The following is a 72,089-nucleotide window of genomic DNA, read 5'->3' as shown; positions in this document are numbered from 1 at the left end:
ATGGTTTAGGCTAGGCCTAGGTAAGTAGGCCTCTCTCCACTCTGTTTTGTGGAGCGCATCGTCTTCTGTCTGCCAACGGGCAACAACCGATGTATAGCCTACTACTGGCCTAGACCCATTGATTGAACCTATTTTCTGTAAGTACTAGTAGTACTAGGCCTAAGGACCTAACGATAGCAGCAGACCAGCATAGTTGGTGGTTTGACATAGGCCTAGGTGGCAGTGGTTGTGTTAAAAAGCGAGACCTATGTTTTTTTTAAGATTTGATGAATCAGAGCGATAGAAAGTAGGCCTACTACTAGGCCTACTGTACAATTTTGTGTAAAAAGTAGGCCTCTCTCTAGCTATTCCCCCCCCCCCCCAGGGCCTAGTAGACTACTAGGAGGCGCCTTCTAATTCAATCCCGAATCATAGCTAAACCCTTGTCTAAATATTTTATGTTGAAAAATAAGAAAAAAAAACAGGAAATTAAATATTCATTGATAATCATAGCTAAAATGAAAACATTCATATTCATGTCTTTGGAATCTATGAAAATTTTCAGCATTTTAAAACATTCTTGTGTGTATGCTTTTGATTTTACAATTCAGAATAAAGAATTAAAAAAAATTATGCAAATTGAATTCTTTTTTCAAAATTGCAGAATTGTATAGGGCTAACGTGTACAACATTCATCAGAGGCAAAGCAGACATTGGTAAAAAAGATCCTATCTTCAATCACAATGAATTGAAGTTGATGGACAATGAGAGTGAGAAATCGTGGGTAAGCAAGTTCTTGTATGGCAGTGGTCCGAGTGCCGATGTTGAACCAGACACTGAGATGGTGGAAGTAGAAGCACGCTACATGGAGGTGCTACAAGAGTCTAAAGAGAAGATTATCCAAACGTACATATTAACTTATAGTTATTAATTTTGAAGCATATAACATAAAAGTGTATATTCTAGTAAATTATTATGTTATTATATTCTCTTTTTTGCAGACACAGGTGTACATGATTCATGGCATGAATAAATCTTTGTCTACACTATCAAATTTTATGTGCATAAAGATGTGATGTGCCCATATTATCAAATTGTATCAAAAAAGTTGAACGTGTTCAACTCTATGTTCCATCACATTTTATATGACGCTTTTTATGATGAAATTTGACAAAGACAAACATTGTTAAGCTTTGTAGACAAAGCTTAACAATGGGAGCCAATCAAATACATTCCAACGAATTAGATTATTATTGTTAAGTTTTTCAAATCAAAGGGGTGTGAGTTTAAAGCTCTGTACAGATTATCACATTTCCTTTGACAAAAAACTTGTATGCCCATATATAGTCATGATGTGCCTATATATGGTCATGATGTGATGTCGTCATGACCATATTTAGTCATGTCACATGTTTTTGTCAAATAAAATTTGATAGTCTGTACAGGGTTTAAGTCTGGTTCTGGTGTCAAAAGCTGTGGATAGATGCCTGGTAAGAACTGAATGATTTCAATTTGGTTTGGTGCTGAACAAGATGCATGATTGACACGGAACTCTCCCCAAAGAGCACTTCCTCTCCCACTGAAAACTAGCTGAGCAGAAAAAATGACACTCAATTACTGTAGTTAAAAATCAACTCATATCTCCTCATTTCCCCAGATTAACGTCTTTCATTTTCCCATCACCCATCTCTCCCCCTAGATGTGTATAAGAGACAGCCAACCAACACATGTCAATACTTTTAGATACACTGCTGGGTTATTATTCAGGGTCTATCTGATTACTTTCTGTGTTGACCTTTTTAAGGCCTGAAGTAAGAAAGCCAGTGTACAATCCACCAGCAGATGTGAGAGAAAGAATACAGGTGATAACAATGGATGTTTGCCCAGATGTCGCTGCTGATACATGGTGCAGCAAAACACTAGACGATAATTTATCAAAATTTAAGGTCAGTATAAAGAGAGAAAATGTTTACACTTTTTCTTTAATCAGAATTAGTAAAATTCTATTTATAATGATAAAAATATATTTATTAAATTAGTACAGAATTAAGTGTGAAATGAATTTTCTATTGGCATATTGTGTGATAATTATGTTTGTCAAAGTTGAGAGAAAAATCTGGAATGTGCCGAGATTGAACCAAGGATATTAAGACTGAAGTTGGGCACTATAACTATCCAGTCACAATAGCCTATTCTCACATCTCCTGCCTTAGTTATTGTCTATCAATTCTTCTTCATTTTTATTTTCAGATTCTTGCTAGATGTAACAATTCTTTCAAACATGGAGTGCCAAACTTCTTGCTCAACAAAATGAAAACAATTGAAAATGTCATTGAATTCTACACAACAGAAGTCAAGGATAGCACAACCTTCGATGAACTTTCGTCAGTAAAATTACCTCCTAACTTGAGTATTCATTGGGATTATCAAGACGACTCTAAACTGGAGGTGTTGCAGGAATATCTGGACTATATAAAACCTAAGAAGAAATATTTTTCTCCAAAACCAAAGTATTTAACGAGTGAGGTCCCACTAGAGAAACTGAGAGACTATTGAATTTGTGTTAATTATTCTTTTCATTTCTACTGTGTGTTTCTATTTCAAAAAATAAGATATAATAAAACAAATAATGAGAAAAATATGAAATGTTTTCTATAGTTTTTTAAAGTTTATATTCAACTGTTTGTCATACCTCATTTAAATTTCAACCAACCCTGCATATATTAATGTCCCAAGTACAACATTCCAATTTATGATAAAATTGACCAATCTGATCGTATTTTTTTTTTTATCTATAAGAACTATATCTCCACATTTTAGATTGTGTTTAAATAATTGATATATCTTTCTTTATTCTGGAATGCACTTTCAATACAATTAAAGTACCAAGACGCCCAGATTTGATCATTAATATATTCAATCAAGATCGTTTGGTGAAAATTCTAAACCCTTAAATTAAAATTAAAAGAAACTTATACAGTGTTACATTCTGTTACAAAAGGTTTTAATAACAAACGCCTCGCTTGCCACTCTGTGCTTTTCTGCCGTCGATGACGATCAGCCAATAGGCCTTATGGGGATGCCATCATACACTAGTCTTATAACATTAATAATACATCGGTAGTGTTGCTTTCAAGTCCCGATTTCAATTGTACAGGGACGAAGAATCTAAGCTATACACTACGCCCAAACTATTAATTAAAAATAAATAAAAGATTATGATGGTGGTGCTAATGCGATGAAGAACATAAAGCTATTGTAACTGTATGAAAGAGAATGAGTATGATGACGAGGAATCGGTGATGATGATTTACTAGTGTGCACCGTAAGAACAGTGGCTGAATATCTTAACTAAATAATTTTATCTTGAATATTGTCTGCAAAATCGTTTATCGCGCAAAACGGCCGCAGCTAGTTCTCTAAATCTGTCTTGATTAACAAGAAATTGGAAATGTCGCCCTCATACGCGCAAACCATCACAACATGACCTTTGGTATGACCCGCAAAGTAGAAAGTTTGTTTTGATTTCACACGTGTGAAAGGGAATATCGTGTAAAAAGCACAGACCTGACGTACAGAAAAGTAAATAAATATTTTAAAAGGTAAAGCAAATTACTTGGCTTGAAATGAAGAAAGCGCATATTAAATATTACTTAGGTTATGGCTAGGCCAAGTGCTAGCCTAGCTGTCACACGATGACGGCGGACACACGTCACGGCGCTGGTAGTACACATACACACCAATTGTGCACCTGCTACCTAGGCCTAACCTACTACTAGTAATATATGTGTCATTATTGTCATAATGCGCAAAACGAGAAGCTATGAGATACAGTACAAATAATTGATAAAAACACAAAAATAATATAGTAAAAATACAAATACAACTCATATTTTGTTGAATTTTGCCTGAGAGTGAGGGACTGTGTTGTACATTATGATGATGATGCCTTGAAGTCTTTTACCTTCATGCTTATTGAGACTGCTGCTACTTGCCTATTTCTGTTTCTGCAAAACTTGTGAGCCTACCATGATGGTCCATTACCTTTAGATCTACAGTATAGTAAAAGTATACAACTGTTTTCTACACTTTTAAAAAATTGTGGTGCACCCTCATTGAAGTGCTATGTGTAAACAAATGATGAGGATGTGCATCATTAACTTCAAATTATTATTATTAAAATATTATCTACACAAAAATACTGTTGAAATTGGTAATCAATTTGTGGATATTCATAGTAAATTCAACGTAAATCAATGAAAAATTCTTTTGATTGACAATTGAATGTGAAATCATTTTTTCTCTCATTTTACCACAGACGGTATTTCTATGTATGTTTTTCTTTTCTTTCTGTCATAGCTGATGGAGAACATTCTCAAAAAAGAATTAGGCGTGAAGACTGTGAAGTGTGTAGGAAGTACCGCTGGAGGATGTATAAGTGATGGACAAAGTTTTGAAACAGAGTTAGGAAAATATTTTCTCAAAGTAAACACTCAGTCTGAGGTGAGACTTTTGTATGTGAAATATAATTTATTGCAATATTCATATACTTTAAATTGAATATATCCCCCATTAAAAGAGAAGTCAATTGTCTTAAATTTATAGGAACAGTTAACAAGTAGTGAGATTGCTACAAGAGTAAAGTATGTTGTAAGTTTACCAATTAATGGTATATAATATTTTTTTACCTATCTCCTGGTTCCAACAAACCTGGTTCTTCAATAGATTTTTTGTTGATAGATGTGGTTTGAATATGTTTTCTCTCTACATTTTAGGCAAAGAGAATGTTTGATGGTGAGTTTGCAGGCCTTCAGGCCATTCAGTCAACAGATACTATCAAGGTTCCTAGCCCTGTCAATGTTGTCCCCCACCCCTCTTCTAAAGGATCTATATTTATCATGGAGCATATTGATATGAGAGGCCTAGGTAAACACTCTGCCAAGCTAGGTGAAAATTTAGCAAGGTATGTTATAGGTATTATATTGAAGGATGATTCATCTAAGAGTCTGATAGACCAACCCTTGGTGTCCAATATGAAATCTATGAAGTTTAGGGACAGTGGCTCCGTTCCACCAGATTCAAATGTATTATTAAATCTCGCTAATTTTATTTATTTTTATTTTATCCTTTATGCAATGGCCAAGCATTACCAATAGCGACTTAATCACTATGCTATTAAATGGGGGAAATCCCTTTACATGACAAATGTATGCACATGATGCTCTATGAAGTCCCATACCGAAGCTTATAGAGTGGAGTTGTTTTGTCATGAGAAAAAATCCTGGAGTCTGACAGGATTTGTACCCAGGATCCTGGAATTGGAAACTGAGCATCTTCATCAAGCTATTCAACTCCACACCAAGTTTACTGTATTTTCTTTTAAAATGATCCATCCTCTGATTTTTAAGGTGTTTTTAATAATGCCATAATCCTATATTGCTAGGCTTCACCTACACAATGATGAACTACGACTAACACAAGAGGCCAACCAGGGCTATGTTGGGAAAGCAGAGGCTGTTAAATCCATATCACAGTTTGGTTTTCATATCACAACATGTTGTGGATACTTACCTATGAATAATGAATGGAAGAGTGATTGGTTGGTGAGTAAATACTAATTATAATAATCTTAATAATTATATATAATCTTAATAATAATAATCTTAAGCCCTGTCCAGACTATCAAACGTTATTTGACAAAAACATGTGACATGCCTAAATAACATCATATCATGACCATATATAGGCACATCATGACCATATATAGGCATATCATGACCATATATAGGCACATCATGACCATATATAGGCATATCATGACCATATATAGGCACATCATGACCATATATAGGCATATCATGACCATATATAGGCACATCATGACTGTATATGGGCATACAAGAGGGATTTTTTTCAAAGAAAATTTGATAGTGTGGACAGAGGTTTAGTCTTATGTAGTTCATATTGCAGAGGGTACTAAGCACTTCACATTAAGATTAATCAGTTTGAGTTAGTACCATGGGTCTGACATTAAAACCCACCAGGTACATGCATTAATCAGCTGGAGAAATATATTTTCCTATCAAATGTGTATTATGGCATTGTTTATAACACAAATATTAAGAATTTACAATATATTTTTATTATCATTTGTCAAATTTCAGCGCAAAGATTAATATATTCTGCAAATCCAAATTACATTTTCCAGGAATTTTATGCCCAGCACCGTTTAAAAATGCAACTAGATATGATAGAGAGGGAGTACAATGACAGAGAAACTAGAGACCTCTGGCCACAAGTGGAAAGGAGGATTCCTGAGTTCTTCAAAAGTATGACTGTGAGACCAGCATTGCTCCATGGTGATCTTTGGTCAGGGAACACCCAAGAGACCGATACTGAACCAGGTGAGATTTGAAATCCATTGCATTTATATTCACCTTATGAGTTCTCCCATTTTGTTTTTGTCATCTTTTATGTGGGCTGTATCTTTGGAAGAGTTACAGACTCATTCCTTCCCCATCCACATCTGTCACTTGATGAATCTGGTTTTGGAAATATGTACCATTTCAACATGTCATCTCAATCGAATATTGACAAGATTTGCTCTCAGGCAATTTACGTCAAATTGGATAAGCATTACAAAAACAGATCGATTAAAGGATTACTGCCATAAGCATCTACTGTATAACTGTGGATGATATTAAAAGGCCTAAGACAAGGCCCTAAACAATTCACAGGCCTACCTAATTTAATTAGGATTTTGGGTGAGCCTAACCTTAATACGTACTGAAAAGGCAGACCCTGTCACTAAGCATAAGTGATCCTTATTCCAATTTACCATACATTCCCATGCTGTATTCAGTAAAACACTTTATATTTGACCATAACTTTTGAACTGATGCTTGATTTAGAAAATTCATATTAAAATATGTATATTGACAGTATGTCATGTGTAGAGTATTCCCTACTGGTGCATTAACTCCCCACACATAAATATATGCTTACTACAATCAATGTACTGTATATTTAAACTTGAATTTAAATTCATAGTGTAGATACAATATCCTCCTGTACTCATATATATATATATATGAAATATAAACATTATATTTACACACAACCATACAGTATACTTACGTGCACACAAACATATAAATTTATTTATTTATATTTTAAATTTATCCAAATCTGTTTTACTGTTATTTGCAGTTTGAACAATATAAATACCATTCATAATTAGCAGATTGTTGAAGTATAATAGTGCATTATTATATAAATAATAATAAACTATAATGAACTATAATATTTCATTACTATTTATATAGTAATTAACTATTATAGTTTATTACTGTTTATGTATAAATAATAAAAATTAATGTAAAGTTCTAAGTGAATAAACTTGACCTTTCACTTAGTTGTTAATGCGAAAATTATTACCTAATATGAATTTAGTTAATGATCCATTTGTAGATGGCCTTAAAATTCTACTATAACAAAAGTACTATGACTTGTGATTATCCCCGAGATTAATTATATATTAATTTATTATGTAATCCCTCAGTGGAACATGATACAACTGTATTGCTTTCGGATGAACTTATGAGTGAAGTAGAAAATGATTGATAATTGTCATACATTGGCCTTGTTACATGAAACATGATATTTAATAAGTGATGTAGAATGCTATGTGAGAGGATATGATGAGAGTAGTTGATGTTGGAGGAGCTCTTCCCATGCAGTTGATTCTCCTCGTATATTACTTGTTAACGTAGATGATTTTAATACCACTTTAAATTACGGTACGTTTTTAGTGGTGATATTATAATTATGAAGTACAATTTAAACACGGTTTTATTGTCTTATAACGATGTTATGAGTAATGCAAAATTTTTTTATATGAAATAGCTACTGTACTTGTTCAACTAAATTCATTTTAAAGACATATTGTATTTTTTTTTAAATCCTTTCTTTTAATTTTTTTTTCACTCTATTATAATTATGGTCAACATTTGAATGGGGCTAAGTGGTTCCCCTCCCCCACCCCCAATACAACTTATATGGAATACATCTCTCAGGTGTTCAAACGGTTCTTTGAATTATCTGCCATGCATAATGCTATAACTGTTTGGAAAGTATATATCCTGAAATCTATCCCATAATGCAGCACTTACCATATATGTGGACCCATTGACTACTATGTACTAAGCAACTGCCACATGATCAATTGAAACATCCATTCGCAAAGTATCAATAGGCTAGAAATTGCATACTTTATTAGTTTTCTGATCACGATCAAGCATTTAATATCTCCTTTTAAGTTGTCCAACTCTCTTATAAAAAATGGATGGATATTTAATCAACAGCACGTTACAACAACATGTAAATGAGATTGGAATACTATTATCCCGGATCTAATCCCACATCCCAGATGCTACCTCATCACATTTAGTCGAACATGCATAATCTTTGCTCTCAGCATTTCTAAAATGTGCAAATGAAATGCTTTTAAACAAAAGCAATATGAAGATTGTATTACTAAGCAACCATAAGTAGATTTTTTTGGTCTTTCTACTAGGTAACCTGATGTCATTATTACAAATTAATTAACAGTACGCAACTGTTGTTGGTGTCAAATCCCCTCACCTCCGGGGCAGATAAGCACAAACACAAAAGCATATTCCTTTCGAAATTTCTGTAAAGTAATTTTAGTTGTTATATCTTGTTACCTAGTAATATTAATTCTCTCTAGTTAATATAATTAGGTAAAAGGTCTTTCTCTTGTATGGATGGATATATGTAAGTTGATATGTCATTGGTTTTTTTATGATTTAATTATGATTTGTGTTTAAGTTGAAATTGATGTTGATAAGCTGTCATGAATATCATAAACAGGAGAATTCCCTGGTTCTATTAGAGTAAACATGCAACAAAAAAGCAATATCATCTAATAATAATAGTGATAATGGCAGTAAAGATATCTGGCATTTTAATGATAATATTAATAATAATTACTGTACAGGGTATAATAATAGTAAGTTCTACTTATATAGCACATAATGCAAAAAGTTTCTATGCACATAAAAAGATGTTAGAAATTTGTAAGAAAATTCTGGCACAACAGAATGCAAGCTTACTATGGGGTCACAATCTGCACCAACTTTAGCGCATTCCCAGACCCCTCCTAAGGTGACTCGGGCAAAGTAGCAGGTTACAGTTTTGCCCAGCCACACACAGCTGAGTGCCAAGACACCATAAGAACTTGTAGATTTACCAGTAACACGGAGCTCTGTAATATGGAATCAGGTGCTCCGTATACTGATGGACTTCCAATTTGGTGCCTAGGTTGATGTTACCAATATTGGATGCAATTCTTTTTCATGTATTTTTATATTTTTCTCCTTCGTCTTATACTATTTATTTAGTTCTAAACTATATAGAGTGAGTTTTTGTAATGTTATCATTTATATTTTTTACCAATCTTAAAATAAGGAATGAATAATAATACTTTGTAGCCATTTATCAAGTATAAAAAGCAACTGTTTTGAGAACAGAGGCTAGCTTTTTGTTGCATGGATAGGGGGAATGAAAAAGTTTTTTTTATTACTTCAAAATACTATAATAAGATTGATGTAACAGCTGGTTATGCCTAGCATTTCAGAGGGGAAAAAAGAACAGGAATTCCATCAACTAATATCATGTTAAATGAAACCATTAATAAAAGCACAAGCATTTGAAGTTTTGAAAAATATAACTACTGTATATATTGTACAGCTGCCTTAATATGTTCAAGGTAAAAATTTCATTGCTAAGATAATGTCTGTAATCATTCATGTTTTACTGTATCTATGATAAATGCCTATGCTATCCAAACATAATTTTTCCTGTTTTATGTCAGTGTACATTTTTATGATGATTTATGCTGAGTTAATTTCTTTCTTTTTGCTAAATAAATAAAGTTACATTCCAACATATTTTAATTCAATTTAACTCATATTTTCCATAAATTATATTGTTTAAATACCCAAATTAAACTAATTTATGATGCCTTGTGTCATAAAGTCATATGAATAAGTGGCCCTACTGTTCCAGAGATCTGTTTAAATTGAGCTTGTAAAGAAAAACACATTTTTTTTGTGATAATTCTACAGTACTTTTTAATGTTTTAATTATATTCATCTTTATTTTTATCATTATCATAATCGTTATTACTATTAATAATAATATTAATAATAATAATAATAATTACTATTAATTATTATTAAAAGTATTATTATTAATATTAATATTATTAATAATATTATTATTATTATTATTAATATTTATAATCATCACCACCGTCATCATTATTATCATTATTACATTGTTGTCATCATCATCATTTTAATGTTCTTAAAAGTATTCTTACTTTTACTATAACTATCATCATCATTATAATCACTATCATAATAATTACATCATCATCATTGTCATCACCATCATCATCATTATCTTCACTGTATCATTACCATTTTCAATCTCCTCCTACTGATTATCATCACTCTCAGCACTTCTTTCCTATTTACATTACTCCTTGACACAAATTTGTAAATAATTTGTTCTAATTGCATTTGTTATTACAATAATATTATACCAGTAGCCATTAAACTGTAATTCTGTTAATTCCACAAGTGCAGTGTCCTCTTTCTTAATCATTAAATTCACACGTCCGTACATCCACCTCATTTGCATAAACCGAGTCTTGACAGATTTTCTCCTTGTGTGCACTTAGCACATGTTGCTTGTATTCTACCATGTTCTAAGACCTAATTCACCTTTCACACTCAAAAGCACCGCTGTCAACCACTCATTGTCTTGTAATCCAGATTTTCCACATGGGAAGAACACAACAAAGCAGCCCGAAGGTGCAACACTACAATAACTACACCAAATATGTTTTTACTAAATATCGATTAGGTCTTTAATCTTAAGAAGATTAAAATATTGTTGTTAACAAGGTAATATCAATAATTGAGGGTATACTGTAGGGTGAGTGTCCTTTACGTACGTATAGGAAATGGAGACAAAAGTTACTGACTCAGGAAAATACTAACTTGACATATTATTAATTATAGTTATTAATTTTATTATTATTATTGTCTTGATAAAAGAGTTTTTAAATTCAGACTTTTATTTGTTGTTATAGTACTATTTCCTTTAGTAGGTTGTCTTCATTAAAAGATAACCAGCAATAATTAGAAATCACTTTGAAAATCAATAACTTTTCTGGTCTTCTTCAAGTCTCCTAGCATTGTAAAGATTTCTTTTCCAATTCAACTTACGTATGCAGGTAATTTACGATAATTTAAGTGCAATTCCCCCTGACGAACACTGAAAAAATAGAGGCTTTCAACCCGCGCAAGTTCATTATTTTCCATCCATAACACATATAGTTTTCCCGTTTCTATTTCATACCCTCTTCGCAGCCGCTATTTGGTTCCTAAGACGTCTTTTTTGTAACTGCGCACGCTCGACATGGCTCAATAACGTCACTTACTCAATGCACATGCTCACTGTGTTTTTATAGATAATTCACGGACGTTATTTGGTAACTGTGCATGCGCATTGCTTAGTTCGGAATTCCCATTTCTTCGTAGTAAAAGTTACCGCTACCTAAAGTTTCTTAATGACTATTTCCTCTTGATCGTTACAGCCTAAATGTGCGGCGCGAAAATGCAAGATTATTTAAATGGCAACTTGTTTTTTTGGCCCAATTTATGTGAAGCTCTTTAGCGGAGTTTTATTGATTATTTATCCAGATCCAGGTTCTGTATGTTTGGCAGTTTACACAATCTTTGTATGTTAATATCATCATTTAAGAGTACATGCACCTCTACCCAACTTAACTCCAATGATAAATAAAAATCCACACTGAATTTGTACAAACTTATTCATCGTGTAGGAAGTTTCATTCAAAAAACAAAAAATTCTGATTTCCATTCGTTGACAAGTCTCGTTTACAATCACATATGTACTTGGCTATCCCATAATAGGCAAGTTTAGCAGATGTTAGTATTTCTACCAACACAAGGCCAGATAAGTGCAGACAGTAAGCAAATCTCTATTCTGAAGTGAAAGTAATAAAACAAGATGTTTGTAAGAAGAGTATTGTAATAACTGTGACTTTGATCTTGTGTGAAGGTTATCAAGACCACCTGTCAAAAATACATGCTGTAAATATTCTAGTCTACTCTGTAGTTGCATAATTTCATACTTTCCTCCATCAAAGGCTTTGAATTTCATTGTCATTTCTCTTTATAATTCTTTTAATACCAAAAAATGATATAACATTATCTGAAGTGGTCGTTTCATTCAAAAACAACTGTCATTACAAAAATCACTCACTTTAAAAAAATAAAGCTTGAATTATTACGCATATTTTAATATTTTATCTATACATTTGTTAACTACCATGCTGTATACCCTTCCATTGTATCCTAGAAGGTAAGCCGATATTCAGGGGCCCTATTAAATGAATGAAAATAATGAGAAACTTTATAAGTCTCTATTATACAGTGGCGTAACGCCTATGCGCTCTCATCGGGCGGTCCGCAGGGCCCCGGACCTGTAGGTGCCCCCGACCCCTAGAGGCCCCTAACCACATGGTCCTCGATCCAGCACCCTGACCCAAAAGGATTTTGTTGATTAATAACAGCATATGTTTCTCTGACATCGACTGTATATCATATTATATCCAGTGGCGATTTAAAAGGGGCCCCCTAAATTTTTAAGTCTGTGAATGCCATTTCCGGCCATTTAGAGGTGCCATAATCATAAATTGTCTTACCTCAGCCCCAACCATGGTTGGGCTGAGGTGGTATGGGCCCCATTAAACATTCCTGGATTCGCTACTCGTATCATTTATTTTCGTTAAAAATATTTAGAATGCAATGACAAACATAGTTAAAAAATGAGCACCTAAAATCCTACAATGGAATTGGCGACAGGGACCCCAAAGGCCAACACTCTCAGAAAGCCACAGGGCCCCCCCCCCCCAAGCCCCATCATTTTTTTGAGAAAAAAATCCTGTGCTGCCACCTAGAACCCTGGGATTGATAGGCAAGCATCTTAACACCTAGCTGCATCTCCACTACAATACTTTATTGTAAAGCTTACCACAACATTCTGAATAACAGTAGATACAGTATGTAATTTCAGCATTCTATTGGGTTACTCATATCTACTAATTTTGTGATGTCATTATGAAATTCAAATATTTTTTAAATGCCTCCATTTAATTATGTATAGTCATTCATACTAGATTTATTTGTACATACATATTTTAATACTTATCGCTATTTCCATTTCTCATTATAGTATTTCAGTTGCTAGAAATAAATTGCATATCACAATTCAAACAACTTATTAAGATGATTTTATTTTACTTCCATAAAATAGTTCCCCTGGGATGAAAAGTCTTTGCCTTTAAATACACATTTCATACTAATCCAACTGGGAGTAAGGTAACTTGCAAATTACAGGAGGGAAAATGTTTAAGTAATAAGCAAGAAGGCATAAGGAGATGTGAAGTAAAGGGACTGTCTCTTATACACATCTAGATGTGTATAAGAGACAGTCTTTATTTTTATCATTATCATAATCGTTATTACTATTAATAATAATATTAATAATAATAATAATAATTACTATTAATTATTATTAAAAGTATTATTATTAATATTAATATTATTAATAATATTATTATTATTATTATTAATATTTATAAGATACATCGCAGGATGAGATGAGAGGATGATTTGATGTTGTTAGTCACAAAATCACAGTATCACTCCAGCTTGTACTCACTGATCTTACTGTATCTTGTCACTTTGACAACTTGTAGTTTATTTTGATATACTATAATTGTCAATCATGTTTCTAAATTGTTATTATGTTATGTCAAGTCACAAATGTGTAGACAAATACCATTGTTATAAAAGTACTGTGTTGTAATAAAAACCTGTTCAGTCATCTGTGCTGTTATATAGACTGCTTTCTTGTGATTGACCTGGTGGCCTGGTAATGCATGTAGCGATTGACCCATCTGACCGTCTTTCTAAAGAGACCATTGCTTGGATGAAAAAACTGTCTATGGGGCATATTTGAATAACCCCCCAGACACTAATAAATATATCTCACATTCATCTGTTAACAACTGTTGAAAGTTTGAACATATTATAATCTCCATACTACATGGATACACCCTCACTAGCAATAATATAGGCTCGTACATCTAATTTACGATTATGGATAGGAAGCTCCTTAAAAGAGCATCACCAGACGTCACACTCTATAATTCTGATCGTAACAGTAATTCACTATCAGTCTGCGTGCCCACAGATTTCAAATTCATTTGCAAATTATCTTATTCTTACTTACCTTTTACAATTTTGACAGTTATTTTTGATCCTGCTAGTTTTTACGGCCATTCGGAGTACGAGCTTGGGATTGCAGGGATGTTTGGCGGCTTTGGCAGACAATTCTATGATGCGTATCATTCCTTGATCCCAAAACAACCTGGACATGATAAACGTCAGAAATTATACCAGCTTTTCCATTATCTCAACCATTGGTAAGAATCTCAAAACTACCAATCAAGATATTGATGTTATGTGTATTTGTATTTATTGAGCTTATCAACAAAACAATTTTCCTTTTTTGGACAAATAAAGTTTCTGTATTCTGTATTATTTATGAATAATAATATTAACATTTATTTAAACATGGTAACTTTAAATACAGAGTTTACAAATCTATTGAAACTTTCACAAGCGTTTAAATTTGCTACATTCTTGTGCATACAAACACCTGAATTTAGATGTACTCTGTAGATGAAGGTAATGTTCATTTCTACACATATTTGATGATGAGGGAGGGTTATAATTACAGTAATGATAATTACAATAATAATAAGATAATAATGATAATGATCATTTTAATTATAAAAATTATTATAATTATAAATTATTAATGATGAAAATGTTTTTTGGGTTTGATACGTTTCACTCTAGACTCAATTACACTTTTGTATGTGATTCTATTGTAATAATAGAAGGTTCACATATCCTTGAAAATTACAACGCTCCAATTTAAAATAAGGACACTGTGAGACCATGGAGGATGGTCAGATGCATACATCCCCATAGAATAACTAGCTTTGCTATTCAATATAAATAAGGACACTGTCAGACCATGGAGGATGGTCAGATGCATACATCCCCATAGAATAACTAGCTTTGCTATTCAATATTTCCCAATAATTTGCCATAAAAAAACACTTGTATCTCGTTACAGGCGTCTATGGCTGTTCTACTTTTCAGGCAGGCAGTGCTTTGTTATTGAAAGCAGTGCTCTGTTATTGGCTTTTATAATTGTATTTTGTTGTTTGTTTAATGATGTATTTCTTTGGCTTGTTAAAGCCAATGAAGTGTGGCAGTTTTTATTGAAATTCTATTGTTTTCATTTTTGATTGATATTGTATATCATTTTCAAAATCTCATCGCGCATTATTTTCCACTGATGGATGTAACTTTATCTGTTTGTGTCAAACAAAAAAAAGGAGAAACGACGTTAATCTGACAGCTGTTGTTTTGTTGTATTCATTTACTATATTTTTCAAAAATTTTTTGTTCTTACAGGAACCATTTTGGATCAGGTTATAGGGGGAGGTCAGTGACAATTATGAAAGAACTTTTGAGGTGAAATCATTTTCATCATCTTTGTCATCATCATTCTCAGCATTTTTATCATACATCATCAACATTATTTTAATCATTGGTATCATTATGGAAGTAATTAAAAAACTATTCATTCAATTATCAAAAGAAGGATTTTTAAACAACAAAATTAACAATATGTATATATCCTACGGACGAAGCCCGCATAGGTCTACTCCTATCATCTAAGTTTTACTCCAAATTTAGTTAGAAGTTAGCAAAGGAATTATCAACCTATCACTCCATTTATTTGAAAATAAATGAAAAATTACAAAATAGATGATACCCTTTTTATGATGACATTAATATTGTGATTTCATGTAACTTAGCTATAAACAGCGCCCCCAAGAGAACTAAAGTAATTAAATTGCATGGCAGTTCTTGGCATGCTGATATGTAATAGGTGTGTTGAACATTTATTGAACCTTAACCATTGATCGCTGACATGGATCAATGCTATCATATGGTTAAGTGAAACTATAGATTGTGGTTGAGGTGCTTGCCTTCAGATCCCAGGAGTACAGGTTCAAATCCTGTAAGAAGCCAGGATTTTTTTTCTAAAAATATGGCTCCACTCGCTAAGCATCATAGAGATCTAAAACAGTAGTTGTCTACTAGCTAACAGGTATCGTAAATAAATATTCTAAATAGATATATATTATGTGCTGTATTCTAATATTTTTAATTAGTTGAAATTATTCATTATTCAATATATGATAAAATGGTAGAAACAACATTTAATTATAAATGTTGTAAATTCTTTTTATACATTATTGTTATCTCTTACATTTTATTAAATGTTTATTCAATGTTCTCAACATAATTTCCGAAGGACAAATTAAAGATCGAACCTTGATATATCAAGCAATTTGTGTCTCCAATGTTTTTTTTTCTGTAATCCTTGAGACTTTGAGGATTATCTTTTAAATCATAGGATCTTTTAAATCCTGAAACTGATGATTGATTGGTGATTAAGCAATAAATAACAGGAATCGTAAAACACCAGTAATTCCACATATTAATTTCATAATCTTCATGTGGCATATCATCATTCATTGTCAATAGTTAAATTGAACAAAATGTAAAATTCTCAACAAGAGATCGCAATTTTAAAACAAGGATTACAGTTATGGTAGTAATACCACTGTGATTGGATGATTATTAAGTACGGATATATTTGTGAATGAAACTACAAGCTTTGTCACTGTCTATCAAGAATTGAGAGCCGAGAATGTTTACATTGTAGCAGGTATAGAAGGATGAATATGATGTAATCGCTCTGATGTAATCACAGTCTATTGAGAGTTGAGGATGTTTTTAGTAGGTGTAGAAGGATGAATATATAAGTTTTTAAGTAATCATAGTCAATTGAGAGCTGAGGATGTTTGTATTTTAGCAGGTATAGAAGGGTGAATATAATGTAATCACAGTCAATTGAGAATTGAGAGCTGTGGATGTTTACATTTTTAGCAATTATAGAAGGATGAATATAATGTAATCACAGTCAATTGAGAACTGAGAGCTGAGGATGTTTACATTTTAGCTGGTATAGAAGGATGAATATAATGTAATCACAGTCAATTGAGAACTGAGAGCTGAGGATGTTTACATTTTAGCTGGTATAGAAGGATGAATATAATGTAATCACAGTCAATTAATAATAATAATAATAATAATAATAATAATAATAATAATAATAATGTAATAATAATGTAATAATAATAATAATAATAATAATAATAATAACAACAAGTGCTAATGAAATTGCTATATTGAATTTCTATTATGTTCAGGTTGTGCAATCTCTTGTATGTTTTCGTGAATTTGACTGTTTTTTTTTTTTTTCTGCCAGTTTCTTTTTTGTTCTGTAAACCTTTGAGATTTTTTTTTTTTTTTAATTTTATCGTATTTTAAACATTTTAAATTTGTATTCTGAATTGATTCTATATATATTTATACTGTATGATGTTTTTTATTGTAAATTCAACTATGTTTACTTAGTTGCTAAATAAATAAAGAATTTGAATTTGCGCCATTCCGCAGACTATTTAACATGGATGTTCTGTAAACTTGTCAAATCATTAATTGGTCGTCTTCTGTTGTATCAGCAATCAACTCATGTTGCTGAATCTATTTCTGATACAAGAGTTGTCATGGTTACCTTTGAGTGATCATGTGATGCTAGATGCATGGAGGAATTATCCTCCATTCTTGATGTTACGGTTGCTTCTGATCATCAGCTAGCATGACTCTAAGTTCAAGAGAGTATATCCCGTAAAGTGACATTTGTACGGTCACTACCAAAAAAAACCCCGTTAATATTAATATTCTAAATTTATATTTCATAGTATTGTATGACTATGATAGTTTATTTATGTACCTGCAATATATGTGAAGTCTGAGGGCGTTGCACCTCATTCATAGTTTATAATCATAGCGCTGAACAAGAATGCGTTTTAATTGTTTGGAATTCAGCAGTAGTTGCTGTACTTTTGTAGATAAATAAATTAATATATACAAATTAAATTTCCATTACACAAACTAAACTTTGAAAATTAAAGCGTGATCGGTTTTCTTTGATGGTTGGTCGGTAGTTTCTTCCATTACGGTTCGCTGCACCTGACCAGTTGATTCGACGTTTCTGTTACTCGCTTTGTTAAGTCAGGAATTTTGACAGCAAGAAACAATCACCGCGCCAACAGCTCCTAACTGACTTGTTTTATTATGTCCATTTAGTTTCTTTAACAATCCGTGATTCTCTGTAATTGAAAATATAAATGTGTGTTTGTTTAGGTGTGATTGTATGTGTTATTTACTCCCCGTCTTGTGTTGTTACAACTAATAAATGAAAACATAAAATATCTGTAATTCAATAACTGATTCCGTGGTGATGCGCTTATATTGTGTTCTTCTGGGCTGCGTAGCTTCCTGGTTCGTTACACAAGCTTCATTTCTCCATCCCCAGTGGCTTTTCTAAGAAGGAGCCTACCCTTCGAAAGGGGTGAAATCTCTTTAAGATTTGTTTTAGTGCACTCCCATTCTATTATACACCATAGACTATACCTGAGACAACAATGTAATAACAACGGTGACTGAATATTATATTATAAAAAAAAAACTAGATAAGCAGGTGGAGCACACGACCCTTAAATACTCTCGCCCTCTCCAGTCGCTCAAAAAAATCACGCTCAAGTACTTAAAATCTTTATTCTACGAGCTAGTACCCCTCACCTAATCATCGATGCCCCACTTCACATTCGCGCCACACTCCCCCCCCCCCACCATTTCAACACGCTTAGATACGCCACTGCTACTAATGATAGGCTAATTAAAGTCGGTTCGGTGCTTTCTTATTCTTTATTTTGGACTACATTAGAAATGTCGATCAATCGATTACAAATACAGTAGAAGTTATTCGTTAAACTGGTAGGCTACCCTACATTCAAGATTCGAATGATATCCGATAGCAAATAAATCGTAATGGGGGTTATCCGGTAACGATATCCAACTACCGCTGCTGTAGCGTATGCACGAAAGCTACGGTACTCGCGTACATAATATAGCAATTGCAATTTTCCTGATTTACGCAATTGATGTTTTAGCTTATATGAAATTATCAGTTGATATTATAGACCTGTCATTAATCGAAACCGGATACCAGTACAAATGATAAGTATCGTTTATGTAATTCGTTTAAAGAATACAGTATACAGTATCTAAATCAAATACAAATATGAAAATTTTAAATTAAAATTGAATAGATTAAATTTATATTTGTATTGATTTTTTAGGGTGGCAGTGTATCTTTAAACTGAACTGTAATTTATTTGTGGTTCGTGGAGTTAAAACGGTGCCGCTGTGTATGGATCGTGGGGATGGTATTGTAAATAAATCCTCCGTTGAGGGAATATTCGGCAATTACGAGTTATTCCTCTTCAAAGCATTGGTCAGTTTGTTGACTCTCTTACAGGCGTGGCCGAGAGGTCAAGCAGAGCGTGTGACTTGGGTTAGAGTGGTTTTAAGCGAATTCCAGGTGTATATGATCATCGACCCTCTGTGTTTTTACCTGGAATGTGCCGCAGTTCGCGTGATGAGATTGTCCACGCGTGAACACGCGCCCAACTCGAGCATATACAGTAGGACCTATCGAACTACACTTTTTTTTTTATAAGAACACTGAGGCTGTAACTGCTTAAAAGTTAAGAACAAATAAGAACAAATTGAGGCTGAGGTAAAATGTCAAATGAGGTTTTTAAATTATTGTTTTAAGTAGAAAAAATATATCTGTACCTTACTGTATGTGCAATAGTTATGACTATGCAATGCCCTCTATAATACAGTACAGTAGGTGTAACTGTAATTTGGGGCCATTTTTACCGGTTCTTTTTTCTGGGGCCATTTTTTCAGGGGCCATTTTTATCTACAGTAGTGGTATACTACTGTTCAATATAATTTTCTGTGTTTGAAAATTGTGTAAAATAAGAACAAAATAAGAACATTTTGAGTCTGAAATCAGCCAAAAAATAAGAACACTGAGCCTGGGTAAAATTTTACTGGTACTTATTTTTTTTAAAAAAGGTGTAGTTTTAGATATGGAATATGACGTTTACCTTTGCTTCAAACTACTGTACCTACACAGTTTCATATGAAAAATGTTTTTTTTTTACTATGACAAATTGTAGGACTAATTCAGTTTAAATTGTATAGTCTGTACCTTCATCAATAGGCCTATGCCTAATGTAAGGGAGATTCCGGCCTAAATTAATACCCTAAAAATCATAAAATAATCTACGATAAAAATTGTATAAAGAAGTAAAAATGATACATACATTCCTTTAATTAGAGAACCACTTCGCTCACTTGTTTATTACACATCGTATTAATTACGGACTATGGAGCTAAGATAGTGAAATATACCTGGTTATCTTTAGACTACTAAATTGGTTTTCTCATAGCTGATGGCCTTTGTCTTGCAACCTCATATGCATTATTCAGTAATTAATGTTTATTAGCTAATTTTTACGGAACTTGAATGCATTATCACAATAAACAACGAAGTGTGTTTCATTTCCCCATGCATAAACCATGGAGGAATTAGTCCATAAGCAAACCCCCTACCATAGCCAGGGCCACAGCCCAAGGACCTTTAGCCCTGATGGGCATCATGGATGAATTTTTTATCCCATCAATTCGATGACGATGTCCAAATACAGCTGTATTTGCCATTACTCCATGGTGTTACGCAAGTCTACATCTAATCCATGGCTTCACATTCATATTTTTTTCATTATCTTCATTTGCATTTTTGATTCCTTTATTTGTATCAATTATTCCTGCAACATGCGTTACTACTACATTATTTAAACCATTGTTACTGTATTTCCTAAGTTAAATACGGTACCATCCATCTGTCAATCAATCGTCAATTTACATATCTAAAGTAACGATATGAATGATTGATTTACTATCATCATCATCACTATCATCAGACTATTATAAACATATAGGCCTGGGCATAGACCTATTGTAATTATATGGACCTGAATGACGTAATATTAATTAAATCAATTGGCATTATCGGCCTATTCAATTAATGCTTTACTTAACCAAGCAATAATTACCTGATCTAATAAACATCTTCCCCTCCCCGGCGATAAGGCCTATACACCATTCACAATAGCGCTATAGGCCTATATTAATATATACAGTAGGCCTATATTCGACGTCCAACAGATAAAAATTTATATATAGACTTACTCATGAGTGGCAGGACAAACTTAACTATATCATTGCCCGAGGCCCCCAGACACGTAAGATTCGAATCCCTACCATCGAGTTTCTGAATAATTGCATCCGCGTGCGCATACCATAAAAAGTTAATATTAAAAAATTACGTATTATTTATATTATATATACTTTTATGCTGGGTCATCCATCCTATTCCATAACCATACAGCTTACCATACAGCATCACTTAGGAATTATTTGGAGTCGACATTACAGTTTCATTATAATTCCTTTTTGGCTGGTGACTGATACAATTCAGAGGCATCATTAAGTTTGAGTGTTTTCTCGCCATAGGCCATGGAATATGGACGCCAGTATCTTGTTTTTGTTTAACTCTTCTAACCACCGACCGTCTCCCGGGTGGGTTACTGGAGAATTTTTGCCGTTTCCAGCCTACGGCAGATACTTGTTTGCTGATTTGTTTCACCAATTATAACAAATTATTATTTGAGACGTTTGATGAGACCGGCAATCATACAAATTAATAATGTTACTATTTAGCAAATAATATTATTTTAATTCTTATTTTAGTAAATCCTGGCCACGGAGGTATCGTAAGGTCTTCGTGATTTGACCACGGAACGGTTTTGGTTACAACTGGAAGGAGAAGCGACTAAACTTTGACGGAATATCTATTCCAAATATGTCGTTAGAATTTATTTGTTTCCATATAGACCTCTATAGCTGCTATTTTCATCTATTTGTTTGGGGCGGGTATGCATACAAAAACGGTCGATATAATTTCGTGAAAGATAATGTTGCCCTTACTTATTACGAAATTCAATAGTCCTAATGTTAATTTAATTTAATTTAATTATGTTGCCCGTTCATTTGTTATGCTTGTGTTGATTGCTGTCATATTTAGATGATGAAACAATGATTTCTAATTAGCATATATGTAGACATCAGGAGGATTGTATAATTATCAGAAAAAAAAGGTTGCACGTCCCAGTTATACCAAAAGACGTGCGAGCAGGTAGAAGTCCACCATAACACTTTATATAAAACATTAACTGCATTAAATTATTTATTTATTGTATTGATAAATTTATTTGTACTTGGGGTGAGTGAGTAAATGGTTTGAAGGATGAATGGGTGTATATCAAAAATACTAGTATCTTTCTGGTATCTTTGGTGTATATGCAAATAGGCTATCGTGGAATTTACAGATAGGGTAGGACTGAAAGGAAATAAGTAGGAATGAAAGAATAAAAGAAGGGTGGATACATGGGATAAAAGGCATGATGATGGTTTGATTGATATGAATAAATCATCGATTATTTATTTCATTAATTTCATTGATTGTTTGACTGATTTACTGACTGACTGATCGAGATGGATGACCGACTGTTTGAATAGGGGTAGGCGTAGCCTATAATAATTGAATGAATGTACGAAAGAAGGATGACTTGATGATTAATTGAATGGGCCGGTTGTCTGATTGGTTTGCCCGAATGAATGATGATGATAGATGAATTTTTTGGGCAGTTACGGTACAATGTAAAACATGGTTTCCAAAGAATCGCTACACAGTCGCTACAGCGTTTTCGCTGCAGTCATTACACTGCGTAGCTGTCCCCGGAGCAATCGGGAACACTCCCTGACCAATCAGTGTCCATGGCTAAGCCTGGTTTCCATAGAATCGCTGTCGTTTTCACTGCATATAGTTATTTTTATGGAAACCATGCTTTAGGCGTAGCGTCGTATTGGCGTGCATTCATAACCGCATCGGTGTATGTGTTACGCTATACGTAATACTATATAGGTCTACGATGAGACGGCTTGTTAACGTTCTTAAACCTTTTTAGTTTAAATTTTACTAATTGCGTTCAATTGTTCCACTTATTTAAAGTGGCATGATTGCGGCAGATCAGTGTATTACGCGTGCTGTCACGTTCGGTTCGCGACCATGCAAAATACACACGCGCATTCCATTAGCAAGTTGGATAGAGCTAAGCCAACATAAGTCTCGTACTGAGTACTTAACGGGCGAGTTAGGCCGCTTTATTGTTGTTTTTCATCAGATAATGTTGTCTTTTGCTCATTGACACAGAAGGACAGTGGTATTGATATCGTTGTTTCCTAAAAGCCTAGACTTTGACGTGAAAAAATATCAAGAAACAAAGAGAAATAAAAAAAAAAATTTTTTTCCACGACTAAAATCACTTTAAAAAACAAAATCATTTGGTTCCGTAGGTATAGTAGAACAATTATCTGTTTTGAAATCGTTGCCAAGGAAAGCAACTAATAGGTTCAACAAAACAGATTTTCGACTAAATATAACATCATATGCTATCCGATAAGACACAAAAATATTCAAAATATTAACGATTGAGCAGTTATAATTACTTGAAAACAAGGAGTGAGGGAGAAAGTAGTTTCCTATTGACATAACACTTGCCAACCAATCAGTCTTTTCAAAATATTAACTGTAATCTGAGACGATAATGTTGATGGCAATGATCAAATAATGTTAATTATGGCAGATAATGATGATGGCGATAATGGCGATCAAAGACGATGATGATAATGATCATGATGATCAACTATGAGGATGATGATGGTGGTGTTGGTGATGATAATAACAATCAATGATGATGATGGGATAAAATATAACGATAATAATAAAAATGAGTTGTCAATTTAAAGGGAGGTAAATAAGTTATGCATTCTTTATTCTGGATAATTATAAATTAAGCTTTTCCAAAAACACTCGTTATGAGTTTTATATCCGGTCACTCACCAGAAACGATATATTCCCCATTTGCATTGATAGGAGTAATAGGCCTATACAGTACTAATAACAACGATGATGCTAAGCCGCCTGTGGGCATTGGGCAGACGATTTGTCTATTCACTGGACAATGGATGTTAATGACTGGACATCAACCATTTACACGTACTTAACTGTAGGTCTTTTATCATTCACGTCGTCACCTCTAATACGATTATGTCTGAAGCCTGATGATAGCAATGAAGAAGAAGAACAAGATGATGATGATGAGGATTGCGGCAGTGATGGTGATAAGGATAATTTTGATGTTTAAGCCAAAAAAATGGTTCCAAAAGTCGACCAATCCAAAATCTCAAAAATCTCTCGGATTTTTTGGCATACCGTATATAATGATGATGAGGAGGATGATAATCGTAATAATGATATAGGGAAATGTAATGCTCGTTAATTTCTTAAAATATTATTTTCCTGATCTCTATTTTACAATCTCGTGCGGCGTAAGAATTAGCTTACAAATGTTTAAAAATAGTAGATAAATAACGCAGAAAAGATAGAGAATTTAATGTTAGCACTAATGATTATATTTAAATAGGTGTATATGACATTTATGAGATACAGATGACACTAATAGGCCTAATGTGTACACGGCAAATTTATGATGCGTAACATCATCATGTGATTAGATGTCTTAAGCACCTGTATCTGCTAGCAATTATCATCTTTTTAAAAATAATGTGCATTTTTGCAGTCTTTTTATATCATGAATATTATGAGCTAAGTGGATTCTTAACGTCATTCATGCTGTCGGTGCTACCGTGCGTCGATGAGGGAATCAGTTACTAGCCCAAACCAAGAACCTTGGTGCAGTTAAAACTCCTAGCCCGAACAGATGGTCTCGCCATGACTCTCTAGTTCTAATCCCCCTCTCTGGTTTCTTTGTGAAGATTCCCAAATGCCATGCCTTCTCCCGGATGGCTTGCGGCAAGATGAAAGGGACGCCGATCTAATTAGGCCTATCTGTAGTATTGTGGCATCAATATATGTGGTGATCACACGATTTATTTTTGTTGCGCGAACGTGCTGACTTCAAAATACGATTGCTTGGGATTTTGTCGACATTGTTCTAAAATCGACAAGTTGAGGTGTCAGAATAAAGGACGAGTGCCAATAACAAGCCGCGCTGATTATAGAAGTATGCATGTATACTTTATTGATCGAGTTTATAAGTATTTCTTTTCCCCAGTGGATAACTTCACAAACTTATTGACTGTCCCATGTTATGTCACTACAGTATTCTCTAATCGTGGAGAGCCAGCATTCAGCCTCATTCGCCTGACGAAAAGATATAGACCTATAAGTTCAGTTCTCCATCATTGTCCACTGTCTTCGTTGGGAATTCAAATCCGATTAGAGAAGATTGAATTTCACACTCTTCACATGAGTGGAACAACACTAGTTCTCCATATACTGAGATCAATTAATACGCCCTCATCTTAAGCATTTAAAGACAAAACGAATTCTCTGAAAAGCAACTTACTAGGAGGCCTATTTGAATAAATCAAGGTATATAAAATCAAGACGGTTTAGAGTTAATCTCTATATTGTACTATGATTTATACTTTCCACTTATTATAACATACAATTAGTAATTATCATGCGCGGATTGTACGGTCAACAATCTCGCACCCTTCTACAAGAACGTAGACCTCTTACTAATGTTTTGCATGTTTTCTCCACAACTGAATTGAATTGAATAGAATATATAGTTATATTGTGCATCAAAGTGATTGGTGCACGTATATCCTGATGAACATATAGTGAAACGAAGAGAAGAAAACTAATCTAGGAATATATATATATAGGCATATATATATCTCTTATACACATCTAAGATTATCATCTCAAAAGTATAATGTGTACATGGTGATCTAACCAGTACTCAACAGGTGGCAACACTTTAAAGTTTACTCCTGGGCAACCTACGACCCAATGACCATTGATCGGTTGGAGAGTATAGGTCAATAAACCCACCCATAATGACAATACAACTGAGAGTCCAAAGCATATTGTCATTGTAACAAAATGAAGTCATGAAAAAAAAAACAAAAAAAAACATGGGGTTGGGTTGTTCTTTTCTGCTATATGGATAGGTTGGCTTAGGCCTATATAGCCTATTCTATTCTGATGTGCGCTTATAAAGCTGTGGCGACAATCTTCATGTGTTACACGTTATGAGCCCACAGTTACCAAATGCCCATATTCCTACGAGATATGTGTTACCTCTGTTTAATAAAATGAAAAAAAGATAAAATCCTTGTTTCTTTTCCCGTGTCGACAAACCGAGACAACGGATCTGGCGCCCAGAGGCATCGTTCCATCATTCTATCTATTTAAATCGTAACGAGAACAGAAATACATTGTGTGAGCTCATTCATTCCCGATGTTGGTGGCAGAAATTCCACGGTTACACTTTTTTTTTAATAAGAACAATGAGGCTGAAATCGCTAAAAGTTAAGAACAAAATTAGAACAAATTGTGGCTGAAGGTGAATGTCAAATGAGGTTTTTATTTTTTTTTAAATAGAAAACTAACAAATCTTATCTGTAGCTTATTTGCAGTAGGTGTAACTAAATACCGGTACCCTCTAAAATACAGTACAGTAATATACTGATATAATAATTGTGTATGTTTGAAAAGTGTGTCAGAATAAGAACAAAATAAGAACATTTTGAGTATGAAATCGGCCAACAAAAAAAAAAGGGAAAAAAAGCAACATTTTACTGGTTCTTGTAAAAAATAAAAGTGTATACAAAAACTGTAAAAATTGTGATTTGATCTATAAAACTCCGGTGAAGTGTTAAATTGAAAGCTAATGAACTGCATTTTAAATTGTGAGCTAAACGGGAGAATATCGTGTACCGTACTGTACTCTATTATCTGGGCTGAATATAAAGGTTCTGCAACCAATGTCAAAAATGATTATTTTCTAAGAAAATGGTTAATTATTAATTATGCATATTCAAATTTAGCTAGTAAAATCATATTGATCTTGGCCTCTAAGAAAACACGTGAAAGTGATAGAAGATCATCGCTATGTATCTTTAGTCCCATGTCCCTCGTAATAAAGCATTCAGACGTCACGCTCCACAGAAAGCTTCACGGTTCAGAACAAAAGTCAACGAGATATTGAGAGTGTCTGAATCGATGGGAAACCAACAGTAACAATTTCGAGATCGTGATATTTGAACTTCTTGGCGTTACTGGCAATCAATGTTGATATATTCCTTTTGATAATAGGAATATCAATAGCGGTAAAAATAGGTTCCAAATTCGGCCAATCTCTGTACGCATAATCCTGCGTTCTACGTTTTATTTCCTACGTGGCGGGAATGGGTACTCATTCAGCCTAACCACTAGCGAATTTCTTCCTCCGAAGGCCGACTTCACTATGAAATGGATTTTTAGTCTGAGGGGAAAAAGGCCTGACTTTATGGGGAGGGAGCTAAAGTCTCCGTGACACCGATATTACTTTATACATTACAAACAAAATATCATACGCTATGTGAAACATAAACCTATAGTCCTGATGATCTTGTCCCCCCAAAATCTTTTGATTTCATTATCGTTGTGGTTGAACCTTGCGTAACGTGAAAACCCTATGAACAGTAAACTCGACCAATCATAATTTTATTATTCAAAGCGAGTTTTTATTTTTTAAAAATTGTTTATGCTTTATGCGATGGGAATGAATAGGCCTATTATAGTAGGCCTACTATTAAACGTAGCATAATTGTTTTTTATTTGTATGATAGTGCCTATGATAAACTTGTATCTTCACGGGTGATGTACCATGCAACTTCTTTTCACGGTGCTCTTACAACTAGAAACAAGCGTCTCTTTTTTCATAATAATTGTTTCTGTCCGTTTGAAGAAATTTGAGAACAGTTAATTATTGCTTATCAATAGCGATCGAATTAATTTCAAAGAAGCATCGTGTTAAAAGTTCAGTCTGATTTCTTTTTCGAAAATTCCATCATTGGTTATCGGAAAAATTATGTGCTATGCTCTCTTTTGCTCAGATGCCGCAGTTAAAGTCGTTCAAGCATTTAAAGCGGCAATTTCACGACTTGACGTCATCCACGTGTACGGTCAACGGCGCTCGCGTAATGTAAAACGCTGCGTACAGCATAAAGCCAATCAGAAGACGGGGATATCAGTATGTTTATCACAATGCATGTATTAACGCGGCTCTGAATTGAGACTTCATCCCGAGAGAATTGCACTACGGTGGCCTTGCATATTCGTCTGAGTACCCTGATGGTTCGACGTGATATTTTGTGATGTGGCGTCGTGAACAACAATGATTAAACAGCTAACGAGGGGAAACATATTGCAGCTAAATGAAGTGGGGGAACAGTGGCGGATTGGCCTATCTTTCAATCAGTCACGGACCAATGCGCCTCAGGGGCATGGCGCCGTTTTTAAAAGGAAAAATGTTAATTGAGATAATTAACATTGAACGAAAAATAATAATTATACTGTATCCATAAAAATTGAATTAAAAAATAGTCCATAATGCCAATATACAGTATAGTATACATAGTATACATTCATCTAAGCTTGAAAATAAATGCAATGGTTTGCGTGTATTCTTAATATCATCATTACAATGTCATTCACAGTAAATTGTAGCCTAGAGGTTTCAGGTTACCACCATTGAGCAAGGGTCGGCAACATACCATACGTTAGCGGCATTATTATTAGTCCTAATCCCCATCGCGCCAATTTCGCGCGCTGACTACTCATCATAAGGGAATCGGCCAAAGATTACAAAGGCCTAATCATGCTCCAATAATTTGATATGATTCCAATATGTGTTAATACTTCCTCTTTTTAAAAACACAGTTAAACATATATTTTATTTTAAGAGTTATATGTAGGCCTAATCGGTTTCATAGTCCGCTCCTCCTCCTCCTCCCCCCTACCCTGCTTATAATGGCTTTAACATACGGTAACATACTAAATGCGATAAATATAATTGACTTTCTTCTTTTTGATTATAAATGTGCCTTTTGAATGTTGGTATTCATAATTTTATAGGCCTACGATATAGGCCTACGCTGTATGTTGTATGTACCATGGACCTATGCATCAGTGGCACACACCTTCAAACTAAATTCATGCGATATACAATTCCAGTAAACATTATGGCATAGCTGAGGATCGATACGATACGATACTACTTTATTGCAATTTGATCATATAATGCAAATTGAAGTTGAACATTAAAAATTCCAAAAAAAGAATCAATCAATAACTTTCTTATCCTTACAATAATTAAATATGTTACAAAAATGATCATCAAAAACTATAAAAATTCAAATTATTATTAACATTGGATACAATTATATAAAAATTCTGATTATTATAAACAATGAAATCATCACTCAATTAAAATATCAAAAATATGATACAAAAAAACGAGAAACGAGGAAGCAGTGGAACAAACTACTACTCGGCAGGTAATTGCACAAATAAGTTCAAAGTGGTCATATTATTATTTTCATTATTATTTTCATTATTATTTTCATTATTATTATTATTATTATTATTATTATTATTATTATTATTATTATTATTATTATTATTATTATTATTAATATTATTATTAATATTATTATTAATATTATTATTATTATCATTATCATTATCATTATTATTATCATTATTATTATTATTACTTTTATTATTATTACAATTATTATAATCGTCATTACTATTGTTACCATCGTTATTGTGTTCATAGTCATCATAAACCACATTAGCACCATAATCATAATAATAATAATAATAATAATAATAATAATAATAATAATAATAATAATAATAATAATAATAATAATACACATTTTTAAAGCGCCTATTAAAGCAAACAAAACTGGCTCGTCACCGTATCATCATTATTGCCATCGTTCACACTTGTAATGATCCATCCATGCTTGTAGGGCTACACATAATTAATTACATCATTAATTAATCAAACTCGTTAATTTACCATAAACACACTGTTAATAAAATACACATTCGACAGCAGGAATGACAGCAATATTAATCAATATGGACATGAGGCATGCATGATAGGTAGATATTGTATCAAGGCAAGCCTAATGTATTGTTTGATAGACAGCAATAAATAGACCTATCACAAAAATTATTTATTTTACCTTTGTAAATCCCATCGTCATTATCATCACCATTGCTATCATCATCGTCAACATCATTATCACATCACGATTCGCATATTCTAAATGATAAGGCCAAATACTAAGCCAAATAATAGGCATGATAAGCCAACGTAACTAACACTACTATTATGATTATGATTCATTATAATTATTTTATTTTATTTTATTATTTTTTGAATTCTATTCCTTGAGGCACATGGCCAAGGATTACCAATAGGGACTTAATCACTGTCCTATTAGAAAGGTGGCAATCCCTTCACATGGCAAACATTATACACATCATTATTTACATTAATTTTCTGTTATCGAGGCTTATGTATGTGGATTTGTTTTGTAGTGAGAACAAAAATCCTTGAGTATGACAGGATTTGAACCCAGGACACTGGGCTTCGAATGCTAGCATCCACCGAGCTATTCAATTCCACTCCCAATGAATTTAATTATTATTATGATTATTATCATGATTATGAATACTATCATGATTTTTCTGTTATAAGAATACATGTGTAGGCCTATATGAACGTGTGTATGTTGTGATGTAGCACAGATCACGGAGGAACGGAATAAGACCTAATCTGTGTCAGTTTTATCGATGTGTACGGTATGTGGTTAAGATGTCAGAAAGTGTGGGGGAGTGGCAATCGAGAGACAACACTACCCTAGGGGGAATCCGAAAGCATGTCACCGGGAAATTTTTGTTTTCTAGATGCCTGGAAATAACTAATGAGCTGTTCGTTTTTTTACTTTTCAAAAGGAGGGAGCTGGGGCCGGCCCAGCCTATAAACATTTCTTGTTTACCTGTACAGGTATCTAAAATGTAATGATTATGTTGTTGGTCACATTATTTTGTAGGTAAACTGCTTCAAGTAGCTGCAAAAGATATCAAAGGAGCAGCGTACACTCTGCTGGAATTCAATGGAAAATTACTTGCATCAATCAATAGCTATGTATGTACTTGTTTTATTTATTTTTTGTCTAACTACCTGCATCACTTAAGGGTCATTGTGAATTATGATTTGGTGGGCTTTGTGCCTTCAATTACACAAATCGGCAATGATGTTGGTAGTCTATGATTGAGATACTACCGGAATCATTTGAAGCTCGCCGCGAGTTATGATCTGGCAAGCTTTGTACCTTAAATTCTGTCTCTTATACACATCTAGATGTGTATAAGAGACAGGGACGGAGGTACAGCTAAAAGAGCGTCTTTGATTAATGTACAATCTCAGTCTATTTGTTATGTTTCTGTATCAAACACTTTCAATTAATTTATAATCTATTTAGCTTAATGTTTGGCTAAACCAATGAAAGTCAAAATAATATTTTATTTTTTAAGTAAATGTAGCATTATTTTGACCTTAGTTTGATTATTATTGCTGTTATGATTTCAGAGATAATTCCACGTTCCATCCTGATGACAGTGTTTGAGGGTCAACCATACCTTTTGTGTGCTCTTGGAGATGGTTCTCTCTATTATTTTCAGATGGATACCAAAATTGGTACGTTGTACTCTGTATTTAGGTCAACTATATTTTAGGTCATTTTCATAGAGCATTTTTAAATTTAATAATAATAATAATAATTTTCCCTTCTCAACTTGGAAATTGGAGATTCGGACTGGACTGTGCACCCACGGCAGGTACAGTTTCTGTCTCTTATACACATCTAGATGTGTATAAGAGACAGAAAAATGCACTGTGTAGCCTCATTTACGCGCCCTCTATAACGCAACAATGGCCTGAGCATGAATTTATTTGATTTCTCTCTATATACAATACCGGTACATAAACTACATAGTAAACAAGTGATTTAAAACAAATATAAACATTATAAATATACAGGATACAATGAGAGAAAAATCTGAATAATCAATTAAACTATAAAGTTTGCTTCCGATGTGGTTCACAACAAACATTATTAAAACAGGTAAAGAATATCAAAAAACCAATACAATTTCAATAAAATAGTACAAATTAATGAAAAATAGTAATCAATGGTAAAATTAACAAAAGGCAACAGTTTATTCATTAGCATTAATATGTTTTGTGTAGGCCTATATCATAACGTAAGTGAACTTTTGAGAAAATATATTTCAACGTCAGTTCAATTTAGCCAAATTCCTTCTTGTTAGATTGTAGGCCTATATGTTTGCGTATTACCGTACGTGTGTAGTCGTGGTAGCACGCGAACAACACGGTGTTCTTTAAAGCTTATCAGAATTACCATGTTGAAGTGTAAATATCGATCAAATACAACCTCAAATTAGCTAGAGTTCAAGGGGTTATCCCCCTTGGGCACACACCATTGGCTCTGCCCCAAAACTCTGTCGCTCAGGACGGCTACCCCCTTCCTTTGCAGGCTGGATCCGGCCCTGGAATAGGTTTATGTACTCCATACGCTGGATTGTATATTAACTTGTCGGAACTATTAAATTTAGTAATATAAATATAGGCCTATTATACAGACGTTGTATATTCAATTGTCACGACTATATTACGTCATCATAAATCGCCAAATCACGAGTTAAACATAACAGATATCCTTGGCATGACATAAGGATAACAGTTTCAACTGATTTGTTAAACCAGGTTAAACAAGAATTAAATAGCATAAATAAATATATCATCTTAACGTACCAGTACGATTCATGGATCAGAAATAGGCCTATTGCAAAAGTGTGATTTGTTGATATTTATGTAAATATTGTTTGTGCGTTACTTTTGTCAAAGTTTTGATTATTTATTGTCAATTTATTAATGACAGTTGTATATTTGATAAAATCAACGACTGAGTGAAGGTCTACAGGCCTATGTCGTAACATTAGTCGATAATGGACAGTCAGCATGATAGGCAGTAGACAAAAAACCCGGGAGTACATTAATCCTAATGTATTGTCTAATGGAGTTACATTATTTTAATATCCTGAGAGCCGTCGCTTAATGTTCCTTTATTTGTATGTTTATTGCCGCCTTCTTGTCTCATGTATCTTCCTCTATGATTTGATGTACAAGTCTAGTACTTTATATAGTGAGGCGTCCTTTTACTCGCAAACAATTACAGTTGTTTTATCATGATCCATGTATTCACAAATTTTAAATCGTCTTCATTTTTTAACGTCTTTTAAAAATGTAAGTATCCCGAGCTAATATTCCTCATTGATTGGCTACAAGGTGCGCAGCAAAAGCTTAATAGTACGCGCAGACGTCACTGACCGTCGTCGTTGGCCCTGGATGTGTCGTGCAAATATTACTTTAAGACTTGGTAATGAGTGTAGAAGTAACATGGACTTAGCTGTCACGCGCAAGGTACAGTTTCATCTCATCTTTAAAATTGCCGAAACCCAGCTTGCGTTAACTGTCTCAGACGATTTGTCTTTTTGAAAAGTGCATGGAAATGAGAAGTTATCCAGGATCATTTAGAGAAGCACACGCCGTACGCATGTATGTGTGTGTGGCAGGTGCACGCCACTAATCGTATTTGCGATTGTAACTTGGCGTTATTAGTTATCAGAGATCTACCAGCGGGGGCGAGTTATTCAATAAAAAAAAAACATACTCTTCTCGCGAAAGGTGTCATGAATACTGCTGTGGGCTAGAGTCTTATGTCCCTTCAGCCGAGGCTCACCAGCAAAGCCATGTTATTCGAATTATACACCCGGTGCGAAAGGGTTACTCTGGGTACTATGTACTTTCATTTTGCAATTTCACACGTCAGTTTTAACTTCGGCTGAATTCAAGTCAATTTGCACATCTCTTTGTTCCCTTTATTATGAGGCAGTGTATATCATAACCTTTATGTACCGGTACCGTAATTTACTGTAGGTATTAAATTGCTAGTCCGAGCTCCTTGTCACTCACCTCGCTGCTTCTTCAATGGAAATATGTATATTTATCTATTATAGGCCATACTATTCTATTTCTGTCTACTTAATGTAATAAAATAGATCAATGCATAACAAACTCGGTTGGCCTAATTGTATTTCTTAAACATTCCCCGAATGTATATAAAAGCAATAGCCTATGCCTAAGTGTAACGATTACGATTTTAAAAGCAATAAAATTCACTTAAGGCCATTAAGATGTCACTCTGTATTGCCAAGGGTAAGGCCTACATTTCAGCGTAATCAAAGACCCATGTTTTTATGTTTTAATGTAGGCCTACCATAGCCTTATGTCCATGCATGCTTGGGCCATTTCGTGTAAAACTTGTGACATTAATGATATCTTACGGTGTTTATTTCAATTGTCCAGCGTCCCTAGTGACCAATTTATACAATTCGTGTCGTTAGATGACAAGTATTTTGTCATTCATCGTAAAATATACAGTATAAAATGCATTAATTTAAAAAAAAGTTGCAATTATTAAAACATCACCTGTTTCTTATTACATTTGATTATACTTTGTTGCGTTATGAATCCGTTCTTTTCCAAACATTATTCTGTCCTTGTTGATTTAAGGGCAAACGAACAAAGTGAAAATTCGTCTGTGGGTCATACGCGTGCCAATGATTCATTATTACCAAACTGTATAGTCCGCGTCTATTAATCATTATCATCATTATCATTATCATTGTCATTATGATCATCATCATCATAATCATCATCATCATCATCGTCATCGTCGCCAGGCATCATTATCCTCATTATCATCACCATCATTGGGTTTTATTAATATGCCCTACTTATATTTTTCTTCTAGTAGAAATGCAGTTAGGCATACTGTTACTATTATTAACACCGATAGGCGCGCCTAATTATAGGCATATATAATTAATTCATGATCTATTATATGATGATATTATTATAGACCTATACGGTATACTATTACGATTTAATCATCATCACCATCATCATCATCATTATCATCATCATCATCATCATCATCATCATCATCATCATCATTATCATTATCATTATTATTATTATTATTTATTATTATTATTATCTATTATTTATTATTATTATTATTATTATTACATATTGCTTATTTTGTTATCATTCCTATCACACTAAAAAAGAATTATACTTACTAAGGTTACAAGTTTGATTAGAATGTACCGTAAGCTTACTGTTGATGGAGTAACCATTATTTTTTTCAGAGCACCAATTTCCACCATGAAACCAAACGGTGTTTAAAGATGTACTGTCCCATACTAAATATAAAAAAAACATAAAAATATTTTTGGAAATTAACTTGCCCATTTTGAAGTAACATAAAAGTTATCAACTTAAACATAGAAATTATTGTTTTTAAAATATGTCTACCCATCAGTTTACAGCGAAATATGATATAAACACTTCCAGTCACTGGAAGTGTTTTATTATTTTTATTATAATTTGTTGGTTTAAAAATCAGGGTACACATTTTTTAAATTCAATAATTTATATGCACAAGTTAATAATTTGTATGATATTGCAAAATGAGCAAGTCTACTTCAAACTTATTTTTTATGATTTTTGACATTAGCAATGGACATCTTTAAATAATTTATTTAATTTCAAAACTGAACGAAGCATGCATGATAGGATTAAATTCATACCAACTGTTTCTTTTATACATGGTAACGAATTTATTAAAACAAATTCTTTCATATACGCCTTTCACCTGCGTTTTACTTAGAAGTTTAGTACAGAATTAACGAATTTACGTAATGAGTTGGAATGCTGTATTGTATTTAAGTCGCTCGTATTATACCGCCATGCTCACACCAGGCATACACGCGAGTAGGCGGAGCTACGTACCAACAAAATCTAATCACTGGACCGTTGCACTACTCAGGCAAAACTGAAAAACCTCCGCAAGTCAGCATTTGACTATATGCCGTGAACCAGAGCCAACGTACACGTCCGAACAACTGGGACTTCATAAACAAACACAGTTAACTTAATTTCTAAATTGTATGTGTGAAACGTCAATACTATTATTGATACTATCGGTAATTGCACAAAGGGAAGCCGCTGTAGTTTTTCTCATTATTATAGTGCGGCCGAAGTTAGTAAGGTGGTTGGGAAATGAATTCGGAACATCAGCAGTGTCATCAGCATTTTAGATGAAATGAAAATAAACATTGCGCTGGAGAATTTTCATACCTACATGGATTATTATTGGAGAAACCGACTGACGGTATATTTATGTTGTATATAGGCGCTACATTATAAATGTGCAACGGTAAGTATAATCTATTGAGATTGAGATTTTTCTTTTCCATTTAATGCGATGTATTTACAATTTTAATGTTTATAAACGATCACTGAAGATACATTTATAATTAGGCCAGTTTGATTATGTCCTGTCTGAATTATTGGTTTATGAATGTCAATATGATGTGTTGTTTTTTGGTTTTCTCGGGGTGTTGTTGTTTCTTCTACTAAAAGTTCTTGAATTGGGGGGACTTACACTTATTCAATTGTTAGAAAACGCGCACCCTGAGTGCATGGTTTAATGACGTAATTTTATTTTTGTTTCATTCTCCTTAAAGAGTAACATTTCAAATGAACATACTTTTTCCGTACGTATATGACAGACTTTTACGACTCAAAATATAGGCCTATGTCGTCTCACAATTTCTAATTTTAGTAGTCTGTCATTCACAAGTTATAGATTACATTTCAGATATGTAATATAATATGCCTGTTGATGCATGACTTGTGATGTAGAATCCTGTCAAGCAGCCTCAAAATAATGTAGTGTGGCCAGGTCAGGCGTTTCTGTATACAAAGTACCTAAAGTTTACGATCATTTCAAAGCCTTCTATTTTTGAGAATTTAAAAATGCCGAGAACAAAAACCATGATTTACAAAGAAAGTCCAATATAGACCATAGGCATATTTACACAGCCCGGCTCCTACCAAGAGAGAGGGGTACAAAAACATTTAGTACATTAGTCCGGGTGTCGGCTAACTCGTACACTGTATTTCATTAGCCCACTACCAGACAGGTAGAGTGATCATCGTGGTTAAGCTCTGTCCACACTATCAATTTTTCTGTTGTATGCCCATATATAGTGATGATGTGCCTATATATGGTCATGATGTGATGTCATCATGACCGTATTTAGGCATGTCACATGTTTTTGTCTGATTTGATAGTCTGGACACATTTCGTTCCCTCAACGGAAACCTTGAAAATCGTGAAAGTAACCCATTTGTTCATTGTCGTACGGTATGCATTCGGAAATAATTCCAGTGTGTAAATAATTAAGCCTGTTGGGTGATAGTATACTATTAGAATGTTTTGTCATATTTTAATTAAGGAAGGGATTTTAATTGTCTTTACTAAAGTAGGCCTAGGCCTATGCTCCTTTACGTGTTTTGTCACGCATACGTTTCAAATTCGTAATTCTCTCCTGCACGGCACTTATAGCCGATGTCCCTTCGGGTGACAACACGTCTGCAAAGAGGCTTTTCTTACTAATAGCTTATTTAATGTAAACCAGTAGTGCAGTACGGTATTCCTCGGCAATATATCATTGGTAAAAGGGAGATTTTCTTTTAATAAAAATACTATTCCGTTATTGTATACTGAAAAGACCCAGTAATGACCGTAAACTACTCTGTCCAACTCCATTTTCTGCATGACTTAAAACTGTATGTACACAGTGATCTGATTTTCCGCATTTAGTTTTCCTTATATACCGTAGTTTATTTTGATATTTTCGTATGAGTTGTTCCTTGTGTTTGATATTTGATGACTTTTGCACAATGTGATATGAAGTTTTGCGAGAAGGAGGCCATTTTTCATGACAGAACAGTTGTACAGATACAAAGTTTACTATCATTCTACTGATGTCAGTCTGAAATATTTCAATTATCATTTTCGTGAATCAGCCATTTACACACCGGCTTCTTGATGACCAGACAACAAAGTTGTAAGAGTGATAATTCCTGATTGGAGGAGTCATTCAGTTTTAATCTTGGCTTAGTGCGCGTAATTTCGCGTGGATCATCTCTCGCGTGGTCGATAGACAACCTGTTGCATCCCACCGTAACTCATAAATATGGCTACCTGCTAAGGTTACAATGATGCTGCCCAACATTATTTATGTTTTAGAATACATTCACAATCGTTGTGGTGATGGATTTGGCATTTATTTAGGAATAATTTATCGTTTATTGGAAGATACACAAGTTGAGGTCATAGGAGGTTGTTTTAAAAACAACAAATTAACAAAACCAATAATGTACTGTTTATGCTGTACGATGATAAGTTCAGAAGGTTGTGAAGGAAACAAGTGTTGTGAATATTGATTACAAAATATAGAAGCTAATCACATGTATTGGATGTCATGAAGGAAAAAAAAACTATCATAAATGAAAGATAGACTTGGATGTTAGGAAACGAATTTTGATACCGAAATTGTCATGAAATGCATTAGTTGTTGTGCAGTTTTAAAAACTAATATCAAGGTAATCTCTTTGAAGATGAAGATTTGTGGATTAAGTAAAGTAATGCTTTTTTAAAAAGAGAGCTAAGTATAGACATGCGCCAGTTAAAAAGTCAAAAAGTTAATGTCCTTGTGCGACACCTACAATTGTTGAACATATGTACAAAAGGGATTAATAAAGAATATAGTTCGGTTTAAAAACAATTATCAGGACATAATGAGAATACTGGAAGACTAGCCATTTTGTAACATCTTTAGTGAGTTAAGTATAGGCATGCGCCACTTAGAAAGGAAAACGGATATTGTCCTTGTATACCATACAATTTGTTAAACTCATGTACAAAAAGGATTAATAAAGAATATAATTCTGTTCAAAACAATACCAAGACATAGGATAGTAGGATACATAGGCAGTTCGTAACATCTTTAAATATAAAATCTACATGTTGAAGTGCATTGGGGTTGAATAGCTTGGTGGCTAAGGTACGGTAGTTGCACCCCACCCGCCGCACCTACCCATGGTCGTGGATTCAATTCTTTACACGGTAACAGGATTCTTTTCCTAAATCCGTGCCCAAATTAAGTACAAATAAGGAAACCCTAAGCAGTTAATCCACAAAGTAACTTGAAACTAACAAGTGTTCATCTGGTTTTAGTATTTGTACATTGGTAAAAGTAATCCCATTCACAAAATCCAATTTAAATTGCATTCAAAAACTCCTTTCATTTCTCTCACCTCCGATGAAAATATAAAAATATTGGTGTTTTAATACGGTATTGAATTATTTATGATTAAGGTACACGATTTTGTCACTAATGATTAGAATTGTTTCCACTAATAGGCCTATTTTATATGTTAATTACAGATATCGCAATATTGTCACATTTTAGGCAGAGGCTCAAAGATCACCGAAGGACAGGCACCGTTATGTTGGCCTATTATGATAGGCTGTGACTTCGTACAGTATAGTAGCCCTAGATGAAAACATCAAATGAAAACGTCAAGATTATCTGCAATTATAGCCTACTGTGTATTGTCTATGCAGATTTTACACTCACAATAACAGGTAATTAGGCCTGCTTAATACTAATACCCTTTATAAAACAATTCAACCGTCTTTTGTAGGGGAAATTGTTCAATGGCAAGTATAAACACACTATTCAGGTTACCTGCCGCTAAATATTGATTACAAAATTCTCGACAACCCTATTAATGGACTGTCTTGGCAACATTTACAACGGAGACAATGAATGATTTAACTTCTTTTTAAACTTTAATTGAGAAACTACAGTACAGTACATGGCCTATAGGCAGGATGGGTCTAATATTTCACAAAAAGGCTTTGAATCCACATTGGCACCTCAGTCCCATGGTTTGGATAAATTGTAAAGGATAAACGCCTCAGATGTCCGCAAAAATGGCATTAAAAATGCAAAATTTAAAATATTTGTGTTACTTTCAACAACTTCCATGCAAACGGTACTTTTTACTAATAATTTAAAGTGGAATTTCTGGAGAAAGGAGCTAACTTCTCGAACCCCTGGTTACGGGCTTGATAACGGAACCTTTTAGACTGTTACAAACGAAATGACAGTGTTCTAAACTACAGAGCTTTAGTGTGTGCATGTTGGTGTAGCAGGTGTAGTGATCTACTGTAAATCAAAGTAAAAACAATACTAAAAGATTTTTCTTATATTCCTGATTGTGCATGTCTAAAGACTTTAGGTTAAGATGTTGTAAAATTGTAATATATACCTCTAACTTTTTAATAATAAACCTAACCTTAATCGACGTCTAAATTACATCAAGTGCCTTAATATACTTTCGAAGGAGAATGAATTGTTATGCAATACGGTATCAAATTAGTTGAAATATTCCATGTAATTATTTTTTCGCGATACGTTTGTCACTTGAAAATGAACAACAATATTAATATCATTATATTATTAGCATTTGGTCTAACGCCTTATGACACTGTAATCGCCACCGAAGTACTTCATAAAAAAAACCGTCTTGACGGAATAATTATTAACAGATGAACCTTCCTTGTATGTACATTCATTATTCAGAATATATAATTCATTATTTAACATATAATTGAATACATTACTAATTATTTATATATAATGCATTTTACACTCCGTACATTGTGTATATAATGTTAATGAATTATAATAAATAATTGTTTAAAAAAAATAAATTTACACTTGGCGCCTCATATCCTTGTACTTTGTAAATAAAAATCGTAATGAATAACGTACACATTATAATAAGTATAATAATATAAATAAGAAACCAACCGTAACAGAGAAAGGGCACAAGGCACAATTTCAAGAAAGTCGTGCTTATTTATAAGCAACTATTAAATAGCTCTAACTATTAATAAAAGACGCACTTAAAATGTACCGCTCGAGCTAACTCGCTATTGTTGATAGAAATATAAACGTTCAGAGTCGTGATAATGTAACTTAATGCGGAGGCTTATTAAATTAAGTATGATGTTTATATTACTATTAAGGTATATGTTGAGCACCGTTACGTTCCGCTACTTTTGAGGTAGCGGATATTATCACTAATGCATCTATCTCAAAATTGCATTTGTATTCTCAGGGTTAATAATCTGACATGATTGATTTCTTGTTGAAAATATAACCATCAAGCGGGCTCTCCATTGGGTACAAGCGCAGAACGTTTAATCATGGTTTAACCATGGAGGTATATGGTTTAACCATGGAGGTATATGGTTTAACTTACTCCAGCCATTTTTACCTCGATGCTCCAGCATAGTACCGGATAAGTAGGCCTACACCTTGAATTTTCTGTACGCAAAACTGTGACGTAAACACTTTACATTACATGTTATAATCGTCACGATCGGTACATTAATGTTTAATCTAGTTTGCACTCATAAGGATATACTCTACTAATAAATATTTTGTTGTTGCAAACGAATGTAAATATTTTTGTTAGAGAGAGGAATTATTTTTGGGTAATAATGTGATTCTATGGACAGATATAGCGGTAATATATATATCTTATGAGGTAATCAATATAATCCCGTCATAGACGACTATACAAAATTTAGTAAACAAGAACAGTTTTATTAGCCTTAAAGTGTTAAGAGTGAGATGAATTTTGCTTCATAATGATATTGTAAAATATCGAAGAAGCTTTTAAATACGACATTGGTACTTAGAATTTTTTTGTTGATCAGTTAACAAGTATTGGGCTACTGGATGGTTGGTCCTTGGTCCTTGAGCAATATTGAGCACCGATCAAAATGCTGTGAACAATTAATGCGCATGCTCTCTGTTATTTTCTTAAATATTGATTTTGGTGTTTTTTTTTCATCGTTTATGTAATTCAGCTTTCATAATTGGAGTCGGTTTCCTGCTTTGAGAGTCATTAAATGTACACAAGCACTCATCTAAAGAATTTATCCATACTGTCGAGACCGATGTTAATACCAAGATTAAAATCAAGAACATCAAGTCCTCTTGCGGTGCCACATGTATTACAGTTTACTGTAAAATAATATTTTTATAAGAAAAAAACATGATTAAATTCAACTTTTAAATTTATTAATATTTATTATTAATTGATGGATTAGGTCAATCACAGAGAATATTTTAGGATTTTGTGACGACAATTTACTAGGCCTAAGCCAACATAAACATACTTACGATATTTAAATCAAGAGTAGAGTTAATGCTTGCTGATATCAAACATTGGAAAGCATAGAGATTTACGGACGAGCTAAGCATTACCGGTTCAGCATTAGGATTTGTACAAATATACATCACGCAATTATTGCTAATAGGTTATGTGCGAATAGATTGGTTCTGAAAAGTGGAACTAACTGGATAGAAAACATCCACAGATGAATGCGAAGAGGAAATGTAATGTTGATTAAAATTTATGTTAACTTTTGAACTTGACTAACGTTTTAATGCATCATATAATACCTCACAGAATACTCCATTTAATACATTAAGTTAGCAATGTATCTTCATATGCCAAATGATCACCATCCAGTCTAAGCGAATACAGTACAAGTTCATTCCAACTTAATGACTACGTACCGCTAGGGGGCAGCATTCAATTTTACGTCATCGAGTTCTTAATCATGACGGGATACAGTACTTACATATTATTCACCTGCATTAATACATTTGTTTAGTACCTGTATAACGTTTACGGCGTTTTGTTAGTATTAAGTACCAGTAGTTAGAAATATACCCACGTTAATATCCAAACAGCATATTCCCCCGGATCTATTCATGACAATCGACATAATAATTAATATTGAAATTTCACTGACGCAGTACACATTTAGTTTATTAGAGAGGTTAAGTTACATTACAATGTTTTATATTGTGAGATACCGCGTCTGAGCTGGTCCTACAATTAGTGTAAAGTTCTGAGAGCACTGTTGGAATTAGTGACCCAAAGGAACAATATAGTGTGGGCCTGTCCATGGTTCATAACAATAGGCTTTTTAATTCGGTATAAGTGCCGTAGTATTAGCTCTTTGGCAATCGTTATGTCGACGTACTGTTGTTTTACACATATTCGTATGAGATGAGTTATACCTCCATGGTATGAGTGACTAATGACCCGGATCGCTTTGTAAATGTACACTAATGAAACGAAATAGTGCATGACCTCTTGTCACAAACGTTATTTTTTCTATTTTTTTCCGCTTGGTAGGCCAGCAGACGCAGTGTGGCGTCGATATCGTGACTAAGAAGAATAATGATAAAAAATTAATGTGTGAATCATATATTTTACCGAGATAACGATTCCGTTGCAGAATTTACTTTTAAATAGTGCATATGAATAGGCCTACGATAATTTAAGATGTTTATGTCACGTGACTGATATTTTGCGTGCAAGTATGGATATCCTGCGACGCGTTGCAATTTTAAAGCTGCGGTATTAAATGGCGTCTTGAAAGTACACTAGATCTTTGGGGAATGGCGGTGTGGAAAAGGAAAATGGAATTCAATTATTGTATTGATACTTACCGGTACTCAAATCGTTCAAAGATTTTTTTGTTGTTGTTCTGATTGAAAATTATCTTTCTCGTACTCGAACATGTTTTCCTCTCGACGTTGTCGTTGTACTGAATCAAGAATAAGCGTTTAAATTAGGATTACTTCAAATTAAGATCGATCATCAACTCTTCGCAAGCACTTTCAAGCTTTAGTTTTTGTGATTACTGTATACAGAAGACGTCTACATATTGAATGATGACTCTGTTTGTCATTGCAACTGCAACCACGGCGCAATAATCCAATCTCTACATTATGATATTCATTCAATCTCGTAACAACCAAATGATGGAAATTACAACCGGTGGCCGCTGTGACAGGCCTACTACAGTATGCGTTATGAACTGATGAGAAATAAATGGCAACTACGTGGTTACGTTATCAAAGGACGGCACATAAACATCAGTATCGAATCCAGGAGCTGGGACACGGGTGGGAGTGGGGACGCGTGTGGCAATCAAGAGATGCGTCCAAATTTGGTCAGTATACCATTTGAAACAGGAGCATTTTTATGAGCCAGGGCTTACCAACCTTCAAATTGTGCCGCAATCATCGAATTTTGTCGTAATAACCGAGGTTTATGCAATTGATGTTCTCACTAGCTTTACTCTACCATCAAGAAACGTCTCAGCGATTTCTCTATAATGAAGGTCATGTATTTTGGATAATGAATCTATGTTTAAAGTTTGAATCCCAGATCCCATCATCGATGCGTTTATAACTGATCAGTCATGCTTACATTCTTCATTGTTCATTATGCATTAGTTATTATCGTACTGCAACATTATAGGCTAGGGAAATTACTACATGATCAAGGTTGTGTTTAATTGAGCAGAAGTACGTCTCCAATTGTACAGGATTTAAGCACTATTTTAACACTTCCACGCTCGAAATAATTCACTATGAAACATAAGATGTAAATAAATATAGGTGCTGAATTGCTAATCATCAAACCATGGTCACATATAATTTTTTTTTATCCACATAAGTTGTGCGGATGATTGTGAAGCCTTTCAAAGGCGCCCTCAGGCGAAGGTAACCTGTACTTCTCACTTACACAAATCCTGACAATGACCTTGAAACCTCCACATTTTATTAAATTCCAAGGGATTTTGGTTTCAATGTTTATAGAATCACAAACAGATGCGAGCAAAGGAAACAGTCCAGTGATTTTCAGGGTGGGCTAGCTGAAGTGGAGACATTGCATTTTACGGATGCGTTTTACGTGATGCGATACAAAAAAGGTAAATTAACTTTGATAAGTGCAAGGTTAGATCTGCCCCTGTCGGATTTCATTTCCGCACAAATATCTAAAAGTTATTAATTCAGCGGTTTACTTACAAGTGTTTTATTTAAATCAAGCAAATGAAAACAACATGACGTAATACACAGACGATCAAGGCTTACAAGTTATGTCAATGTATGGGACTCTATAGTCGGTTTGATGCCGAGGAAATTACACCATTAATCGATTTTCAATTGAAATTAATTTTTGCGGATCTTCTGGAAAGTCTGAGCTGGTACTGTGTAACTCAAGCTATGGAAAGTACTTTAACAGCATACACTTTTTCTGTAGCTGAATCAGTGAATAGGCCTAGGCCTACTCTTTGACTTGTAAGTTCATACATTATTCTTTTTGCGTCTATCGCAGGTTCTCCATGAACCCAGTGAAATGTTACGTTCATTGTTGTATCATTTCATATATCACAACACAACAAACTTTCTGGGTATTTTTGCCATTGATTGACCCCTCGACTCGTTTGCATACAAACAGCAAACAAAGTCAAGCGTTTATTGCATCGTTTATTGACGTGAAGTGTCAATTCTTCGACAATAAAAGCAATTGTCAATGATTCTCCTGTCATTTATAAATACAGTCAATATTGGACTCAATATTTGCAACGATTGCAGTTAAATTGAGTCATATTTCTATCGACACCTGTTGCTGAGAAGACAGGTCTACAAAGTCCTGTATCACTCTGAGTTCTTCCTCCTTGTTTGGCTGTCAGTTCATTCACGATAGCCGATTAAAATTACAGTACTTGCAACCATGGTTACGCTTAGGCCACAGACAGCATACATAATGATGATGCTTAAAAGAAATCATAGTTTGCAAGCTGTCAATCACTATATCAGCCATCAGGAGAAAAATCCAAAGCATTAGGAATGCGATTTATAGCTTCGTTCACTGCTATTCACCTAGCTCATAATACATGGCTTTGTTTTTCTTTAATTATGCCTGGTAGCCGCGACACATTATATGCTTATGGGTTTATCCGGGTATCTTGATAGCATACACACCTATTCTGAAATTCAAGATACTTGAATTGAAAAACAAAGTGCAGCTTTCGTCTGTGTCAGGATGGGCCCCGAAGTCTCAATTCTATTTTATAGGCCTATCCGTCTTTCATCATTCTGATGATCAAGGTTCGATGACCCAATGGGCCTGGAAATGTACATGTCCAAACGGTCAAGTACAGAGACCATGCTGTTTTAGCTCTAGGCAAGATTTCTATAATCTCATTTTAAGAACTGTTGAATGTCTACGGATTTGTTCTAATACAATAGGAGGAAATCAGGTTGATCACCATAGAAAAAACCTGAGGCCTCGGCGAGTAGTGGTTTATAAAGCCCCTATAGGCATAGTTCCCCCATAGCGACATTTTCATGCGTCCATGGTTACCCGTGTTACGTTACGTCATTATCCCCGCACAGTTCAATTCGCCACGATACTCATTTATCGTCGGATTTAGTCAATTATTCGAATAATATGAGACTGAAATTCCCACGGAATGAGTAAGCATTCCTCATGATAGAGTTTCTATTGAAATAGAAAAGGCTATGGATGTGTAAAAATTAGTCTCCTTCAAATGACGAAATAGGCCTACTCGATAAAGTATTGAAACAGACTTGACCTGTGTTTATGTTTGAATTTTAAAATACGTTGCCTGGTAACGAAAGTACTCAGTCGGAAATATTATCAGTGGACAGGAATTCGTATTTTAAATCACTTGATATAAGTTTCTTTTACGTGTAATGCGTGTAATGAAGGTTTTAATTTCAATGTTAATTGATTTCTTTATACAGTGTTAAATGCTAGGCTTTGTGAACAATGCTGAAGTTTGCGGTCAGTACGCCCTTGGAATGCACCTCCGAGACGGGAACCTGTCCGCCCGAGGGATCCGCAACCAATGCTGGCAGTACAAATTCAGATTATGGTAAGGAATGTTCCATTTTCTTTTTATTAACGACGTACTGGGACTTCGTTGTATAAAGTCTTGTTTAATTGATGTTTACTCATAAATCGAATATATAAACCTTAATTAGGCCTGTTTGAAAATATTCATCCAGGATGACACACCTAAACAAGTTACGTGCTTTTTTTAAAACTCATTTTTTAACTTTATTCAAAGAAACAAAAGGCCTCAGGCCCACTCCAACAAAAATAATCATTGGTATGTGAAGGTATCTAACAACATCTACACAAACTTTCTTTATTAAATGGTGAAGAAGGCACTTTAAATTATCAAATGTGTTGGATCATGTATTAAATGGAGTCAACGAGTCATTACTGTACCATCATAATGCTAATTTCAACATTTCACTTGCGGCGTAGATACGGTATACGAAACGAACTATCTAATGCAAGCTTAATATACATCATGGTTCGCTTTTAAATATAGAATGATTTTGTTTCAATCTATTTTTGCAATTTATCATTTCGTTATTCCAATTCTGGTAATCTATATCAAGGCAACTCTGCATGAACAAGTTTTAAAAAGGCAATCTACACCATCGATTTATCTAGGCCTATGCTTCACCAAAACCATAATGAAATAATAATTAAATCGACCATAGTCTGCCTAGTACTCATCCTTAGTAATCCCAGCGGCTGCTCCAGACAGCCAAGGTAAATATCAAGAATTATTTAAACCTTCAAATGGTACCTATTTAGACAATATCATCCCAAAAATGATCATAATATTAGCCGATGCATCGGTATTGAAATGTTGCCAACTTTTTCCATCATTCAGACGATTTATGTACATAAAGTCCGTAAGTCACCGTCACCCCGTGGAAAACATTTATTCCCAGTGGCTAGCGCGAGTCTTTTGTACGTGTTCGTACTCGTTCTGTGTTGCACAGGAACGTAGTCGTAGTGCTGAGTTATTATATAGTTATTATAACTATTGAATAGTTAATAAATAAATAAATGATGATAATGATGATGTATTGGCGATGTTGATGATCTGTAACGATGATTGTGATGATGATGATGATGATGATAACAATAATAATAGGCCTAATAATATAAGTAAGAGCAAAATAAAAACAAGTTGCAGTGCAATTTGATCAAGTGGGTTTCGTGGTAGGTCTAGAATTTTTTTGTCTGTGTATCGAACGAGACATAGGCCTTCGTTCGCCTCGGATTAAATTATGATAGGTCTATTTATCTTCGAATTATGACATTCAATTTTAAACAAGTGGGTTACTGTTGATTTTTGTTTTGTAGCCTAATTTATGATCAGACGGAACTGACCAACTTTTTATGTACCCATTATTGAGAATCCATTCGCCTCGCCTAATAAAGACGCATGTTGTATTCTACCTATATACATCCTTACTATTTAATCACGTCCCCAAGGGAACAAGGTAAATATGCAGTAATTTCACTGTAAAACTATAATCAGGATTTTTTCTTCGCTTTTTACTACGTCATTTCAAATGCCTGGGGACAGTAGCAACGCTGTACATTTCACTTACCCAGGCGCGTAAATCGCATATGTACATTTTGAGGTTATTCGTGTGAAACAAATTGCCATGGATTTGGAACAATAAAACGATTCATAGTAAAGGAGTATGTACCATACTGAATTACTTAAAAGATACAATCCCGTGGTGGAAAGAATGTCCCAATGAATATACTTTAGCTCAGTAAATCTCCTGATGATGCTAAGAATTGCACTGATTTTGTTGAATCGTGTCGTATCAGCATCCTGCACTTCCGCTTCGATGAATTCCTCTAAATTTCTGCAATTAGGTATACACTTTTTTTTTTAAGAACCAGTAAAATTTTGCCAGGTTCAGTTAATTTTTTTGCCGATTTCATGCTCAAATTGTTCTTCTTTTGTTCTTATTTTTACACACTTTTCAAACATAGAAAATTATTACATAGTGTACAGCAGTATTATCTCTATACGGTACCGTATTACAGAGGGTATTAGTCATACTTGGTCATTGGTCATACCTACTGCAAATAACGTACAGATTAGATTTGTTGGTTTTCTAGTTTAAAAAAAATAAACACCTCATTTGACATTTTACCTCAGCCTCAACTTGTTCTTATTTTGTTCTTAATTTTAAGCAGTTTCAGCCTCAGTGTTGTGTTTTTATAATTTAATATAAGCAAAAAAACGTGTATTCCGTCAGAATATAGGTCAACATTAATAACCCGCCATTACAATTACCGAAGTTCAATGTGCTTGTCAAAAGCTATATCTTCTGTAAAAGCATCATCATTAGGATAGTTATGTAAGGAAACATTATTAGATTCGATCATTTTTTACCCGTTGTGATCTGAATGTTAGGTCTATTCTAAATTAAATTAACTCAATGATTTGGTACATCGAGGCCTGACCACCCAGATTCGTTTTCAGTCATCAATTTCTCAAACAATAATATATTATAATAATTTTTGTATTACTTTGTATTTGAAATTTGGTATTTTTTTGTTGTGGCTCTGGAAGTAAATAAATGTTTTGTTGAATTGAAATTGAAAAAAAAATTGAATTGCGCGAATTTTTTGCAAAAAACGTTTTCTCATACAGGTAAGATATTTAAGGATCACAACCCAATTTCTTTTTCCGCATAGGAAGGCCGATATTGTTAGTTTGGATGCCTTCTAAAGTGATATTAAATACCATGTTCACTGTCAGTCTGTAACTTAAGTCATTGGAATTTCGAAGAGGTGTTGACTTATATCGCGCCGACAAAGGCAGGCAAGTGAAGAATTACTTTCGCTCGTGGACACGGTCCGACTTTTCCGTCAGAGGTTTAAACTCAATAAATCTGGAGACCATGTTGCCGTCCATTCCATAATATCTTTGAAAATTAACATAATATTTACCGTATAACGTTTATATTTCTAACATTAAATCATTGTATTGTGGTGAACAATCATGTCTGGGCCTTTTCCATAAGCCACGAGTCGACTTGGATTGTTTTGAAGGTGTGGACCTAAGAGGATAAAAGTACATAAACGTGCGTGTTTGTGGGACATGCGCGTATAGTGGGCTACCAGACGACGCGTTACGGTACCGTATGTTTAGTACGGTAATTAAAGATTCATTGACAACTTGGAAAGATCCATTAGCAAAATAGGTTGATAAAGGTTATCTGGCAAATGATTGGGATTAAATGCTTTTTGTCCCCATCAAGTCTCTACAGTCATGTTAACTTTCACTTTCGGGGCATGCTCATAAACAATCGTTATTGTGTCTGACACGTTTTACCAGAGTGTTGACACTTGACACCAGCAATTTCCACAATACACTACGATATGTTGGAAGAAGATGTTGATCATATTTACGACGACGACGATATGTTTATGACATGTATTGGCGATGTTGATGATCTGTAACGTTGATTGTGATGATGATGATAATAATAATAATAATAATAATAATAATAATAAATAATAATAATAATAATATAATAATAATAATAATGCTAATGATTATGTTGATGATAATGAGAATGAGTATGATGATGAGGAGGAGGAGGAGGGTGATGATGATGAGGAGGATGACGATGATGATGATAAGGTATACCGATGACGATGTTGATGATGATGTTGGTGGTGGTGTTGATGAGATGATCATCCAGGCTGTCTGGCTTGTGCTTATAGAAATGGAAGATCTTCCAGTCAACACGACAGAGTTCAGCATGACGTTAAACGTGGCAATGAAGATTAGAAAATAATTTATTATAAAAATGATAATAATATGATTGATGTTGACCGTACCAATCACGTTGATAAAATGACGACGATGTATAAAAGATATGATAAGATTTACCAGCATGACATAGGCCTAACATTTAATGCCTGTACTAATACTAATAAAAAAAAAAGGGGGTTGATTGATTCAAATGTCTGCTCTGTTGCAAAATTATACCAAACTTTGGTCCCACTCCCAGATTTTGAAGCAACATAACATTTACAAAAACTGGCAAAGGTCTATTCCACCGTGGAGGTATCCAACAAGTCATAGACAAAAGAAACAACTTATGAGCCGCACTTTGTGTCCTAAGGGCTTGGAACATGGGTGGGTCACGGTCATCTGTATTTAAAATGCATCTCACGTAAATTCTCTATCGTCAGCAAATTATCATTCATATGTATAAACCATAAAATTTATCTGAATTTGTCAACGATTGCTCCCAAAGTCACGCATTAGAAAAGTCGCCAATGGATCACTTCCGATAATAGTGATAATATTACTTAACAAATACAGTGATAATATGATTTAGCTAAAGCGAAATAAATGATTTAAATTTCATATGGTTTTGTTGGGTTAGACATGGTGGTTTGAAACAGTAATCGAAAAACCGTTGTTAATTATCAATCCGTAATTGAAAAGATATCTCGCAGGCAGGCAGTCTCTAATGCCGACACCGATGTAGACTATTGTTTGTAGCCATAGCTCATGCATTATTTTAGCGATATTATTCGAAATTCAGTTTAAAACGTTGTAATATTGAGAAAATAGGCATACACATTTATATTATGGACAAATGTAACGGCAAGGAAGGGCGGGCATCTGGCATAATGACGGTCTTTAGGCTTAGAACTATTACTACTAGTTAAATTTACATATTATTTTAATTTATTTACTAATTTTTATTCAGCTCTTGAGATCTTCGAATCGGGACGTTGATTAATTTTGTAATAACAACATTATTAATGACTTTAACTTATGCACATACTAAAGACGCTTCTCACATTTCCATTATGTAAAAATGAAAGAATTAAATGATTGTCCCAATAGAACTTGAACCGGATGCTAGACCTACAGACTATGCCAATCTATAAATTAAATCAGTTGACAATAATATTATATTAATGCGATGATATACGGTAACTTATAAGCCTATATAGCCTATGATCGATGCAGTCATTGTAGAGTAAGTGAAAACTGCAGGGCTATTATGAAATATAAAAGGTAGGCCTGTGCCACAACCGTTTGTCATAATGCAATGGTTTCATGATACTAAATTAAAGGTAGGCCAAAGTTTTTAATGTCATAATAAATCATTTCATGTTAACGTCATGCAGAACCTAGAACAAAAAAAAAATCGCTGAGCAGAATTGAGTTAAAGACGGCGCACCTGGCAGTGGTACTGTATATTGATGCAGTGGTGGATTAATTACAAGGAACGGCGAGGGTGGTACGGTACGACCGTACGAGGAAGGGGTAAATTTACATCTGACCTTTTATAGAATAGTATCTTGTGCTTGAGTTGTGACTTGGTGATTAAGATGCTAGCTTTCCATTCCCAAGGTCTTGGGTTCACATTTCTATGTGCTGCCTATTTACCGTATTTCTCATTCATGTGTAAATAGGCCTACTAATATAATACAGTATACGGCGGTACCGTATGAGCAGCCATTTCCTCCACCATATCAGATACCGGTATTGAACAGGGAGATTTAACCCCGTTTCTGATTATTTTATCGTTTCTACCCTTGAGATTCTAAAGAACAAAACCTCGTTTTGAGATATTCTGTTAATCCTTTAATCGAGTGGATGTAGTCCGGATTAACGATTAATAATGACGCTTACAAACAGTACCGTAATCATGTATATAACAACAAAATATAATATAATAATTATAATTATATTGGCCTAACATTATCTTTATCATTTATTATTATCATCATTATCTCACCATCATTATCATTATTATGATCATCTTCATTGGTTACAAACTCATCATGCCGTTTGATTTTTATTAAGTATTTCAGAGGTCGCAATGAGAGAGCCTCATCCACTAATTTTTAAATTCTTCATTCTTATCGCTCGTGCTATCGGCGACGAAGGACGATTCCGCTCCTCTGCGAGTCGTGCCCTCAATTTGTTTTGCAATAGTATCATTAGTTAAATTGTAGCAAAAGGCACACGAGTCGCCCATGTGTCGCTTAGTCATTACCCTCGTGGGTTAAATATTGATTCAAAAGATACATACGCTTAATTTTTAACGCTTTTTAAGACGAGTAGTTCACCCAGGCGTAAGCCCTAAAATTCCAAATTGACGCTCCTCAGCCAAATGGCATGCAGGAAAAGGTTGCGTGGAACAGGTGAAGAAAGGCAATTAGGCCTATCATCACGCCTAATTTCAGAAGTTATTCCGATAGATGGAATATTCCCTGTATAGCATGAATGACTGAGTCAAGACAGTTAGTATGTAATATTGAATCAGGAGATTGACGTTACGTGGGAAAGTATATGATTCAGAATGTTTCTGACGGATTAACCATAATCAAGCAGGATTCTTTTAGAATAAATACACCCGTAAGCAACTCCGATTTCAACTCGCTTCAATAACTATCAAATATGTAGATTTCATGAAAAGCAATAATTAAACAACCATTAAACAAAGTTATCACTCTGAGTTTCCTATATATTCGTCGTGGGAAATGGTTAGTGTATTTTGTACGTAGATTTATCCGTGTGGGAATGGATTCTTACAATTAATTGAAATGTATCCAACTTGGTGTAGTAGCCAGCGTCGCGTTTAAAGTTATTAATAACACTTGATGATGAAAAGTGGTTTTCGTGTGAAACATTTGGCTACTTTTGTTGATTGATTTTGATTAATAAGGTATTTATGGGATGGTAATGCATCAAGTGATGCTATACTCAAGTTGACGTTTTATCAATTACTGGCAATGTTGCTTTATCATTTTGTCAATAGCTATCGTGTGTTAAATCCTTTGCGTCGCCAGTACAAACCCCATCGCAATCTCACCGACAATAACTTTCAACAGTTACTACACGTAGCAATTATGGTTATTTATCACTCCCTCTTACTGTACTATGAACAGACTACCCCAGTTCGCGCGTTCTCCCTCAAATCTCGTTGTTTAAACTTTATGAAATCGTTAGCTATTTGTTTACCTTAGAATTCGTTATCACGAATGGGGATAAGGCAGATGTTTTAAGGCACGCCGAAATCTGTGTGAACTTGTCTGAAACCCAAACTTCAATGCAAATACACGGACACTGAAAACAAAGCTGTTAAATATGGCGAAAGGTAATGAAATAATATGAGCCGCATTAGAATCAATAGCAATAACACAGATTCAGCGGAATTGGAAGAAATTTGAGGTAAATTTGCAATGCGTCAGGTCCAATCTCTTCTCTCGCATGAATTCAAGCCTTGACAAAGATTTGTAGCCAACCTAATTGAATAGTGGAATAATTAAAATCTCCAGTCTTAATTTGAGTTTACACCCGCCTTTTTCGACAAGAATTACAACAGAGATTTGGTTTCCTTTTCGATCTATTCGGTAACATTGATGGTTAAATAGGCGTAAATTATCATAAACACACAAACACCTGTACATCGTAACTCCACTAGTGAGTTATCGACCCGGTTGATAGGGGGCGTTTAGAATTGCACGCTGACACGACAGTAATGTAGTTTATAGCCGCCGGCATATTTTTTATCAGACACACCGAAAAAAAATCATAACAATTAATTGCATTGAAGTGGGACAGTCGCACTGGTATTTATTACAAGACAATATACCCAGAGGCTTTAGATATCATATTAATTGCAACTTAAACACTATTCATAACACAATTGAGTATGCTATTATACGTGTATGAGATCTTATTATCTGGAAATTGACTTTCGAAAATAAATACAGAAGTGATTAATTACAATTTTCCCCAAAACAAAACGATCAAAGATGCCGCTTTTACTGTAAATGAATTCAGCTTTTATGGTATTAATGACTTTGTAATTCCATGGAACTTTGATCCAACGCACATGGGAGCTTATGTTCTGATAATGATGTTGGCGTCATGGGAAAATATCTTCGCTGTTAACTTCTTAAGCCGGTAAATTACGGTCCTTGTGTAGGTACTAATTTTGCAGTGTTATAACATAAAAATGCTATGTTGTACAGTTATATTCCTCGCTCGCTACTGAAATGCGGTTCATATATGGCACTTTTTGTTTCACACAACTTATTACCAAACATATATTTTTTTGTAATATTGAATAATCGTTTTGTAATTTCAGGTGGAGAACATAATTGTGCTGTTTGCGAGTCCAGACGTCGAATAGTGGTCATCGAAAAGACAAGAGCCGCTCGCCGATCGAGATCACGCTCAAGAGAACGCAAAAAACAACAGCTAGCAGATGATGATAAGCCGCCTGGGTGTGAAACTAGTCCTCCTATTAGACGGAGAAGGAGATCGCTCTCTCGAGAACGACGTAGGAATAGTGTGAAATTAAAGTTTATTGAAAACAATGACCCGCGAAAAATAATCAATATTCATGTCAGGAAATCAGAGCCCGTATTTATTGAATCTGGCGTATCAGACTCAAATCGGGACGTTGACAGTCTTTACTCTAATTGTTCTGAATCAGGAGCCGAAGACCATTCGTCTTGCTTTGCCGATTCTGAAACTTCATCTTTGGTAAGTTACGACGAACTTATTTATTCTGAGCTCAACCGAAGAGGGCGCCAAAGGGTTCGATTCTGTGAGGAATCAATCATTCGAAGTGAACATCATGAATATAAAATTGCACAAATAAGAACTGCGCCCCCGGCGTATGATCGTCGGTTACAGGGCAATAGGACACTAGATATTTGTCAACGGTTAAATGACGTCACTCTTTCCGCAGACGACGAAGCCGAAGATGAAAAAGAAAATGATGAATTAGTTCTTCCTATCTTTATAAGATACCCGGTTAAGTCTTCAGAACGAACATTTTTAAAATCAGACGAAAACAAACCGTGTGTTGATCCAATCGATACAGATATGTTAAATAGTGACAATGCAAGTTATGACCCTACTCTCGCCACTCAACGAAATATTTCAAGTGAAACAAAGAGTAAAATTAGTGGTAATTTAGAAAGCCAGAATGAATCACCGCGACGGACACAATCTGAACGTGCATCTACGGACGCTAAAGACATCGAAGAGCTGGTGCTGAAAAGTTGTTTTGGGAACCAGAAGTATTTAGAAATGGTCACCAGTGACTATGAATCCGAATCTGTATCGTCTGGTGATAGTATATCTGCATCAAAGAGGAGAACAGGTCGCAGACTATCACATGCAATTGCCGAAAACCCTCCAGGTAAGTACTTGTCATTATGTACCGTAAGTTTTATGACGTCATTTCATAAAGTGTGCCACTGTTATGATATGACGTCATGATTGCTTTCGGAAACGAATTCACCCTTTTCTATTTAAACCACCATAAGCTCTCATCTTTAATTGGGTGTCATCATGGAGGGTGTGATACTGTGCGTTATTAAAATTACTTTGTAATGCCTCGATCCATAAAATCGCTACGCTGTCGCAGTGTTTTCAGCGATCGTAGTACTGCGTACCAGTCCCCGATTCGACCGATCAATTGGCATCACCAAAAGCCCTCGGTGATAGCGTGAAGCGATTGCATGGAAACAAAGCTTAATTACAGTGCGCCTAATCTGAGTGTGCTATATATTATAATAATAATGATCATATTGAATTTCTAATGTTGCTCCTTTTCTCCCTGTTTAATATTACCATATCCCTAGTCATTAACCAGAAAATGCATCCACATTGGTTGAAAATAAATTGGATTATACATTACCTTTATCTCAATATGTCTTCACAACTCAAATAAATGTGTTTTAATGTGTGGATATTTTTTCCCTAGATGAAAGCGTACAAGATAGTCGCCCGCTTGCCAAACCATTCCATGAAAAAGACTCTGAAACGCAAGAGAACATGAATATCAGTGATTCCGAGTTTGACTTGTATAATCTAACAACCAAAACAACAGTGTTGTACCCCCACAAAGCGCTATCACCCGGGGAGTTGACGGTGCAAACGGGTCAAGTAGTCTACGTTGATCCACGAGAACTGTACAGTAAAAAAATCTGGGTAATAGCCTACATGGTATCAACTGGAGAGTGTGGTTTCATTCCGAAAGTAAATCTAGCAACAAGGAAAATGGAAAACATCGTTTAAATTTATTTTATCGAAAATTTTCTACAGCAGGGAAATGACCATAACTATGATCACCAATCAATCACGTCACATATTTATATAGGCCTAGTCCTTTTATCAGTGAACGGTTATGGTTTGTTCATTTTGAAAAAATGGGCTGTATACTTAATGACGTCATCAACATTGTGCAATTGCGCGTACAGCGCGGGTGATGACACACTTAAGTGTTAGTGATACTTTTGCGTAAAATGGTTCATGTCAACAACTGTACTTATACGATTGATTAAAACAGTTATTCATATCAGTAGTTGAAGGACTACGGTACTTCAAGCATTGCAACATGACTACTTTTGTTTTTGAAGATTACTTTCTGAAGATTGTACTGTATTTAGTATATTCTTTTTCAATAATAATGTTGGTTTTCCGATTGTCAATTTACCTTTACCTAACTTTTTGAACGGATTGTGTTAATACTTTGATTATTACGGTATATCATTAGAGTATCTGATAAGTATATGTTGTGTGTAGTATATAAAATGTTTGTGACGTTGTATTATACTATATTATATAATGACTTTTTTACTACAATATGTGTGATTCACTCTATGACATTGAGCTTCAAGATATAATGTGTTCGAACGTGTTTTGACGTGCATGTATTATCAAGTGTAGGTCTATTTACATAATGGTGAAATGATTTTAACGATTACGAAAGTACTATAGATCGAACCCTTAATTTCATATAGTATATATTTTTACAACGTGCGGAATATCTGTCAGTGTATGTAAAACCGAACACTAATCATCAGATTATGCATACAAATATAGGTCTACCTACTTAACCACCGCAAAATCTCCTTAGTAGGCCTATAATCTCTACCTCTATAGTACAGGTGTAAGCTACAAACCAACCCATACGCGTACTGCTGCTTTTCGGTTGTAACGCAATAAAAGTCGATCGTTAAACTTTCATAACATAGCCTTTAAGAATATATTGTAACAACTAAAAAAACTCCCCAGGAGACTATATATCCCTACCTCTCATATAACACAAGTAAGCTACGATACAACAGAAGGAAACCTTTATTACATAATAGTTTTTACGCCTAGGTCTTTAAGCACTATGCGTAAAAAGTATTAGTATTTTCGATGGTTGTGAACTTCAGTCAGATTTTATAATACGGCGCACGTAATGTATAGTGATTTTAACAAATACATAAGCTCCCATTAGAACCCTACCTTTAGAATAGATACGATACGATAGACGAATCCTTATTTACATCATTGTATTTCTACGCACAATGCGTACAAACGCTAATGACGCTGTTAAGGAGATCGGCCTATTATTTAATGAAACTGATTGTGACTACGATAATTTTGGCCAAATGACTATATTTAAGTACATATTTATGTTTTTTATATAATTTTTAAAATAGTTGATATTAAGAAATATACTTTATGACATTTTATAGAACCAACTCATAGAATTTGTTTTACCTTTTATTTGAGAGAATGACATTTTATGTGTGTGTATTTCATGTTGTGTGTTGTTTTTACATTTAAACAAAATCTAAAAGTTTTCAATAGTTAAATGAATCTTAAGTTTTCAACACTCGTCCCAGGTCAACTAACTATCTATGTTAAATGCCATTTTAAGGAGTAACTACCGGTATGTTGCGATGTAACATTAATGAATTTTCCACAAAATCGCTATTAAAAGATTGTAAAGATACCAGAAATGCAATTTTCCATTGAATACACCTGGATAAAATAATATTTTCGGTGTATAACAAACATATGGCAATCTATAAATCAATCTATAAATATAAGAATACTCTCGTTTTCCAATTTGATGTTTCACGACCTGTGTCATGTCTAAAAAGTTAATCATGAATTTTTAAAGTCTTGGTCACATTATAAACAACTACGATATGGTACTGTATACTAAGCAATGTAAAGTCTGTGTTGTCGTATGAATGGCATTTAAATCATCCATTCATGTTACATCCAAAGTATTATAACGTGTAATGGCTGTTTTAATAAGTGTACCGGTGTGTCCATAATACATATGCCCTCTATGTTCAAACTTTCTCTTCGACACTGGAGGAAATAAAAGAAATACAGTATATCTCATCGTATTCTATTTGTTTGTTTAAACATGTGCTAAATACAACACTTGATGAGGATAAAATATTAACAATACTAATGATCATAATATAGTCAAAATCAATAGGCCCTCTTACATGCGGAATATATTCAAGATTCAATCATTTATTGCATCCTACAAAAACTATCATGGATTATTATGTACTAATATATCAGTCATGAGGTAAACAAATTTAAAATTTTAATCTCGCATTCGAATTGCTTAATTTGTACAAGTACCGGTAAGTTATAAATTTCAAATTAAAAATTTGAATGAGAAAAAAAATTCCCCCGTCCATTTTCGGACAGTTAGCCTAAATAATAACTTGCCTGCATTCATTTTCATATCCTTAAATTGGTTGGTAATCAATTTAAGGATTTTTGTAGAAAAATTTCTAAATCGGTGAAAACTCGATCTGTTTCTCGTTGGAAACTAATAGTTTATTTTGATCCTCTTAATTGAGCTATTCAAAATTGTATTTAAATTTTGAATGTATTTTCCAGTCTTTTTGAATGAGTGCATCTATACACCAAAAATACACATAGGGGACTACATGTCCCACCCATTTCCTAAGAAAACTATGCATTATGGGGTAGGTAATATGGTATCACTAAAAAAAATGGATGTTACAATTTTTATGGTAATGTGAAGATGATGACGTTGACGATGATGATAAAATTTACGATCATTGAGCAGTTGGGCCTAATATATTAGCAACAGCCTAAATAATTTTATGAAATTGTCTTCGGGACTGTTAATACATTCATGTTGATAAATCGTACACGTGGATAGATGGCATTACTGTATTTCTGACCGCATGACGCCATATAACAATAATCTGGTACTGGTACAAATAGTCGTCTTTTCCAAGACATTTGGCAGACATTGACTTGACGTTGTCATTTGTAGGATACTGCTTTTAAAGCTATACAATGTGAAGCGAACCAACAGCAACACCGTCATTATCATAGAGGAGAACAATATAATGAAATAATTATCATGATTTAGGTTAAAATCAGCGTAATTAAAAATATATCCTTAAAATAGCATACCGGTACTAAATTGATAAATTTTCATTAAAAATAATGCTTTTATACAATTAAACTACTTTCTAGTGAGTAAAATGTTATTGTGTTGAGAACGGAAGTTTAACAGTTTTCATGGCAAAAGTTCAGTTTAAGCTTATTTTTACCAGGGGCATAGGCTGGGGGGGGGGGGTTGCGGCCGTTCCCTCCCAAAAAGACAAAAAAAGTTTCGCTGGTGTAGGCCTAAGCAGGCCTGCTATAGCACAACAATGAAACATTTGCAGGACAGCAAGTAAAACTCGATTAGCCCAAAAGTACACATATTATATGCCTAGTCGTAAAACAAAATAAAAAGTCTTTTTTTTTTTTTATCCTAAAAGTGAATAAATACTATGTCTGCTTGTACAACAGAACATAGGGCTTTTCCTCATTGATATAATGACAACTTAAGTTGAACTGCAAAAAAAGAAAAGTTCTTAAAAAGCATAATTAAGGTTTAAAAAAATCTGGGACCTCAGAAATTTAAACGACCCTCCAACTTACACCCAAAGTGGATCGTCCCTAACACATAATTTCTTCCTTGTAACTCGGCTAAACTTTCCCGAATGTTTCATTCAGATCAGTTGATCCATTTAAAAAATATCTGGTCTGCGACGTTTTTCTTTGAATCAAGCACACACCCTACTCCGGATTGTCACAAAAATTGAATCACTTCTTTACTAGACCTTGGCAAACTGTTATACAAGGTTTCAATTATACCCATTGATTTTTTTAAAAGAGATATTTAGGTCTGGGACATTAAAAAAGGGCCGTAGCCACCAGAATTGAAGTGGTCAGGTTGCAAGCGAAGCGAGCACTGAGGCTGGGGTCAGTGAGCCGCCAAAGGGCTCCCGTTCGGGTTCAGGGGCCAGGGTTCAGGGGCCCGGGTAATATTTTCTATTTTTCCATTGTATACACCAATTTTAATGATGTTCTGTAGTTAGTAATCTAATACATAGTTTTTAAAATTTTATTTATTTATTTTTTTAATGGAAATATGTTGTAAACTAACATCAGGGCTATGATGAAGCAAAACAATAAAAACGCTTTGAATTCAAAACAGGCAAGCTGGGTTTATTAAAGAGAAAGCTTGCTACACATAGCATTGATGTTATTTTAGTACATGCCTTTTACATTAAAAAAAAAAAGTCTAAGATTAGACCTATGAACGAAAAATAATGTTGTTATGGTACACTTTTAATCAATACAATGCAGGAGCGGATCCAGACCTTCGGCCCGTTCGCCACGGCGCAGGTCAGGGTGAAAGATAAAAATGATATTAAAAAAAATATATAAAATGATTGCAGTGCCTGGTGGTCTGGCAAATTCTAACTGTTTCTGTCAGAAATGCCACCTACCTCAACCAAAGACAAAAATATAGACAAAAAATGCATTGCATTGTCTGACTGTTAATTAAAAGGGACTGTAATTAAATCGGCTGCGCGATGTACTGTTGAGTTTTTAAATTAATTTTATTTTGATTTATATGTCACGATGTATGGTTATTTAAAAAAAAAGAATTACAATGAGAATATACACGTTCGTTGATTCTTATAACCTTATTGGCATATATAATTTTATTATATTTTGTTATTTTAAAATCACAAGAGACAACTATGCATATTTAATTAATTACATGGTGGAAGTAAAATCACACCAATCAAGTTTGGTTTTGGTCAGAGTACAGTTGTTGGAAGAATTGCGTTATTCTGCTTCCTTTAAGAATAAGTTATATTATGACCAAGTTGTTATTATAATATGAATTTTAAACTGTAATATTATTAAACAAGACCAATCAACACATACACATAAAACATGTACATATCAATGTTTAAACTTTCCTCTTGGAATTTGGATCTAACTAGACTGGGTTCCAGTGCCTAATCTTTGTCTTAATCAGTTAAAATGCTTAAGAATAAATCGATTTTGGCACCAATCAATCAATCAATCAATTTAATGGATATCACTTTCGTAACAGTGGCACACGTTGGACAATACCCAACGGTGCATCCAAATATAAGAGAAAAATAATAAACTTAAACTAGGAGTAAATTAAGCTAAAATGTATATACAAAGTAAAATTTATCAACATGGCATTTTCTATATTACTAATAAAAAATCAATAAATTAGAGACTTGTGGCAAGTCTAGGATCTAACATGTGTATGTAAATTCTCTGTACTGTAAACATTTACAGAGTGGACTTCCTTTGTTGTGGTCATATCAGACTGTAAAATTATTATTAAACGTCCATTCAACAAACACCATAAAACATATACAAATTATTAGGTTAAAGTTCTCACGTCGATGCACATGCATAAAACGTAATTTCCTAAAATTTGGATATCTGAGATAAGAGTGAACTTCCTTATGATATAAGAAAATATGCATGTAAATTGAGCTACAAGTTTACAAGTTAAAAGAGAGGACTCTAGTATTGTAATTGTGATTGTTACCATCAGTAAAATGTTTTAGATTGTTCATCATTCGGTACATAAAAATACCAATTTGATAACTGTGAATTTCCTTGAGTAAATTATATTTGTGGAAGAGAGGATCCGTTGGGGCACCATACTCAGACCACGTTATGGCACGAATTGCTTTTTTTCTGAAGTTTAATAATCTTACTAACATAATCAGGAAAAGTGTTGAACCAGATAATATTACAATAGCTGATAAGAGGTTGAACAAGGGATTTATAAATGGTGAATTTAATGTAAGTTAGTGGCGTAGTTTTAAAAATAGGCTAACATATTTCGATAATTTGGAACCTATTAAATCAACATGTGACTTAAAAGATTTCTTTAGTGGGCCAAGTCTGTGACTTCTATCAATGTCTTTAGGAAAGGACATTGACTGCTAGTTTATTAGAGATTAAGTTGATTACCTTATGATCCGTGTACCAATCAGATTGTTCGGGAACACCATATGCGATCATTTTGATCGTTAAATTTAAAGTTGAAACTGTCGATCGTAGCTTCAGTTACTAGTTCAGTAAGATCAGCAGAAAGTTGTGTTTTTATCATAGATGTTACCTTAGTAGCAATACTAGACAGCAAATCAGAATTTTCTTCAAAGTATGCTTGTATTTGTGTACGTATTATGTCTGCGTCAGCCAAGCCAGCATTCACTTCGACCGATTTGGAATTCCCGCTATGTGACTTGAGGCTATCAGGGCTGTCAGCTGACTGTACCTTCTTTCCTTTAGTCGTCTTTGGCTTGGATTTTTTTAAGCAAATGTGTGGTAAAAACGTAATAAAATCCAGATAAAATGTACCAGTATTGTACAAACGGTAACAACTACTTAAAAACCACCCCTACACGGCAGAATAATAATTAAACAGCGCAATTAATTGCATTAATAGCTTTCATGCAAAACAGGAGGTTACATGCGTCCGTTCACCATCGTGCTCAATCGGAAAATTTATATGCCAACTTTTACAAATACAGTGACAATAAAATACAACATGTGAGAAAAACAAAAACTGAAACGCTGGACAGGGATAGCTTAAGCAAAGTACATTGCTATAATTCAGAAAAGCCTGCTACCCCTTCAAAAAAAATATATATATATATTATAATAGAAAATTATAAATTAGGTCAATTTAAAATTTTATCTTATTTACAATAAACATACAAGAAAAACAGGGGAAAAAATCAGCCCAAAAAACAGGGGAAAAAAATCAAGAAAACAGATTAAGTAGAATTAAGAAGATTAGAACGTAGGGAAGACAAAAAGGATATCAGAACGAGTCAGAAATTAACTCATCCTTAAGATTATCAGGTAGAGCAGTCCATAAACGAGGAAAGATATATATTGCAGTGTTGAAGTGGGCAAGAGTACGGGAAAAGTATGTTGAAAAATAAGGATATCAGGATGTCTAGGATTAACTAAGATATGTTTGTCAATAGCAGAACATTTATAAAAGTCATAGAGGCATTTACTGACGAACGAAATTAAGAGAAAGCTTCCCCTGGACTCAATGAAATTGGTCTAGGCGAGTTTTATAAGAGACTTCTCCTTGACAAACATTTAAGATAGGCCTACGTCTTGTTGCATAACGTTGAATTCTCTTCAACTTTGTTACTTGTAGTGTAGTTTGGGGCATTTATGTCTGGATGGAATACCATAATCAAGAATCGGTAAAACAGGAGTTTCATATAGAGCAAGTAATGTGTCTTTTGAAGCTAGAGATGCAATAAAGAATATGAGACCAAGTAGTCGGTTACATTTAGAGACAGTATTCCGCACATGAGGATTCCAAGTCAGTCATCAATAGTGATTCCCAAATATATAAATTATTTCACTGTATCAAATATCTTTGCATCTATATAATAGTCACAAAGCTGTGGGCTTATTTTTCTGGTTATGTGCATGACTTTTGTTTTGTTAGTATTGAATGTCATTATGTTTGTCTTACCCCAGTCACATAGATTGTCTACATTCTCTTGTAAAATTATGTTATCGTTAGGAGTGATGACAGGTCGATAAAGTAACATGTCATCTGCATAGAGGATACAAGTGGATTTTACATTGTTTGTAGTGTCATTTACATAAAGATTGAAAGTAGCGGCCCCAGGACCCTGCCCCGGGGTACCCCAGATGTGGCTTGGTGGTGAGAAGAGAATGTGCCTTTGAATTGTACACGGCCTACGAGATGTAAGGAAAGAGGAGACCCATCTCCAAAGAGGGCCTTGAATGTTAAAATGAGTAGAAAGCTTGTTAAGCAGTAGGGAGTTTGTCAAAAGCTTTTGACATATCCAAGAATATAGCATCAATAACTGGGGGTTTCGTTTGTCCAAGATGCCTGTAATGGTGTTAGTGAGTTGGGTCATGCATGATTTTCGTTTTGTGAATCCATGTTGATTTTTGTTTTAAGAGAAAGAAATCTGAGATGTGGGAGTCAATCGGTTTTTTGACATTTTTTTCTAGAGCTTTGCAAGCAATGGATGTTAGTGCAATTGGCCGGTAGTTAGAAATGAGAGATGAGGAAACTATAGCTTTTCTGTATACATGCGAGCGCTGAATTTCTTTGTTAAGAATGAATAAGGACTTATTAAACGCCGCCTATGAATATAGAGGGCGGCAAACTGATAATCAGTAATATCATATTCACTAAGATCAAACGCCATTGCATTTATTGCGCCTGAGACAAAATTACTATATAATAAGTAGTATATAGTTGTTTGGATTGTGCCAACGGCTATAAAGGGTCTTCACAGTCCAGCACAATGGCTACTGGCCATGTTTTACATGCAGTTTCGTCAAAATATTTATAATTATAAACGTAATTACACCTTAATAATTTGTTTTAATGCGTTTTGTATCTTTAAGAATATGAACGCTTGTTTCAAGTTTTTATTTATTATTTTATTCTCCGAATCTACATCCTTTGATTGACATTTACACAAGTGGTTAAAATCAGAGCACAAAACATCCATGCGAACCAGTCACCGACAAGTTGTTGCTGCTCAGCAACAGTTATATCGAGATTCAAATCCTGCCCGAGGACGATCCGGTTATCTTCCTCCATGGCTTTATATCACGTCCACTTGACGTGAATTAATTTAAATAATCTCATTATAATGCGCCGATACTAGTGGTCCAGCTTTAAGATTGGACCAAGGAGGTAGGCCCTCTCATTATGCTTAAGGTTTACGTAAAAACAGCATTGTTCTAAATTTATAAAGATGACCGTACCAAAATTATCTAAACTTCATATTAATTGAATAGTTAAATTTCCTTTTTTTTTATAAAATAAACTTTCAGAAAGTTAATCTTAATTAGGCCTGTTTAGGCCCTTATGATATTGATAACGATCATTTTGATTTTTAATTAATTAGACCACAGACACATGGAGATATTAATAATTAAAGTATTACTGGTCATAACATTGTATGATTACAGCTAATAAGTCTTATTTTTTTAAGCCTTATTAGGACTTCGTTACCAATAGCCTACAAGCTGTAATACAGGCCTACCATAATTCGAAAGTAAAATCCATGAACGGGGGGATTTGTGACGTGCCAAACCGCTATAATCCTTATCCGGGATTCTGACCGACTTCCGCTTCAGCACGACCAACCAGGAAGTGTAAACCCCGTTGTCGTAGACTTAAATAAACAATAGGCATACAGATTTTGGTTTGCTGTGTTGGTGCGTTGGTGCAGAGTGCAGGAGGAAAAAAGTTCTGATCCACAAAAGGCACTTGTTAACAAGTATTGATTGATTGATTGATTGACAAATCTGTTTATATTCTGTAAAGAGTACGCGAGTAACCCACAAAAAAAATATTATTAACTTTCCTCAATACTACAATGACGGAAAAAACGAAAGAAAGAAAACGTAGTGTCTGCACTTGGTTGTGGCATGTATTTGATGCCTTGGACGAAAACAAGAATGGATTAGTAGACAAGCAACAGTTACGGGTAAGTTGATATTCGTAGTTCCGTAGAAAAGCAAGGAATTTGGGGAGCCCAAATGATAACACCACTTTAAAAGCCATACCAAGGTAGCATACAGTGTACTCTAGCACCTAAATAGTAGGCCTACTGTACTGTACTGCATGCATACATACAGTGTATACAAAGGAGGTTCTTGTAGTACAGTAGTACCTAATTCTTAAAAGGTGACCTTCAACGAGGGGTGTAAATATCATTACATTTTGTAAATCGCGTTTACTCCCAATACTAGACTAATGTTTTAAACATATATTTAAAATGCTGTCAAAAACTGTAAATTTGTAGTGGCAGTCAGTCTGTACTTGGGGGAGGTGCTCTAATAATGAAGTACCAAACTATTTTATACTACTGGATGAATTAGTTCACTTAAAATATTGATAAATTGTGTATTGTTTTTTTGTTCATATCTGGAGGGTCTGTTGATGCCCTGTCAAAATATAATCATGAATAAAAGTTTTGTATGTTGAGTTTCAGGTGCATTCCACTCAGCTGCTTACCACTAACATTTAGCTTTGTTATTTATACAGGGATGGTATAAAAAAGGAAAAGAAATCTTTACATGGTATATTATAAAAGGGGGGGGGGGGAAACAGTATACTCATAATAAATAAATGTTTGCTGTTTTTTTAATTTTAAATTTCAATATAAATTTATAGGATACCCTGATCTTCACAGGTGACAGATTCAGTAGCGTATCTAGGGGTGTGCATGTTCCCCCACCCTAAAAAATGTTGCATCCCCGGTTTCCCCCACCCCAATTGAAAAAATCACGCTCAAGTAGTTAAAAATCTCCTTATATGACCTAGCACCCCCACCCCCATTTAATCATCAAATCTCCCACTCCACTATGGTTCCCCAATCAATATTGTTAACTGCAATTTTACATTGTAAAAAGAAATTTTGTTTTCCTGCAGATTATCACGGCTCACATCGGCAATTCACTCGGCGTCAACAACAGCAGTTTGGTTGCAAACAAATTGGCCGAGTACTTTAAGGATTCACCTGAGTCAATCAATTTCACAGATTATTACACATTTATCTCAAATCAGAAATTTATTGAAGCCGACATGATGGACATGAAGAAAATTGAAAATGTTTGCTGGATGATATGCTCAAAAAAGTTCAATGGTCGTGAAGGAGAACGCTTCAATCTGGATGATGTCTATAAACTATGGCAAGTTTTTAATATTTTAGTGGAACCAGAAGTGCTCCCAATAAGTATTGATCGAGAGGAGTTTGAAATACTTCTGGAAAAGTTGGTGACAGCAATGGGAAAGAAGTGGAACACATCCAAGTTTGAAGTTACCTACAAAGACAAACAATATGTAAAATTCATTGAGCTTTTGAAATCGTTGGAATGTGAATATGGAATGGGCATGGATGAAATGATGCTACGCATGGCAGTGAAGGACGTTCATGATGAATGTGTTATGGAAGTGGAGAAAAAGGTCAGCAAATTAATTATATGAAGCTCTATCCAGATGTAGGCCAAATAAATTTTATCACCCTCACACGCATGTCTTTTATAGTACTGAAAAAATATATATATTTTGATTTAAAAAAAATTATATATATATATTAATTTTTTTTTATTAATTTTTTTTTTCGAAGAAATTATTGTTTTTTTAAAATTTTTTTTTAGTAAATAGTTAGTAGATATTGTTTTGTATTATCTCAATCATGTTTTATACATTGAATATCAGTGCACCAGCTAACAACCCAAGGAAGATATTTGGATTTAACAAAATAGAAAATTAAAATTAAAAGCCTCCCTCCCTCATCACTTTTGCAGCCTAGATAGGGTGATAAACTAATAATTTTTTTATAGGGCCTTATTAAATTTTTGTTGACAAAAAACTGTTCTATGCCCATATATAGTCATGATGTGCCTATATTCAATTCAGTTCAAGGATTTTATTCAGCAACAACAAAATAAATTTATATCGTAGCCAATGGCTAAATTGAGTAAAATTCAGCAAAGCTTAAAAAAATATTGGCGTGGCGCATTCCTTGCCCATTTTCATGTTACCTATTTCATGTTTTCCCGTAGTTCAATAGGCCTATCATAGGTCCTATCGTCCTAAACAAATGTTTATAAGAAATGCTTGTCTTCATTGTGTTATTTTTTCATTAACACTGTATACATTGAATTTAATTTTTCATTACACACAGGGTAATATTATATACTCTCGATTAAGTGCTGCGGTGCTTATTCGAGAGCAGCGCTTATTCAAGCATTTACAGTAATATTGCACAGGTGGGCAAAGTGTGGCCAGCGAAAATGAATTTTAAAAAACCCTATATGTGCGGCCCGCCAAAACAAATTATTTTTTGAGGCCCGACACCGATCATCTGTAAAAAATATTGTTAAAACTGAGAATGAAGCCCTCGATGTTAAATCAAAAATTCACTTTGGCCCTCCAAACAATTTTTATGCCCACCCCTGTAATATTGCAATTTGTTGTTGCAGTTTATGTATATATGTATGTACAGTATGTGTATTTTACAGTTGAATTGTGAAAAAAGTGGATTTAATTGTAATTAGGTAAAGTCAGAGGGTCCCAAGCTGGAAGAAGTTGATTCCAGGAAGTCTGAACTGGCAGGTCCAGGGGGAAGGGGTTGAAGGGAGGGACTCTTACAGATGGAGGGTCTAAACACTTCAGCCCCACCATGGTTGGGGCCAAGGTAAAAAAATGTATGATTATGGCACATGTTTTCCGGGAGACTCCAGCGAGTCACAGGAGACTTGGGACCTCTGTAAAGTAGTAACAGAATATCTTACTTTGGTACAATTCACAGCAAATCACCTGAAATTACAGATACAGATACAGATGCAGATCTTTTATTGTCATAAAAATACAAGGTACAATTATGAAATTTTCCTTCCTTATTGCAAATCTACTCCAGTATAAAAATAAATATAAATACTGTATATTAAAAAACACATACGGTAACACAGAAACACAATTCTAACTACATGAATTCTACTAACAATATACATTATCGTACTAGAAATTGCAAATTCCAAGTGAAGTGCTGCAAAGTACAACTGCATATAAATGTTCTTCGAACAAAATTATTTATGCGAGTCAAGTGAAAATAATGAATAATAAAAAAATAACAAATAATATGAGACACGACCCATTGACTATATTAGAACACTTCTCATTGGGTAACAAAGTCGTAATTTTTCATTTTTTTTCAAAAAAGTGTCTATAGTGGTGAATTATGGTTTAGGTTTTTTTTAATAAAGTTTCAAAAATTTCTATGTATGTGGAAAATGTAGTTGATTACCAAAGGTTACAATTTTTATTTTGAAGACTGCATGGTCTAGGAAGTGTACATTTTTTTATGGGGCAAGTTTCCAAGGGCGGGTTTTCTAGGGGTGAGTTGACTGCCAAAGAGTGTTGCCAAAGTGCGAGCCAGCGTGTTATTTGATCAAAAGTGCGAGACATCACACGTGTGAGCCGGCGAGCCATGACGTCACGACAATAGATATGAGACGTTAACGAGTTGTGCGAGGTATCGGCTGAGATTTGTGGAGTACAATTCAAAAAACAACTATAGGTCTAATAATGAATTATTGTGATGTTAAATAGACAATGTTAGCTATCAAGGAGCGACGTTGTTTTTCATTGGGACCTTCGTCCCTTCAAGGCTAGGCCTATACCATCCTAGCTAGTCTAGGCCTAGGCTAGCGCGACATGCGAACGTTGGTTAGTCTACAAACGTCGCCTAAAGTAATTGATTTTACCCGGCAGAACGAAAGAAGGAAACTCTGCTTTTCAGTCGTCTTAGGCCCTTATTTTTTGACAAACAATGACCTTTCAGAGGTCAAATTGCTGTCAAGAATATGAATTGGCTGCTTCGCAGCAATTATCATTAGGTAAAGTACTGTAGTACTGTCACAAAGGAACTGCCATTTCACTATTTTACTTGTTATAATTCACAGGGAATGATGAAAAAGAAAGGACACATGATAGCTTCTTGGAAGGACCGTTGGTTTGTTTTGTCGCAAGAAACACTCACTTATTACACGGACCGCTCAGAGAAGGAGGCCAAAGGTCAAATTACATTAACACCCTTTTGGAAAGTTGAGGTATGTACATGCTGGTATAGTTCTGCGATTCTTCGTCATCCAAAATTAATGTTTCTAGGCCCGTAACCAGGGAAGGGAGAGTGGTTGGGATGAGGAGATTCAAAGATCAAAGATGATTGACCTGTAGACTAATATAGCACTTTACTCCAAACCCTTTACACTACGGCATTTTGAAGTTTTGTTGTGCAGCGGTGATTTAAGTTTGCGACCGATAATGCTCGTGTCCTTGGGCAAGAGACTTTATTTACATTTGCCTCTCTCCAGCCAGCTACAGTTACCTGGTAGGAGGTGAATGATTTGGAATGAAATTGGTTAGTGCTGAAATATGTGCGCAACTATGAATTCTAACCAGGAAATGGATTTATTTTGTATCCAATGACCAGAGAAAAAAGCTCTTTGAGCTGTTTCGAAATGGATATGTGTGCAATATAATTCCTATAACATAAATTGAATGGTATTTAATAGAAATTATGGTTCAACGTTTATTTTAAAGTTTATTCAGTTCATTATAGTAACTGGAAATGTGATAACAGTGAAATGACTAAATCAATAAACTTTGAAAAGATGACTTAAAATAAAATTTCTATCAGTTTATTTCTTGTACAACTTGCAGAGTGGCGAATTCAAGATGGGGGACCCCAGCCTGCCCTAATTTTTTCAAAATTATAAAATAAATGGAGAAAAAAAAGAAATTATATAAAAAAAAAGTCTGAGAGTGTCATTTTGGCCATCTATATATATGTGTCTATATGTATATTATTGTAAACTCAATACTGTAATATATATATGTATGTATGTGTATATCTATATATATTTATATTTACTATATATATTTATATTTACATACGCATTAGATGCATAACATGTCCTCATCTGCCTTTTTACCTGGTTACACATTACTTCAAAATATATGATGTTGTAGTTTTAATTGACATAGCATTTTACATGATTTTACTCCAAGATTCATGATGTAAAGTTGTTTTTATGGGCATGGCACCTTTTCTCCTCAACTTTCTGATGTAAATTTTGTAACGGTTTGGTGATGTTGTCTTGTGTTTTCTTTAAAAAATCCAAAAAATATTTGTTAGTGTTTTATTGTTCTTTCATGTCGCATCTATTTTTAAACTTGTAAATGTCTATTTTAAAATT

General features: G+C 34.2%; 4 protein-coding genes and 1 long non-coding RNA gene across 10 annotated transcripts in view; 4 read left to right on the top strand and 1 right to left on the bottom strand.

Moving 5' to 3' along the window:
- Positions 1-2,620, top strand: part of LOC117124593 — a 3,105-nt gene extending 485 nt beyond the window's left edge. The window contains exons 3-5 of the mRNA XM_033270886.1: positions 644-885; positions 1,784-1,925; positions 2,230-2,620. Coding sequence (XP_033126777.1) covers positions 644-885; positions 1,784-1,925; positions 2,230-2,535 — 690 coding nt within the window. The 3' untranslated portion in view covers positions 2,536-2,620. The remainder of the gene's footprint in view (positions 1-643; positions 886-1,783; positions 1,926-2,229) is intronic.
- An 823-nt stretch (positions 2,621-3,443) lies between these two features.
- Positions 3,444-16,599, top strand: LOC117124592 (ketosamine-3-kinase-like). Its single transcript, XM_033270885.1, has 7 exons — positions 3,444-3,581; positions 4,339-4,482; positions 4,755-4,942; positions 5,423-5,582; positions 6,188-6,383; positions 14,413-14,587; positions 15,654-16,599. Exons 2-7 carry the CDS (start codon positions 4,342-4,344, stop codon positions 15,715-15,717), a joined length of 924 nt encoding a protein of 307 aa, XP_033126776.1. The 5' UTR covers positions 3,444-3,581; positions 4,339-4,341; the 3' UTR covers positions 15,718-16,599.
- A 19,696-nt stretch (positions 16,600-36,295) lies between these two features.
- LOC117124561 lies at positions 36,296-59,298 on the top strand. 5 transcript variants are annotated; one of them, XM_033270832.1, is made up of 5 exons: positions 36,296-36,665; positions 39,772-39,947; positions 47,023-47,153; positions 55,246-56,310; positions 56,878-59,298. In XM_033270832.1, exons 3-5 carry the CDS (start codon positions 47,048-47,050, stop codon positions 57,189-57,191), a joined length of 1,485 nt encoding a protein of 494 aa, XP_033126723.1. In that variant the 5' UTR covers positions 36,296-36,665; positions 39,772-39,947; positions 47,023-47,047; the 3' UTR covers positions 57,192-59,298. The 5 variants fall into 5 exon arrangements, with proteins under 5 accessions (XP_033126723.1, XP_033126721.1, XP_033126722.1 ...); XM_033270830.1 differs by having other exon boundaries at positions 39,747-39,947; XM_033270831.1 differs by lacking the exon at positions 39,772-39,947.
- LOC117124563 lies at positions 41,969-63,924 on the bottom strand. Its single transcript, XR_004447989.1, has 3 exons — positions 63,267-63,924; positions 56,812-56,931; positions 41,969-42,405 (listed from the first exon to the last, which is right to left on the bottom strand). It is a non-coding gene; the product is annotated as an uncharacterized LOC117124563 (long non-coding RNA).
- Positions 63,925-66,503: 2,579 nt separating this feature from the next.
- LOC117124535 (switch-associated protein 70-like) overlaps positions 66,504-72,089 on the top strand; it is a 22,648-nt gene continuing 17,062 nt past the window's right edge. Inside the window, exons 1-3 of one of the 2 annotated variants that reach the window (XM_033270791.1) lie at positions 66,504-66,808; positions 67,756-68,289; positions 70,794-70,940. In XM_033270791.1, the coding sequence (XP_033126682.1) occupies positions 66,698-66,808; positions 67,756-68,289; positions 70,794-70,940 (792 nt within the window). In that variant the 5' untranslated portion in view covers positions 66,504-66,697. The remainder of the gene's footprint in view (positions 66,809-67,755; positions 68,290-70,793; positions 70,941-72,089) is intronic. The other variant, XM_033270790.1, reaches the window with a different exon arrangement.

The sequence above is a fragment of the Anneissia japonica genome, unplaced genomic scaffold (assembly GCF_011630105.1).
Source record: "Anneissia japonica isolate Jap-2015-1 unplaced genomic scaffold, ASM1163010v1 scaffold287833_len2544123_cov190, whole genome shotgun sequence".
Classification (NCBI taxonomy): domain Eukaryota; kingdom Metazoa; phylum Echinodermata; class Crinoidea; order Comatulida; family Comatulidae; genus Anneissia; species Anneissia japonica.
This window is presented reverse-complemented; position numbering and strand designations above follow the sequence as displayed.

What these genes read in the sequence shown, in the direction of transcription:
- LOC117124592 (XM_033270885.1), top strand. Translation starts at nt 4,342, where the DNA reads ATGGAGAACATTCTCAAAAAAGAATTAGGCGTGAAGACTGTGAAGTGT. An exon ending in AATGGAAGAGTGATTGGTTG is followed by an intron (nt 5,583 to 6,187) that starts GTGAGTAAATAC and finishes TACATTTTCCAG; the next exon opens with GAATTTTATGCCCAGCACCG. An exon ending in TTCCATTATCTCAACCATTG is followed by an intron (nt 14,588 to 15,653) that starts GTAAGAATCTCA and finishes TTGTTCTTACAG; the next exon opens with GAACCATTTTGGATCAGGTT.
- LOC117124561 (XM_033270831.1), top strand. Translation starts at nt 47,048, where the DNA reads ATGCTGAAGTTTGCGGTCAGTACGCCCTTGGAATGCACCTCCGAGACG. An exon ending in CAGTACAAATTCAGATTATG is followed by an intron (nt 47,154 to 55,245) that starts GTAAGGAATGTT and finishes TTGTAATTTCAG; the next exon opens with GTGGAGAACATAATTGTGCT. An exon ending in AATTGCCGAAAACCCTCCAG is followed by an intron (nt 56,311 to 56,877) that starts GTAAGTACTTGT and finishes TTTTTTCCCTAG; the next exon opens with ATGAAAGCGTACAAGATAGT.